Raw genomic sequence first — 72089 nt, 5'->3', positions numbered from 1 at the left:
TATTGTATACCAGAATGGTTGAAAGGATAAATGAGTTATGCAGGTCAAATGGTGATTGCCATTTGAACCCGGTATTTAATGTTTGAAATGGTCAGGTAATTTAATGGTAGGTGAGCATGATGTACGGTAATGTTACTGTCACAATCTGGAAGGAAATAGTCAAGCAAGGTATGGATAACGAGTCAATGGATTTTGACTTACGTCAGGTATGTATAAAGGTTATGCATTTAATAGGAGCTTATTGCTCGACTAGAGAGGGGTGTGTTAGAATTGGGTACTTGGTGAATGTAGATCAGAATGTAATTACAATTGGACTTTTGAAAAGTCAAATAAAGTAAGTTAATAAGTTATTAAGCAAGTAACAGTAAGATAGCATGAAGTAGTTGAATTGTCAAGAAGATAAAACCGATAAAAACCACTGTAGTAGCAAGAAACTTTAGACGGAAGAAATAAGTTATGTGTTAGACATATTATTAATTGACTCTTGGGAGTCGGGATGAATGACGACTACGACCTAGACAAATAACTTAAGTATGGACGGGAAGGGTATGTTTTTGCAAGAAATACTGAAATTATATAATAAAGTCTTTGCAAGTAACCATGAATGGAAAGAAGTACGAACGTGTACTTCAATACATCTATGATAAGTAAGAAATGTCAGTTTGACTTTGAAAAGTCAAACTGCAAGAAGCTGGCGAAATAAATAACAAAAAAAAAAGTTTTATGTAAGAAAAGGAATTTTTGATACATTCTCGTATGTACGTAGGAAATTTGTAGAAGAATTTTAGGTGAATAATCACCTAGTAGAATGAATGTTTGAATGAAATGTGCTAACCGCCAATTTTGTAGATGATAGTGGTAGAACTCTTAATGTGATGAAACCAATCAAATTAGTGAAAGGATGTGCACGAGCAGAAGCTCATTAAATGGAATGAAGGGATCGATCCGGTTTTGATACAGACTCGTGAAGAAGCAGGCCGATCTGGTTTGCGGATCGTTAGTCTACGTAATGGATGCAAGTTTAGTAACATGCTTAAATTATGATTGTTAAGAAGAAGTTCAATTTGAATAATACCTTCCACACAAAAGGACGGTATTTGTGTAACACCTCGTAAAATCACGTCCAATGATGTATTGGCACGTGTAATAAACCCTAATAAAGTCAAACATTGAAATTTAGGTACTAATTTTTCGAAAAATCGAAAACTTTGATTATTAAAGGACTGGAAGTGTTAGCATGCCTAAATAAGTTCCTAATAACCTCTCACGATGATTATATTCACAAATGAGCCACTTGTCGATCGAGTGTAGCTGTTTGCGTAATTAGTTGAAAGTTTGCGCAATGAAGGGTTAAAAGCGTCAACATGTTAATTCTTACCTCTGAGTGACCTTTTAACAAACCGGGAGCTTCATAATAATTAATTATACTCTTGGGAATGCCAAATAATGGCCGTCTAAGGTTTTTATGCCTATAAGTAAAGTTACGCGCAACTTTGCAAGTTAGAGGGACTAAAAGTGTCAATATGTTTAAACATACCTCTGAATGACCTTTTAGCAAACCTAAAGCATCGTGATGTTTAATAATACTTTCAAGAATGCCTAATATGGATTATCTGAGGCTTCAATGCTATTAAATGATGAGATGCGCAAGTTTGCGCAATAGAGGGGCCTAAAGCGTCAACTTTTGAATATACGCCTTTCGGTTATCTTTAGAGCGATCAGGAGCGTAATAATATTTAAGTATATGCTTGGGAATGATCAATATGGGCCATGGAAGGCTTAGATATCATTAAACGGCATTTCGCGCTACTTTGCGCAATTAAAGGACTATTTGCGTCAAACTCCAAAAGTATGCCGATTCGTATGGTAACGGACCTTCCAGAATATGACCATGAGTTAAATATACCCAAATTATCCTTTATATATCTTAGATATAGGCTTAGAGGTGTTTGGTGCGCAAAAATAAACTTTTACGTCATGTAGGGACTAAAAGTGTCAAAAAGTGCACAAGTATGCATTTTCGCGCATATCTTGCATTCTGAATATATCCGGACACCCAAAAATTTATGTAAGCTCTAAAATATTTAGTGTTCGGCATGATAAAATTTCATTTGTCGCGTAGTTTGGATCGTTTTTCGCGTCCGTTCGTGTTTCGTCGTAATTAGACGCACAACGTGACCGTACGGCCAAACGAACCGACATCCGACATGTTTTTGAACATGTTTCATGTCCCCTATGTTTAAACATCATAGTGGAGCCTTAAAATGAGGTTAACGGGCCTTAATCGTGCCTAAAATGACCTTATGAGCTCACAGGGACCATTTCTGTCATTAATTGAAACTGTGCTGCTGAGATGGGCTGTCAGGCGGGCCGCGAAACCCTGAGAGGTTCCTTACACGGGCCGCGAGACCTGCACTGATGCAGAAAACAGTTTTGGTTGCTGGTTTTGATGAAATTTGGTTTTCCCACTCACAATTATCAAACTAGGGGCTGTTGTGGGCACCCATAGATTGCCCAATTCAGTGGGCATGATGTGTACGGACCAGATTTAAGCACGGTTATCGAGGAACGATCCTAACGGTCCTCTAAAACCTATAAATACCCATTCCCCACTTTATTCCATTTGCGTATTTCCTTCTAATCTGCTATACTCTCTGAATTATGAGGATCTTGAACTCTTTTGAGAACCTCCCTCAGTCCTTTGGACCTTTTGTAAGTATCCTTCGTGCTTAGTTTAATTATTTACCGTTTTAAACCGAAAAGTCAAGCATTTTCGATAAACGCTTTGACTTTTAAACGGTTAAACCATGGTTCGCAACGAACATGGCTACGTGACCGTAATTAGGTAAGTATTAAACCCTCAAAAGGGCACCTCCTAATTACCACGTTTACTTAGTTAAATTGCCGGGTCAAATAAAAGTCAAACGGGTTTGTATTAAATAAAATACATAACTATTAATATAAAAACCATAAAATCAGTTTATCACTTTAATGACTTGGTAAATATTAGTTGAACATGCCTAAGCACGATTCAACCCGACAATTCTAAGTATAGGCTCGGTTCGGAACCGAAAGTCGCAAAAGTTGACTTTTGCTTTGACTTTCATTTCTGACCCGATTTAGCTTAGTTTAGATATGCCTTAGTGTTATGGGTGAAATCCTGAGCCCATATCCTGAGAATTATCTTGAATTATATCTTGCTTATATGATATTTGTTCACATCCGGGATGCTGATTCAGGATATTGGTAACATCCTGAATGGTATCCTCAGGGTTACTAACGGATTATGTGCAGGCACGTGGGTTAGAAGCTAGCAACGTTCATAAAGACCTTTTCTACTGAAGACTCGGTCCAAGTCGTTCACAAGAAGCCGTTGAAGCCGCTTTACTCGGTCTTCAAACGTTCACATTGGAATATTCCGAGTATCCCATGTTTATAGGAGTTTTAGTTTACATTTCGGTACTATAAATAGATGGGTATACCAGATCGAATAGGACATCACAGCTACACTCACTACACCTACACACTTGTTCTCTCGCAACTTGTACTCTCACACAAATCATTGTAACACTTAGCGATCTGGTCAATATCCTGCACTGTATCCTGAAGTTTGAAGCAATAAGAAGAACTAGGCAGCTGCGATTGTCAGCTCCAGAGGTTTTATGCCGGCGATGTAGATTGATCAAGGGCTTTCCTCGTACATCTCGTGTCAATCCCTTTACTTTTTGCTCATTGTTTGATCGTAGATACAGCTCAATATCCTGAGCCGTATCCTGAATACTGTTTTTTCCAAACAACTTAACAAACATATTTTCAATACACTTTTTAGCACACTACCTCACTTTACTAATTTGATCACTTAATTGCTTCGGTAATTTTTGACCAAAACAATTTGGCGCCCACCGTGGGGCAAGTGGTGCTATCTTTACTAAAAATCTTTGTGAAATCATTAATCGGTTTTCTGTTTTCAAAACTTTTTGCCACATTATCTGCAATGGCCTCAAGATCAAGCATGAGCTCTTGCACTGTAACAACTCTCACTAAAAATCAATACTTATTATGCTAATTGTCTAGTAAGGAAACCCTAATTACCAATCAGAATTAGGATCAGGACCCCTAAAACTCAAGGGGGGTTAAACCCTAATTGATAATTATCCTCCGAATACGTTGTCTAAATTGAGAATTCTTAAACAGTCGACTCATCAGGCCTATACCAGTGACTAACCTACCCTAACCTAAATGGACACCCCAGGCGATACAGGGAAAGTGCCACGGATTCTTCCGCGACACGCGGGAGGTGCAAATTTCGGGTATAAATAGAGGGCCTTGGGACTTGAATTCTGACACTGAAACGACGTAAAAATTCCAAACGTACGCCGAGTTATCGTAGGAACAGTCCAACAACACTCACGATTCACGAATCGCTGCCGCAATCAGGGTAATAACTCGATCGCTATTACGATTCAACGTCCGATCGATTGTAACTATCCAACGATTGTTTGAGCGCTGCTCAAATTGAGTTTATACTTTATCATTCGTCGTGATTTCAACTTGAATGTTTGAGTGCTGTCCGAACTTGGACTATACTCTGTCATTGGTTGTGAATCCGCTGAGTTGTTAAGTATTGCACTTTGATAATCGTTGTGAGGGTTTAATCTCGTTAATTGTCATAACTGCTGTATTAGTTACTAACCCAGTTTGTGTGCACTGTTATTAAAATTAGGTTAAACAAGGCTAAATCAGTAGACTTATACACTGCTCGTTAAATCTGCAATGTGAGTCATTCTCTTTTATCAACTGTTTTACAATACTCCAAATTATTTTCAAAAGTTATAATTACAGGGACTAAGTCGTGGATATCTTGAATCACTAGCTAGTGGGGTATTGTGCACATTACTAAATTTCTCCCAGTTAGGTTCATTGACCTACTAGGGATAATCATCACTATTTGGGTTCATTGACCTAATAGTGGTATGACCATCGTCACCATTGTGACATGTCACCATTGTGACATGGCGCCATATAAATATAAGATATAAACCATTGTAATCGCTCTTATGCTGTAATTTTATAACTAAGGGTCATTTTATAAAACTTGAATGAACTCACTCAGTATTTCCCGCTGACAAAACCTTTTTCAAACATGTTTCAGGTGATCTGTTATGATCCAGGAAAAGTGTCGTGAAGCACTACAAGCTTAAGAAAGTGGCTCATGATAAAATAAAGAAACATGTTTTGTAAAATAAAAGATTTCCCAGTGAAATCAAATGATTGTAAATTACCGGGGTTTTATCCCTAAATTATGTAAACAAGCAGTTTTAAATATTGAAAGATCCTGTTTTAAAAGACTTCCGCTATCGCCTAAATTAAATACCACATGATTTCTGTCCCGCGGCTCCTGAAACGGGTCAAACCGGGTCGGGGGCCGTGACAGAAAAAGGTGGTATCAGAGCCACTGATCAAACCACTAATTTAAGCCAATTAAGTATTTAGAAAATATTTAATTTTTATTAATTGCTATTCTGTGATTATGTGTTTTATTATCTGACTAATTGTGTACCGTATGGGCAGATCTTTATATGCTAGCCAAGGTAGCGATTAATGCAAATCCTTAAATAGTTTGACCCAAGTTTTAGCACCTTTATTATCTACCATCTAGAAACCTTATTCAGTAAATAAATAAATTTACAAATAAAACCTAGTGTGTTTTAAATTTCAGTTGTTTTGGTAGTTACCCAGTATGAAATAATATTTAAAAGTTCTTCTATTTTGTTATAAATTTTAACTTAATAATTGTGTGTATTTTGCTAAACAGCATGAGTGACTTGTCTGACGCCCTTCAGAATTTAAATCTCTACCCAGTAAGAATAGAGGTTTCCAGAGATTTCAATAGGTATATACCAGACATAGAAGAACCTATAGAATTCAACGCTTTACCTCTCAAGAAACCCAAGCCTAAGAAAATGGAAATTGGGGAAAGTTTTAGTCAAATTGAAAGGTTACCATCTCAGGAAGAGCTAGATTTTATATTGACAAGCTATAATACTATTAAACCTGTTAACGAAAATGTTTTTATTCACTTTCTTGAAACACAACTACCAATGAGCTTAGAACCAACTATTCCAAATCCTTCGATCCACTCGCAAATAGACGAATGGTTAACTAATGAAATACAGTTCCAAAACAATCCCTATAAGCTTTTTCCTCAGTTCAATCCAGAACCTTTACCAAATCCACCAATGAGTAATGAGAATTTAGCTGAACTCCGCCACTTTGGCAAAGAACTAATGGATACTGGGAATATGATCCATGAGACTGGGGGACAGATCTCCTGGAAATACAAGGAGAGGGAACGCCATTACTAGAGTATCATCTGACAAAGGATAGGGGATTTATGGAACTGTGGTTGTATAATAGTAATAGTCAAAATTAGTCTGTAAAATAACCTAAAATAAAACTTTGTAAGATAATGGTGTGTATTGATGCATACTATTAAATATAAATGGAAATCAATAAGTTTGGCTATATGCGTATTGTGAAATTAATATAATTATTTATGTATAATTGTTATTATTAATACTAATAAATATATTATCAGATGGAAAATGCAAATAATGAACCAGTTAATGTGGTTAATCAATCTGAGCAACAACCGGGGGATCAATATATGACTAGGCAGGATATAGAAAATATTGTTGCTCAAGGGATAGCCAACGCTATTCCAGCAATAGTTGCTCAAGGGATAGCCAACGCTATTCCAGCAATCGTTGCTGCTGTTAAAAATCCAATAGAACCACAACAAATCGTTCCTAGCAAACGTATTTCTGAAGATAACTTCAGTAATAGCGTAAACGGAGGCAATAATCATACTAATCATGAGAATGAACCACGACAAGCTCCTCCCCTAAGAAAATGAAAGCTGCAACGCCTGGTTGCACTTACAAAGAATTTCTTGCTTGTAAACCCACTGAGTTTGTAGGCAATGAAGGAGCGACTGCGGCACTGCGTTGGTTAGAGAAAACCGAGGCAGTAATTGCCATAAGTAAATGTGCTCAGGATGATCAGGTCATGTACGCGTCAAACCTTTTCAAAGAAGGGGCGCTAGAATGGTGGAATATTGTGTTACAAGCAAAAGGAAGAAGGATGGCGTATGCTATGAACTGGGAAGAATTTAAGAGCTTTGTAGAAAGAAAATTCTGTCCCGAATATGAAAAGGAACAAATGACAAGTAAGTTTTTAACCCACCGGATGGTGGATGTAGATTGTCGAAGCTATACTTCGACATTTTTCGAGTATGCTCGAGTAGTACCAACACTGGCTTCGCCAGAGCCGGTACTTATTTCTCGTTATATTTGGGGATTGATTGCTGAAATCCATAATATCGTCAAGGCTACGAAACCTCGCACGATTGATGATGCGGTGGATTTAGCCAATACTCTGACTGACGAACTAGTACGGACAAGAGAAGAAAATAGAAGGAAGGAAATAGCCCAAAAGATTACCCAAGGATTCCGTCCGGGTAACCATAACAATTTCAAGAAAGGAGGGAATGGGCAATCTTTCACTAGCCCATTTTGCAATTCTTGCAAAAGAAAGCATTTTGGAAGATGCAAAGGGTATTGTAATTTTTGCAAAATTCTGAGGCATCAAGAAGAAGACTGCAGGAGGAAGAGATTTTCAGTCTGCTACAACTGTGGAGAAGCTGGACATCTTAGGCCAGATTGTCCAAAACTGAACAAACTATCTAACAATAAAGCTAAACCTGTAGAAGAAGCAAAAAGGAATGTAAGAGCCTTCCAACTGACTGCTCAGGAAGCAGAGCTCATTCCAGATGTGATAGCTGGTACGTTTTAGTTTACAACGTTTACACAAAAGTATTATTTGAATCTGGTGCAAACCAAAGTTATATAAATATCTCATTCTGCCAAACTCTTAACTTACCTTTAACCAGCATTAGGCAAATTTCTACAGTAGAAACGGCAGATGGGAATTCAGTTAAAATAAATAAGGTTCTGCAAAACGTATAAATAGAACTTTAAGTCATAAATTTCTGCAACCCCATTATCTATGAAATTAGTTGAATTTGATGATGTGTTAGGAATGGATTGGTTAGTAAACAAACATGCTTAAATTATCTGTGATAAGAATTCCATAGAAATTTGTGCACCCACAGGAGAAGTAATAATGATTACAGGAGATAAGCCAGGTAAACCCATAAAGTTTATATCAGTAATAAAAGTTGCTAATTATGAACAAAAGCAAGGAATAGTATAAATGATTTCAGTAATCATTAATACCAAAGATAAAGACTTTAAGGAAATTTCTGTAGTTTCAGAATACCCAGATGTATTCCCAGAAGAATTACCAGGGTTACCACCAAATAGGGAGGTAGAATTTAAGATTCATCTAATTCCAGAAACTATACCGATAGCCAAGGCACCTTATCGGTTAGCACCGACAGAAATATTATAACTGAAGAATCAATTAGATGAATTAATAAGTAAAGGTTTCATACAACCTAGTTTATCCCCGTGGGAGTGGGCACCAGTGTTGTTTATTAAGAAAAAGGATGGTCTGATGAGAATGTGTATTGAGTATAGAGAATTGAATAAGGTTACAATTAAGAATCGATACCCATGATCTTTTCGATCAACTTCAAGGAGCTAGATATTTTTCTAAGATATACCTACGTTCCGGATATCATCAATTGAAAGTACAAGTGGAAGACATACCTAAAACTGCTTTCAGAACTAGGTATGGTCATTACAAGTTTACAGTCATGCCCTTCGGATTAACGAATGCACTTGCAGCATTCATGGACAAAATGAATAGGATCTGTAAACCATAATTGGATAAATTTGTAATTATCTTCATCGACGATATACTTATTTATGCCAAAAGTCAGGAAAAACATTATCAGCACTTGCATGCACTCTTAACTTTGTTAAGAAAAGAGAAGCTTTTTGCCAAATTCTCGAATTGTGAATTTTGGCTGCCAGAAGTGCAATTTCTAGGTCATATGGTGAATCATGAAGGTATTCACGTAGATCCTGATAAGATAGCAGCAATTACCAAATGAAAGGTTCCGCAATACGCAATGGAAATTAGGAGTTTTGTAGGTTTAGCCGGATACTATAGACGGTTTATTAAGGATTTTTCCAAGATAGCTATATCATTAACTAAGCTAACCTGTAAAACAGTTAAGTTTGAATGAGGACATAAACAAGAAGAAGCCTTTAGGATCTTAAAGCATAAATTAACAAATACCCCAATCCTAATTTTACCAGAAGGAACAGAAGATTTTAAAGTATATAGTGATGCTTCAAAGCTAGGATTTTAATGTGTGTTAATGCAACACAAAAAGGTAATTGCGTATGCATCAAGACAATTGAAAAAGCACGAAGAAAACTATACCACTCATGACTTAGAATTAGGAACCATAATTTTTCCCTTAAGATTTGGAGACATTATCTGTATGGAAGTAAGTTTACTGTCTATACAGGTCATAAGAATTTAAGATATATTTGAGCAAAAAGAATTAAACATGAGGCAAAGGAGATGGATGAAAATCCTAAGTGGCTACGACTGTGATATTCAGTAGCACGAAGGAAAGGCTGAAGACGGCTAGAGATCGCCAGAAGAATTATATAATAGACAAAAGCTGTTGGAGTTTCAAGTTGGTGACAAAATGCTATTGAAAGTATCTCCTTGGAAAGGAGTTGTTAGATTCGGTAAGAAAGGAAAGCTAAGTCCAAGGTACGTAGGACCATTTCCAGTAATACAACGAATAGGACCATTGCTTATCATTTACAACTACCAGAGGAACTAGTTGGAGTACATGATGTATTTCATATATCCAATCTCAAGAAATGTTTATCAGACGAATCCCTTGTAGTACCGCTTCAAGATATAGAGGTAAATGAAAAGTTAAAATTTGTAGAAAAACCACTACAGATAGAAGATAGAAAAGTCAAGTTTCTCAAGCACAAACGACTAGTATTGGTCAAGGTCAAGTGGAATTCAAAGAGAGGACCGAAGTACACTTGGGAGCTAGAATCAGAGATGAAGCGGAAATACCCTCATCTATTCCAGTAAATCTCGAGGACGAGATTTTCCTTAAGGTGGGAAGGATGTAACAACTCTCACTAAAAATCAATACTTATTATGCTAATTGTCTAGTAAGGAAACCCTAATTGAGAAACCCAAGTAATTTTGTATAAACCCTAAAATTTTCATAACAATCAGAATTAGGATCAGGGCCCCTAAAACTCAATGGGGGTTAAACCCTAATTGATAATTATCCTCCGAATACGTTGTCTAAATTGAGAATTCTTAAACTGTCGACTCATCAGGCCTATACCAGTGACTAACCTACCCTACCCTAAATGGACACCCCAGGCGATACGCGGCAAGTGCCACGGATTCTTCCGCGACACGCGGGAGGTGCAAATTTCGGGTATAAATAGAGGGCCTTGGGACTTGAATTCTGACACTGAAACGACGTAAAAATTCCAAACGTACGCTGAGTTATCGTAGGAACAGTCCAACAACACACACGATTCACGAATCGCTGCCGCAATCAGGGTAATAACTCGATCGCTATTACGATTCAACTTTCGATCGATTGTAACTATCCAACGATTGTTTGAGTACTGCTCAAATTGAGTTTATACTTTGTCATTCGTCATGATTTCAACTTGAATGTTTGAGTGCTGTCCGAACTCGGACTATACTCTGTCATTCGTTGTGAATCCGCTGAGTTGTTAAGTATTGCACTTTGATAATCGTTGTGAGGGTTTAATCTCGTGAATTGTCGTAACTGCTGTATTAGTTACTAACCCAGTTTGTGTGCACTGTTATTAAAATTAGGTTAAACAAGGCTAAATCAGTAGGCTTATACACTGCTCGTTAAATCTGCAATGTGAGTCATTCTCTTTTTATCCACTGTTTTACAATACTCCAAATTATTTTCAAAAGTTATAATTACAGGGACTAAGTCGTGGATATCTTGAATCACTGGCTAGTGGGGTATTGTGCACATTACTAATTTTCTCCCAGTTAGTTCATTGACCTACTAGGGATAATCATCACTATTTGGGTTCATTGACCTAATAGTGGTATGACCATCGTCACCATTGTGACATGGCGCCACATAAATATAAGATATAAACCATTGTAATCGCTCTTATGCTGTAATTTTATAACTAAGGGTCATTTTATAAAACCTGAATGAACTCACTCAGTATTTCCCGCTGAAAAAACCTTTTTCAAACATGTTTCAGGTGATCTGTTATGATCCAGGAAAAGTGCCGTGAAGCACTACAAGCTTAAGAAAGTGGCTAATGATAAAATAAAGAAACATGTTTTGTAAAATAAAAGATTTCCTAGTGAAATCAAATGACTGTAAATTACCGGGGTTTTATCCCTAAATTATGTAAACAGGCAGTTTAAAATATTGAAAGATCCTGTTTTAAAAGACTTCCGCTGTCGCCTAAATTAAATACCACAGGATTTCTGTCCCGCGGCTCCTGAAACGGGTCAAACCGGGACGGGGGCCGTGACAAAAAAAGGTGGTATCAGAGCCACTGATCAAACCACTAATTTAAGCCAATTAAGTATTTAGAAAATACTTAATTTTTATTAATTGCTATTCTGTGATTATGTGTTTTATTATCTGACTAATTGTGTACAGTATGGGCAGATCTTTATATGCTAGCCAAGGTAGCGATTAATGCAAATCCTTAAATAGTTTGACCCAAGTTTTAGCACCTTTATTATCTACCATCTAGAAACCTTATTCAGTAAATAAATAAATTTACAAATAAAACCTAGTGTGGTTTAAATTTCAGTTGTTTTGGTAGTTACCCAGTATGAAATAATATTTAAAAGTTTTTCTATAAAATTTTGTTATAAACTTTAACTTAGTAATTGTGTGTATTTTGCTAAACAGCATGAGTGACTTGTCTGACGCCCTTCAGAATTTAAATCTCTACCCAGTAAGAATAAAGGTTTCCAGAGATTTCAATAGGTATATACCAGACATAGAAGAACCTATAGAATTCAACGCTTTACCTCTCAAGAAACCCAAGCCTAAGAAAATGGAAATTAGGGGAAAGTTTTAGGCAAATTGAAAGGTTACCATCTCAGGAAGAGCTAGATTTTATATTGACAAGCTATAATACTATTAAACCTGTTAACGAAAATGTTTTTATTCACTTTCTTGAAACACAACTACCAATGAGCTTAGAACCATCTATTCCAAATCCTTCGATCCACTCGCAAATAGACGAATGGTTAACTAATGAAATACAGTTCCAAAACAATCCCTATAAGATTTTTTCTCAGTTCAATCCAGAACCTTTACCAAATCCACCAATGAGTAATGAGAATATGGCTGAACTCCGCCACTTTGGCAAAGAACTAATGGATACTGGGAATAGGATCCATGAGATTGGGGGACAGATCTCCTGGAAATACAAGGAGAGGGAACGCCATTACTAGAGTATCATCTGACAAAGGATAGGGGATTTATGGAACTGTGGTTGTATAATAGTAATAGTCAAAATTAGTCTGTAAAATAACCTAAAATAAAACTTTGTAAGATAATGGTGTGTACTGATGCATACTATTAAATATAAATGGAAATCAATAAGTTTGGCTATATGCGTATTGTGAAATTAATATAATTATTTTATGTATAATTGTTATTATTAATACTAATAAATATATTATCAGATGGAAAATGCTAATAATGAACCAGTTAATGAGGTTAATCAATCTGAGCAACAACCGGCGGATCAATATATGACTAGGCAGGATATAGAAAATATTGTTGCTCAAGGGATAGCCAACGCTATTCCAGCAATCGTTGCTGCTGTTAAAAATCCAATAGAACCACAACAAATCGTTCCTTGCAAACGTATTTCTGAAGATAACTTCAGTAATAGCGTAAACGGAGGCAATAACCATACTAATCATGAGAATGAACCACGACAAGCTCCTCCCCCTAAGAAAATGAAAGCTGCAACGCCTGGTTGCGCTTACAAAGAATTTCTTGCTTGTAAACCCACTGAGTTTGCAGGCAATGAAGTAGCGACTGCGGCACTGCGTTGGTTAGAGAAAACCGAGGCAGTAATTGCCATAAGTAAATGTGCTCAGGATGATCAGGCCATGTACGCGTCAAACCTTTTCAAAGAAGGGGCGCTAGAATGGTGGAATACTGTGTTACAAGCAAAAGGAAGAAGGATGGCGTATGCTATGAACTGGGAAGAATTTAAGAGCTTTGTAGAAAGAAAATTCTGTCCCGAATATGAAAAGGAACAAATGACAACTAAGTTTTTAACCCACCGGATGGTGGATGTAGATTGTCGAAGGTATACTTCGACATTTTTCGAGTATGCTCGAGTAGTACCAACATTGGCTTCACCAGAGCCGGTACTTATTTCTCATTATATTTGGGGATTAATTGCTGAAATCCGTAATATCGTCAAGGCTACGAAACCTCGCACGATTGATGATGCGGTGGATTTAGCCAATACTCTGACTGACGAACTAGTACGGACAAGAGAAGAAAATAGAAGGAAGGAAATAGCCCAAAAGATTACCCAAGGATTCCGTCCGGGTAACCATAACAATTTCAAGAAAGGAGGGAATGGGCAATCTTTCACTAGCCCATTTTGCAATTCTTGCAAAAGAAAGCATTTTGGAAGATGCAAAGGGTATTGCAATTTTTGCAAAATTCCGAGGCATCAAGAAGAAGACTGCAGGAGGAAGAGATTTTCAGTCTGCTACAACTGTGGAGAAGCTGGACATCTTAGGCCAGATTGTCCAAAACTGAACAAACTATCTAACAATAAAGCTAAACCTGCAGAAGAAGCAAAAAGGAATGTAAGAGCCTTCCAACTGACTGCTCAGGAAGCAGAGCTCATTCCAGATGTGATAGCTGGTACGTTTTAGTTTACAACGTTTACACAAAAGTATTATTTGACTCTGGTGCAAACGAAAGTTTTATAAATATTTAATTCTGCCAAACTCTTAACTTACCTTTAACCAGCATTAGGCAAATTTCTACAGTAGAAACGGCAGATGGGAATTCAGTTAAAATAAATAAGGTTCTGCAAAACGTAGAAATAGAACTTTAAGTCATAAATTTCTGCAACCCCATTATCTATGAAATTAGTTGAATTTGATGATGTGTTAGGAATGGATTGGTTAGTAAACAAACATGCTTAAATTATCTGTGATAAGAATTCCATAGAAATTTGTGCACCCACTGGAGAAGTAATAATGATTACAGGAGATAAGCCAGGTAAACCCATAAAGTTTATATCAGTAATAAAAGTTGCTAATTATGAACAAAAGCAAGGAATAGTATAAATGATTTCAGTAATCATTAATACCAAAGATAAAGACTTTAAGGAAATTTCTGTAGTTTCAGAATACCCAGATGTATTCCCAGAAGAATTACCAGGGTTACCACCAAATAGGGAGGTAGAATTTAAGATTCATCTAATTCCAGAAACTACACCGATAGCCAAGGCACCTTATCGGTTAGCACCCACAGAACTATTAAAAATGAAGAATCAATTAGATGAATTATTAAGTAAAGGTTTCATACAACCTAGTTTATCCCCGTGGGAGGGGGCACCAGTGTTGTTCATTAAGAAAAAGGATGGTCCGATGAGAATGTGTATTGAGTATAGAGAATTGAATAAGGTTGCAATTAAGAATCGATACCCATGATCTTTTCGATCAACTTCAAGGAGCTAGATATTTTTCTAAGATATACCTACGTTCCGGATATCATCAATTGAAAGTACAAGTGGAAGACATACCTAAAACTGCTTTCAGAACTAGGTATGGTCATTACAAGTTTACAGTCATGCCCTTCGGATTAACGAATGCACTTGCAGCATTCATGGACAAAATGAATAGGATCTGTAAACCATAATTGGATAAATTTGTAATTATCTTCATCGACGATATACTTATTTATGCCAAAAGTCAGGAAAAACATTATCAGCACTTGCATGCACTCTTAACTTTGTTAAGAAAAGAGAGCTTTTCGCCAAATTCTCGAATTGTGAATTTTGGCTGCCAGAGGTGCAATTTCTAGGTCATATGGTGAATCATGAAGGTATTCACGTAGATCCTAATAAGATAGCAGTAATTACCAAATGAAAGGTTCCGCAATACGCAATGGAAATTAGGAGTTTTGTAGGTTTAGCCGGATACTATAGACGGTTTATTAAGGATTTTTCCAAGATAGCTATATCATTAACTAAACTAACCTGTAAAACAGTTAAGTTTGAATGAGGACCTAAACAAGAAGAAGCCTTTAGGATCTTAAAGCATAAATTAACAAATACCCCAATCCTAATCTTACCAGAAGGAACAGAAGATTTTAAAGTATATAGTGATGCTTCAAAGCTAGGATTTGAATGTGTGTTAATGCAACACAAAAAGGTAATTGCGTATGCATCAAGAAAATTGAAAAAGCACGAAGAAAACTATACCACTCATGACTTAGAATTAGGAACCATAATTTTTCCCTTAAGATTTGGAGACATTATCTGTATGGAAGTAAGTTTATTGTCTATACGGGTCATAAGAATTTAAGATATATTTGAGGAAAAAGAATTAAACATGAGGCAAAGGAAATGGATGAAAATCCTAAGTGACTACGACTGTGATATTCAGTATCACGAAGGAAAGGCTGAAGACGGCTAGAGATCGCTAGAAGAATTATATAATAGACAAAAGCTGTTGGAGTTTCAAGTTGGAGACAAAATGCTATTGAAAGTATCTCCTTGGAAAAGAGTTGTTAGATTCGGTAAGAAAGGAAAGCTAAGTCCAAGGTACGTAGGACCATTTCCAGTAATACAACGAATAGGACCATTGCTTAACATTTACAACTACCAGAGGAACTAGTTGGAGTACATGATGTATTTCATATATCCAATCTCAAGAAATGTTTATCAGACGAATCCCTGGTAGTACCGCTTCAAGATATAGAGGTAAATGAAAAGTTAAAATTTGTAGAAAAACCACTACAGATAGAAGATAGAAAAGTCAAGTTTCTCAAGCACAAACGACTAGTATTGGTCAAGGTCAAGTGGAATTCAAAGAGAGGACCGAAGTACACTTGGGAGCTAGAATCAGAGATGAAGCGAAAATACCCTCATCTATTCCAGTAAATCTCGAGGACGAGATTTTCCTTAAGGTGGGAAGGATGTAACAACTCTCACTAAAAATCAATACTTATTATGCTAATTGTCTAGTAAGGAAACCCTAATTGAGAAACCCAAGTAATTCTGCATAAACCCTAAAATTTTCATAACAATCAGAATTAGGATCAGGGCCCCTAAAACTCAAGGGGGGTTAAACCCTAATTGATAATTATCCTCCGAACACGTTGTCTAAATTGAGAATTCTTAAACTGTCGACTCATCAGGCCTATACCAGTGACTAACCTACCCTACCCTAAATGGACACCCCAGGCGATACGCGGCAAGTGCCACGGATTCTTCCGCGATACGCGGGAGGTGCAAATTTCAGGTATAAATAGAGGGCCTTGGGACTTGAATTCTGACACTGAAACGACGTAAAAATTCCAAACGTACGCTGAGTTATCGTAGGAACAGTCCAACAACACACACGATTCACGAATCGCTGCCGCAATCAGGGTAATAACTCGATCGCTATTACGATTCAACATCCGATCGATTGTAAGTATCCAACGATTGTTTGAGTGCTGCTCAAATTGAGTTTATACTTTCTCATTCTTCGTGATTTCAACTTGAATGTTTGAGTGCTGTCCGAACTCGGACTATACTCTGTCATTCGTTGTGAATCCGCTGAGTTGTTAAGTATTGCACTTTGATAATCGTTGTGAGGGTTTAATCTCGTGAATTGTCGTAACTGCTGTATTAGTTACTAACCCAGTTTGTGTGCACTGCTATTAAAATTAGGTTAAACAAGGCTAAATCAGTAGGCTTATACACTACTCGTTAAATCTGCAATGTGAGTCATTCTCTTTTTATCAACTGTTTTACAATACTCCAAATTATTTTCAAAAGTTATAATTACAGGGACTAAGTCGCGGATATCTTGAATCACTAGCTAGTGGGGTATTGTGCACATTACTAATTTTCTCCCAGTTAGGTTCATTGACCTACTTGGGATAATCATCACTATTTGGGTTCATTGACCTAATAGTGGTATGACCATCGTCACCATTGTGACATGGCGCCAGATAAATATAAGATATAAACCATTGTAATCGCTCTTATGCTGTAATTTTATAACTAAGGGTCATTTTATAAAACCTGATTGAACTCACTCAGTATTTCCCGCTGACAAAACTTTTTCAAACATGTTTCAAGTGATCTGTTATGATCCAGGTGTTGGTCCCTCGGATGGGATCTTCTTGTTCGTAAACGTAGTTGAATCGTAAGTGATGAATGCGCGGAATTTATGTAATCACATAGTAGATATACAAAGATAATATTCTACTCTGAATCACCGTCTAATATTTTATTGAATGATGTGAAAGTGTACAGGAACCAGAAAGAACTCAGACTCAAAAAAGGTAGCTAGAAAGTGAAAGTGTCAAAAAGGTTCTAAATAAACTGACCTAACAGCTATTTATAGGCAATGACAGAATAAGAGAGTGCTGGCCGGTCGGCTGGGCTAGCCGATCGGCTGACAATGCTAACCGATCGAACAGCCTGTTCGATAGGCCGGGCTGTCCGATATGGCTGGGCTAGCCGATCGGCTGGCAGCATGAGCACTTAACAAAAACTTCACCGTATTCTGTCCTGCTTTACATACAAACATACAAAATATATACACAACTATACAAAATATGACTACATGTTGACGGAAGCTACAGACGTTATTGCACTAACAGACTCCCCCACGGATGTGGCTGTAGTTACTTCCAACATAGTCTTTATTTCCTCCTGTTGCGTCTTCTTTCTTTAGCCTTTTGTCTTCTCTGTTCAGCTCGTTCTTCTAACATTCTTTTTCTTTTATGCCTGCCCTCATTTATCCACCATTTTCGGTATTCTGGGTCGCCATCACGCTTTCGATCCCACTTTGGAATTTTATTTTCTTCAGATTCGATAGGCGTTTAATCAATAGGCGGCACAAACCCCATTTTTCTTTTTCCCAGCTCAGCAGCTCTTTTAGCTATCGCTTCAGATCTTTGACTTCGCTTGTAAACTTTTAGGAACTCATCAACTTCCAGATCTCTCCATTTCGTCTTCCAATTCCTTCCTGAATTGATTTCTTTTGCGAAGCAAACATCTACCACTCCTTGATACTGCATAGTTATCTCTTTGTCTTTCTTATCATAGATTATCTTGTTGACAAACAGACAATCTATATCTTTCTTCGAACAATTTACCAGCCACATAGGATCCAAGATACTTATTCTTCGACCTTCTCCAGTGGTCTTGTCATACAAAGAAATAACTGCTTCAGCTGTAGAGGGATTGTATAGCCAAGCTTGAAATGGATCGTAGAAATCTTGTTCAATGGCTCTAAGAGGCATATTTTTCAAACATCTTGGAGGCTTTACATCCAACGTAATGTCTTTCTCTCCGCTCTCCAAGTAAGTAACAATCTGCTTTGGAACTTGTGGTTTCCAATCTGGATAATTGTTCTTTGCTTGCAATTTGATGTAATCCCACAAATCCTGATCATGCTCTCGAACTTCTGGACCGTAGTAGTATTGTTTAATATTCTTTGTTACCACCAACTCATCTACGTCCCACCAAGTTAAAGTAGCTATATCAGCTAAGAATTCAAAGTACTGCACACCCTGCTCCCTTCTGATTGCATAAACTTTCAAATCTTCCAAATAACCCCAAGATAGAATATCTCCCCAAGAAAGATTTTTGCTATGTGTGAAGTATTGAATAGCCCTGAGAGTCTTTCTTTCTTTTGGCATATTCTTGAACCATCTTTTTCTTTCTTCTACTGTAATCTCTCTAGGAACCGGTTCAGGAATATCTGTTGTAGAAATTCTTTCTTCAATCTTTCTTCTTAGCTCATCTTCATTCTTATCTTGAAACATTTCAGTAAACGTAGGGAATGCAACATCTTCCCCTTCATAATGAAAATCTACCCTATCTTCCTCTGAATCAGACGCGCTTTCAACAATCACTTCATCATAATGATCAGCTTCATGAGGGTATCTAGGCTCAAAATCTTTTGCGGGTGAATGAGGAATTTCATCTTCAATGTCGAATTTAAATTTTCCATCTTCCAAGCCTAATTCCTCTAGCATTTCAGCCCGTGTTCTTCTAACCTCTACCTCTCCTTGTTGTTTACCAGATAAATAAATGACAGTAGGGTTAGAAAGAAGTACCTGATCAACAGGTTGTTTTCCAGACGATGATGCTTCATATTCAACTTCATCCTCCTGCTCATTTATTTCATTATTCATCAACTCATCCACTCTTTCTTGAACATTTTGATCTCTGATTAATAAACCCGAAGCACCTTGATCATTGTCATCATCGTCTTTGTGATCTTTATCAGATTTGTCATCATCTTTATCATCTGATTTATCTTCATTTTCTTCATCTTCCTTATCTTCATCCTCCTCTTCTTCATCTCCAAACATTTCTATATCAGATTCTTCATCCACAATCTCACCACGAGCTATCCTTCCCTTCCTTTTTCGATCAAGAAACTTTAACAACTTTGCCACTTCTTTTGAATTGTATGGCACAGGATAAGCATTGCCAACTAACACAAATTTGTCAGTTGTATACTCCAGCAATAGTACTTCCCTTGCTCTTCTTCTTCTTTGAATAATTTCAACTCTTCGAAGAACATTTTCAACAATAATAGGCTCAATGGGCTCACCAACAATCAAATATTCTGGTTCATTAGGATCTTCAGCTTCAGCTTCAACCATCTCTTGATCATCTTCAACAACTTCTTGTTCTTGTTCCTCAACAACTTCAATTATTTCAACATCTGGTTGCAAAGAAGAACCTCCAACATCTGGTTGAGTCGAAGATGCATCAACTACCTCAACCTCTTCAACTATTCCTTTGTTCTTTAGGTTTGCTTCTTCAGCCATTTGACGTTCACGTTCCAATCTCCTTTCATTTGCTCTTATCACATCAATTTCGTCAAAAGCAGCATGAATGTTCAACTTTAAGTGACTTTCAACTACAGCAACCAGCATCTGAAGTTGTTTATCTTTCATTACTTTATCAGCTTTCATAGCCTCCATCTCTAACTTCATTGCCTTCATTTCATTAGAAGAAGCTTCACTCATCTCATTGAGAAGCTGATTTAATGTTTGGTTCACATTCTCCAGATCCTTTATCTTGGCATTCAAAGAAGAAATCTCATGTGTTAATGAATCAAACACTTTAGAATTACCCTCGACATCATCCTTCATCTGGTTCATTCTTTTCTCCTTTTCAACCAATGCTGCAACTATTTAATTGTGAGCTTCCATCAAATCATCAATTTGACTTCTCAGCATATCACGTTCCTCCTCAGCTTTGCCTTTTTCTTTCTCCAACTTGTTAACTCTTTGAATTAGCTCTTTGACAGCTTTATCATTGAACATATCGCTTTCTCCAGGAAGATCTTCTGAGAAAATACCAGTAGCAGGACCAATATTATCAAAATCAAAGTTGAAATCTTCTTCTTTCTGATGCGATGAACCAGGAATATTTTGTTGTACAGGTTTAGGACTGGCAGCTTTGAAGCATGTGATCTCGACGTAATCATCATCACCTGTCTTCTTTTCTGTTTCAACAACTGGGACTTCTTTTGATTTCACCTCTGGTTCTTTTGGAATATCAACACTTGGAAGCTTTTCTTTCTGTACATGTTGAACTTTCTTTCCTTCTTTATCCTTTTGTGACTCAGCTCCTGATTTCTTTGATCTGACATTTCTGGGAATTACACCAACCGGAGCTGCCTTTCATTTCTTTCTTTGCTTCTTTGACTTTTCAGGATCATACGAAGAATCTTCTTCATCAGATCCCTTTTGTTTCTTTGAAGGTCTTTTCTTCAATTTAGCTTTTCCTCTACCAAGAGTTTCAGGAATTAGTTCAGACTCAGATTGAGTAGCTTCAGAATCTCCATCACTTGAACCACTTTGATCTTTTGTTTCTGGTTCTACCCTTGTAATCTTTTCAGCATGGACACTTGTTCCTTGAGCTTGTTGTGCTGCAATCTCTTCGTTCTTTTTTGTCACACCCCGGCCGCGTGTAACATGCAACCGTGGCGGAAACGCCGGGGAGTGTCGTGGACAGAATTAAATTGTTTCATAACCATGGCATACAAGTTGTATTTTATTTATAAACAAAGGTGTTACATTGTCTTGAAAAGAGAGTACGGATATTCAAAACATAATTAAGCTAGTTCAAACTTCATTTTTAGGCTCTAAGGCACAGGTCCGCCCTAGAATCATGATCATCGTCCTATGGAATAGCTCCTGAAAACACATGTGAAAGTAGGTACGTCAGCATAAAAATGCCTGTGAGATACATAGTTTTCGTGAAAATGGGGTTCATGACTTGAGTTTTAAAGAATGTTTAATAACAGTCAGTCATGAACCTTGTAATTTGTTTTGCTTTGTAAATCATTTGAAAAACGATAACATCAAACGATATGTATAGATAAGTGCAAGGTTAAACGAATAACCAAGTAAAATGAGTTGGATAAGATAAGTTGTTTGTGAAAATAATGTCTTGTGAAGAATATGTTATTTATGTAAAATGTAATGTGTCTAAACTGAAATGACTTAGATAACGCCACGATATGTAACATTATACAAACATTTATATATAGGAAGTACCAGCGGCGTATCCACCATGTTTGTATCATATTACATACGCCACGTTACTTAAATCATTTTCCCAAACCAATCCACCATGTAAATTGTTCATGTGTAAACCAAATGTCAAGTGTTATTGTAAACCATGTCAAATGTTTATGTTCAAATGTAAACCACCAAATGTGTATGTCAATGTCGACATGTTTATGTTCAATGTAAATCATGTAATGTGCATCCCAAAATGTATCATGTATGGTAAGCGAAATGTATCAACTTAAACCATATGCACAAAACAAGACGTTGAAGTAAAACGTAGTTTAAATCAACGTTATGTTCTGCGGAAAATGCATGCTCTATTGATATTAACATTTATGCGGTATTGTAAACTATGCATACATCCAAGCCTTGAGACTGCGGCGATAAACCCTTAAACAAATTAAAGGTTTATCTAAGTTATGTATATCGAATTCGGTCATTCCTTCCAGTCCTATCAAGCCCAGGACTTCCGGAATGGGAGTTGTCAATTCCTATGGTACCACTACCTACTAATGAACGGCGTAGCTAGTGTTAATGAATGTATTGTCCCATGTTAAACAACCCAAATGTCATAACAAAATGAAGGCATGTGATGTAAACAATTGTACTAAGTATGCTAAGTAAACATACGAAGCAGAAATGTTCATATAAATCAATGTGTCCATATGCTGAGTAAACATATGCAACAGAAATGTTCATGTAAATCAATGTGTCCATATGCTGAGTAAACATATGCAACAGAAATGTTCATGTAAATCGATGTGCCCATATGCTGAGTAAACATATGCAGCAAAAATGTTGTGTAAATCAATGTACTAAGTACGCACACAATGGGCATACATAGCATAAAATGTAATGAAATCATGTACTATAATGTACTAATGAGCATAGCAGATATACGATGTGAAAACATGGAAAGCATGAAAGTAACAGATAGGCACATGTGTTTCACCCCAAAACAGTTTGGAAAACAGTAAAAGATGGGGTTCTATGTACTCACCTGAGATTGCTTTGAGTTCCTTGTATAATAACCAGATAATGCTAAAGATCACGGGATATCAAACGGCACCTAATAGGTAACTTATGTTAATATACCGGACCAAATCGGAAGGATCGGACAGTACGCGGATTCGAAAACCAAACGAGTATGGAGACTCGTGTAATATGGTTTAACAAAGCCTACATACTAAAATGAAACTTAACCTAAGTGCTTACGGTCCATCACGACCCGTTTAGGTAGCTTATGCCACCTTACGCGTCGTTCGCGTAGAACGCGTCTGGAACGCCTAACATCGTGACCACAAGGTATAACCTCGGAAGGTTATAGCTATGGTCACCTAATATGTTTGGTCGGATCCTAAAGATCGACCAAATGGGTCGGGTTCGGAAGTATAAGCGATGGTTTAGATCGCTTACCTTACGACCCTATATAAGCACTATACTAAACGTGACGAGCTAAGCATGTTAGAACATGCTTAACTAAGTTTGAAAACAGGTTTGACATCAAAACAAACGGCTTTGATGCTCACGAGTAGTTTGGTTACAAAATATGCAAGAATGCACATTTTGGCCGAAACTACGACTCGTCACTGAGCCTAGATAACGTGGTGATCAGTAGGTATGGTCACTACGGACCATGACCATCGTGATCACGCTCACGTTATGAAGTTCCATGAACTTCGCATCGACCATAAGCTGGTCAATGCAGAAAGTCAACTAAACGTTGACTTTCGGACTCGAAAAGCGAATAAAAGAGCGAAAGAAGACTTACGGAGGGTCCCCGAGTGCAAATCAAGATCAAATAGCTCAGGTATGAAACAATGGTTTCAACTTAGAGCTTCAAGATCTGATTTTGTGATTTTTACACTAAAGGGGGGGGGTATTTATAGGAAAAGTGGAACCGTTAGGATCGTTTTATCGAATATCGTGCCTTGATCTCGTGCGTACATGTGTCCAGGGGTTAAATACACTGAACTTGGCCCTTGGCCCTTCATTTGGGTGAAAAGGCATCGCCCTTTGATCGAACGAAAGGCCAGATTCTGCATTTAATGCAAAATCTTTCTGTCAGACATCCCCACGCGGCCCGCCTCACATTTGGGCAAAACTCACGCGGGCCGCCTGGCCCTCTCTGATCTGCACCACTTGCAGAATTTACACTTATGGTCCCTGTTGCGTGTTTAAGCTATTTCCAGCCCTTCTAAGACCTGTAAAGCCATCTTTAAGGCCCTAAAATGATGCCTAAACATCAGGGATATGAAACATGCCCAAAAATATGTCGGATGTCGGTTCGTTTGGCCGTACGATCGCGATGTTCGCTTAATTACGACGAAATGCGCATAAGCGTGAAAGACGATCCAAATGACGCGACGAATGGATTTTTCTCATGCCAAACACTAAGGCATAATATAAGGATGCTTACATAAATTTTTGGATGTCCGGATGTATTCAGAACGTAAGTTATGCGCGAAAGTGCAAACTTAGGCACTTTTTGACACTTTTAGTCCCTGAATGATCCAAAAGTTTGTTTTAGCATACCAAACCTCTCAAAGCCTATTTCTAAGCTATGTAAAGGATATTTATGGTATGTTTAACTTATGGACATGTCCCGGAATGTTCGTTACAGTTCAAATTGGCATACTTTCGCAGTTTGTCAAGTTTAGTCCCTGTAAGCGAATTAACTTGTTTTTGCTATACCAAAGCCTTCAAAACTTATTTCTAAGTTATGTAAAGGTTATTTAAGGTACGTTGAGTATATGTTGATGTTCCGGAGTATTTGTCGCATTAAACTGAGTACGTTTACGCACTAGTTAGCGTATAACTCTCCAGAAAGCGATGTAGAGTTTGGAATTGAATAAGAGTCAAAACATGAAAATTGTGAAACATAATGAAACAAACATTGGGATCAAATTACATTATTTTATTGATAATTGAACTGTTTACAATGATTACAAGCACAATTGTTACAGTCTCCCCTACTTGTGGAAATTTCGTCCCGAAATTTATTTAGAGGAAACTGATGGAAAAAGATGCGGATATTTTTCCTTCATTTGGTCTTCACATTCCCAAGTGAACTCGGGTCCACGTTTAGATTCCCAACGAACCTTGACCAAAGGAATGCGCTTGCGTTTGAGCCACTTGACTTCACGTTCCATGATTTCTACCGGTTTCTCAACAAATTTCAGTGTTTTATCAACACGAATTTCATCAAGCGGTATGTGGAGGTTCTCATCGGCTAAACACCTCTTGAGATTGGATACGTGAAAGGTTGGATGAACATTTCCCAGTTCAGGAGGTAACTCAAGTCTGTAGGCTATCTTACCGATTCTTTCGACGATCTTGAATGGTCCAACATATCTAGGTGCAAGTTTTCCTTTCTTTCCGAATCTGATCACACCTTTCCAAGGTGAGACCTTAAGTAATACACGATCACCGACTTGAAAATCCAAGGGTTTGCGTTTTAGGTCCGCGTAACTCTTTTGACGGCTTCTAGCTGTCTGAAGGTTATCACGAACTTTCTTTACCTTTTCTGTTGTCTCTAAAATGAGGGCAGGTCCAGTAAGCTGAGCCTCGCCAATCTCATTCCAGCAGACTGGTGAACGACATTTTCGACCATAGAGAGCCTCGAAAGGAGCCATGTTGATGCTGGAGTGATAACTGTTGTTGTAGGAGAATTCAATCAATGGAAGATGTGAATCCCAACTACCACCAAAGTCGATCACACAAGCTCTAAGCATATCCTCCAGTGTCTGGATTGTTCTTTCAGATTGACCATCCGTTTGCGGATGATAAGCTGTGCTCAAATTGAGTTGAGACCCCATAGCAGATTGCATGGTTCTCCAAAAATGAGAAGTGAAACGAGCATCTCTGTCAGAAATGATGTTCAAAGGAACACCATGTCGTGCTACAATTTCATCCACGTAGATTTGAGCAAGTTTGTCAGCCGAAAAATCCTCACGGATTGGTAAGAAATGCGCTGACTTGGTAAGACGATCCACGACTACCCAGATGGCATCGTGACCTTTCTTTGTGCGCGGAAGTTTAGTAATGAGATCCATAGTAATGTTTTCCCATTTCCAAACTGGGATCTCCGGTTGCTCTAATAATCCGGAAGGACGCTGATGTTCAGCCTTAACCTTAAGACAAGTAAGGCATTTTGATACGTATAAGGCAATGTCTTTCTTCATACCAGGCCACCAATACTGAATACGAAGATCCTTATACATCTTATCTGAGCCAGGATGAATGGAATAACGAGACTTATGGGCTTCATCCATAAGCAAGGTACGAAGATCATCTTGGCTTGGGACCCACAAACGGTCCATGAAATAGTACGATCCATTGCCTTTCAGTTCAAGAGCAGGTGTTATGTGATAAGGAAATTCCTTATCCATTAAACCTTGTGAAACACAAGCTTGTTGAGCCTGAGAAATACGGGCTTGGATATCGGTTTGAATAATAGATTGGACACGTACACAATGAAGCTTAATACGTTCCTTGCGACTCAATGCATCTGCTACGACATTCGCCTTACCAGGATGGTAGCGAATTTCGCAGTCGTAGTCGTTTAGAAGTTCAACCCAACGTCTTTGCCTCATGTTAAGTTCTTTCTGATTGAAGATGTGTTGAAGACTTTTGTGGTCTGTGAAAACCACACATTTTGTACCGTACAAGTAGTGCCTCCAAATCTTAAGAGCGAAGACAACTGCACCCAACTCAAGATCATGAGTGGTGTAGTTTTTCTCATGTATCTTCAACTGCCTTGATGCGTATGCTACGACTTTGTTTCTTTGCATCAGGACGCAGCCAAGTCCCAATTTAGATGCGTCGCAATAAACGACGAAATCATCGTTGCCCTCAGGCAATGTTAGGACAGGTGCGTCGCAAAGCTTTTGTTTCAAAGTCTGAAACGCTTCCTCTTGTTTGACTCCCCAATCAAATGGCTTGTTCTTCTGAGTTAGAGCAGTTAGAGGAACTGCAATCTTCGAGAAATTTTCTATGAAGCGGCGGTAATAACCCGCTAGACCAAGAAAAGAACGAACTTCAGTAGGGGTAGTAGGAGTATCCCAATCTTTAATCGCGCTGATCTTGGAGGGATCTACATGAATACCTTGTTCGTTGACAATATGTCCTAAAAATTGAACCTCTTTAAGCCAGAATTCACACTTGGAGAATTTGGCGAAAAGTTGTTCTTTCTTTAGGAGTTCTAATGTAAGACGAAGATGTTGCTCATGATCAGCTCGCGTCTTAGAATATATCAAAATGTCGTCAATGAAAACGATGATGAACTTATCTAAATAAGGCTTGCAGACCCTATTCATTAAGTCCATGAAAACAGCAGGAGCATTAGTCAAACCGAATGGCATGACTGTGAACTCATAATGTCCATAACGAGTACGGAACGCTGTCTTGGGAATGTCTTCTTCATGTACACGAAGCTGATGATATCCAGATCGTAGATCAATCTTTGAAAAGTAAGATGCGCCTTGTAATTGATCGAAGAGATCATCAATGCGAGGTAGGGGATATCGATTTTTGATGGTAAGCTTGTTAAGCTCACGATAATCGATACACATCCTAAAAGATCCATCCTTCTTCTTTACAAAGAGAACGGGAGCACCCCAGGGTGAAAAGCTAGGACGGATAAAACCTTTGTCGGAGAGTTCCTGCAGCTGTTTAGATAATTCTTGCATCTCTGACGGTGCAAGACGGTATGGAGCTCTAGCAACGGGATTTGCACCAGGTACGAGATCAATACGGAACTCGACTTGGCGTGCTGGAGGTAGACCAGGTAAGTCTTCAGGGAATACTTCGGAATAATCCCGAACGATAGGAATATCTGAAATAGACTTACCCTTGCCCTTATCTGCTGTAACATGTGCTAAAAAGGCTACATAGTGCTTTCGCAGATACTTCCGTGCTTTAAAACAGGACATGAGTTTGAGACCACCGGCAGGCTTCTCACCACGAACCTGTAGGATCTCGCCTGTAGACAGCGGCACACGAACAATCTTCTCAGAACAAACTATCTCTGCGCGATGCTTGGATAACCAATCCATTCCCACTATAACGTCGAAGCTTCCAAGTTGCATTGGCGTGAGGTCAATAGGAAAAATATGGTCGTTAAGATTCAACTGGCAGTTGCGTAGAACAGAATTAAGAACAATGGGTTCACCACTGGCAACCTCTACTGTCAAAGGTTTACCTAGTTTCGTTCTAGACACGCGAAGCATTGTCTCAAAAGACAATGACACAAAGCTCTTGTCGGCACCCGAATCAAAAAGAACAGATGCTGGCTGATTATTAATAAAGAACGTACCGTTCACCACCTCGTTGTCTGCTTGTGCTTCTTGTGCATTCATGTTAAAGACTCGACCTCGAGCCGGTGCCGGATTCTGGTTCGCATTCTGGTTCTGGTTGACTAGTCTTGGACACCGATTTCTGTAGTGGGTCAGATCCCCACAATTATAACATGCACCTGGTGGGTAGTTTGGTCGTGCAGCCTGACCCTGTTGTTGAGCAACCTGTTGAGCAGGGTTCTGGACTGCGTTATTCTGAGCAAACCGACAAACATCGGCAAGATGACCCGACTTCCCACAGTTAGTACAGAAACGGCACTGATATTGTGGCTGGTGGTGACTGTTGCATCGATTGCACAAAGGTGCACTTCCTGAATAGGGTTTCTTCGCTGGAGGCTGGTTGGGAGCTGCTTGGTTAGCTTGGGCAGTCACAGCAAAATTTTGGGAAGCCTTACGCTTCCTTGACCCCCTTGAGGAACCAGAGTCCTTTCCCTTCTTGTTCTGACCTTTCTTACTATCCTCCTTGTCAGCCGACTGTTTCTTGCCCTTGTCGCCCTTCCTGTGTAGTTTATTCTTTCGGATCTGCGACTCAGTCAGTGTCGCTGATAACTCGATTGCCTGACGGAGTGTGGTAGGGTTGCTACCAGTAAGAATGTCTTGTACTGAGTCAGGTAGACCGTCGATGTACCTTTCGATGGCCTTATCGAGTGGGGTAACCATAGTTGGGCAAAGAAGACTCAACTCCTCAAACCTATCTGTATAAGCCCTGTGCTCACCACTATCTTGCCTCAAAACATCAAATTCCTTCTCCAACGCTCGTTGTTCATGACGAGGACAAAACTCCCTCATCATAAGAGCTCTCAGTTGAGCCCATGTCTGAGCTAGAGCAACTTCTGCACCTTGATCTCTCATAACTCCATTCCACCACGTAAGAGCCCTCTTCTGAAATACGCTCGAAGAAAACTCGACCTTGCGATTATCCGGACACTGCACATGGCGAAAAGTGTTCTCGATGCTCTCGAACCACTGAAGAAGCCCAGTTGCTCCTTCAGAACCGCTAAACTTGAGTGGCTTAGCCTGGTTAAAATCCTTGTATTTGCATGTACCATTGTTGTTGTTGGCCTGGTTCCATTGAGCAAAGAGATTCGGAAATTGAGCAGCCATCTGCTGCGCAATAATCTCCGCCAGCTCAGCAGTAGCTATCTGGTTGTCACGTCGAGGAGGCATTCTAGAAGAGAAAAACATGAAATGAAACGAGTGAGATGATTGGGTGAAGAGAATGAGATGAAGCAAAAGCAATCAAAAGCAAAGATGGCGGTTATGCATCGCAAAGTAAATAAGCGACGTGAAATGTCTAGTCAAAGTAAATGGGTCAGAATTAGTGTATCGCGAAGACATGCTCGCCTATAAGTGAACACTCACCCCAAGAGTTCCCAGGTAAGAGTGACTGGTCCGATTATGTGGATTTGTACGAACACTCTAGCCTTAGACAGAAAACTCAGGGTACAGGCATTCACCCTTCCAGTTCGCACGTGTTCACACTATTAACCCAACACTTTGACGGGATTTTTTTGAAAATCCAAAGGGGTTCAAAACCTTATAATAGAGGGTTCAAAACCTAGTAATCAATCATTCTAGAACAGATGATTAATTTTCAAAGCGGATTCGGAACCGAAGTTCCCGTTGTGGTTATCACCTAAGGATAGGTGATGTGCATGTTTTAAACTCTAAACACAAGATAACTTGTGTTAGGGTCCTAATGTTATAGTCTAGGTCAAAGCATTACTAATAACCTAATTCCCTATAACCAATGGCTCTGATACCAACTCTTCTGTCACACCCCGGCCGCGTGTAACATGCAACCGCGGCGGAAACGCCGGGGAGTGTCGTGGATAGAATTAAATTGTTTCATAACCATGGCATTCAAGTTGTATTTTATTTATAAACAAAGGTGTTACATTGTCTTGAAAAGAGAGTACGGATATTCAAAACATAATTAAGCTAGTTCAAACTTCATTTTTAGGCTCTAAGGCACAGGTCCGCCCTAGAATCATGATCATCGTCCTATGGAATAGCTCCTGAAAACACATGTGAAAGTAGGTACGTCAGCATAAAAATGCCTGTGAGATACATATTTTTCGTGAAAATGGGGTTCATGACTTGAGTTTTAAAGAATGTTTAATAACAGTCAGTCATGAACCTTGTAATTTGTTTTGCTTTGTAAATCATTTGAAAAACGATAACATCAAACGATATGTATAGATAAGTGCAAGGTTAAACGAATAACCAAGTAAAATGAGTTGGATAAGATAAGTTGTTTGTGAAAATAATGTCTTGTGAAGAATATGTTATTTATGTAAAATGTAATGTGTCTAAACTGAAATGACTTAGATAACGCCACGATATGTAACATTATACAAACATTTATATATAGGAAGTACCAGCGGCGTATCCACCATGTTTGTATCATATTACATACGCCACGTTACTTAAATCATTTTCCCAAACCAATCCACCATGTAAATTGTTCATGTGTAAACCAAATGTCAAGTGTTATTGTAAACCATGTCAAATGTTTATGTTCAAATGTAAACCACCAAATGTGTATGTCAATGTCGACATGTTTATGTTCAATGTAAATCATGTAATGTGCATCCCAAAATGTATCATGTATGGTAAGCGAAATGTATCAACTTAAACCATATGCACAAAACAAGACGTTGAAGTAAAACGTAGTTTAAATCAACGTTATGTTCTGCGGAAAATGCATGCTCTATTGATATTAACATTTATGCGGTATTGTAAACTATGCATACATCCAAGCCTTGAGACTGCGGCGATAAACCCTTAAACAAATTAAAGGTTTATCTAAGTTATGTATATCGAATTCGATCATTCCTTCCAGTCCTATCAAGCCCAGGACTTCAGGAATGGGAGTTGTCAATTCCTATGGTACCACTACCTACTAACGAACGGCGTAGCTAGTTTTAATGAATGTATTGTCCCATGTTAAACAACCCAAATGTCATAACAAAATGAAGGCATGTGATGTAAACAATTGTACTAAGTATGCTAAGTAAACATACGAAGCAGAAATGTTCATGTAAATCAATGTGTCCATATGCTGAGTAAACATATGCAACAGAAATGTTCATGTAAATCAATGTGTCTATATGCTGAGTAAACATATGCAACAGAAATGTTCATGTAAATCGATGTGCCCATATGCTGAGTAAACATATGCAGCAAAAATGTTGTGTAAATCAATGTACTAAGTACGCACACAATGGGCATACATAGCATAAAATGTAATGAAATCATGTACTATAATGTACTAATGAGCATAGCAGATATACGATGTGAAAACATGGAAAGCATGAAAGTAACAGATAGGCACATGTGTTTCACCCCAAAACAGTTTGGAAAACAGTAAAAGATGGGGTTCTATGTACTCACCTGAGATTGCTTTGAGTTCCTTGTATAATAACCAGATAATGCTAAAGATCACGGGATATCAAACGGCACCTAATAGGTAGCTTATGTTAATATACCGGACCAAATCGGAAGGATCGGACAGTACGCGGATTCGAAAACCAAACGAGTATGGAGACTCGTGTAATATGGTTTAACAAAGCCTACATACTAAAATGAAACTTAACCTAAGTGCTTACGGTCCATCACGACCCGTTTAGGTAGCTTATGCCACCTTACGCGTCGTTCGCGTAGAACGCGTCTGGAACGCCTAACATCGTGACCACAAGGTATAACCTCGGAAGGTTATAGCTATGGTCACCTAATATGTTTGGTCGGATCCTAAAGATCGACCAAATGGGTCGGGTTCGGAAGTATAAGCGATGGTTTAGATCGCTTACCTTACGACCCTATATAAGAACTATACTAAACGTGACGAGCTAAGCATGTTAGAACATGCTTAACTAAGTTTGAAAACAGGTTTGACATCAAAACAAACGGCTTTGATGCTCACGAGTAGTTTGGTTACAAAATATGCAAGAATGCACATTTTGGCCGAAACTACGACTCGTCACTGAGCCTAGATAACGTGGTGATCAGTAGGTATGGTCACGACGGACCATGACCATCGTGATCACGCTCACGTTATGAAGTTCCATGAACTTCGCATCGACCATAAGCTGGTCAATGCAGAAAGTCAACTAAACGTTGACTTTCGGACTCGAAAAGCGAATAAAAGAGCGAAAGAAGACTTACGGAGGGTCCCCGAGTGCAAATCAAGATCAAATAGCTCAGGTATGAAACAATGGTTTCAACTTAGAGCTTCAAGATCTGATTTTGTGATTTTTACACTAAAGGGGGGGGGTATTTATAGGAAAAGTGGAACCGTTAGGATCGTTTTATCGAATATCGTGCCTTGATCTCGTGCGTACATGTGTCCAGGGGTTAAATACACTGAACTTGGCCCTTGGCCCTTCATTTGGGTGAAAAGGCATCGCCCTTTGATCGAACGAAAGGCCAGATTCTGCATTTAATGCAAAATCTTTCTGTCAGACATCCCCACGCGGCCCGCCTCACATTTGGGCAAAACTCACGCGGGCCGCCTGGCCCTCTCTGATCTGCACCACTTGCAGAATTTACACTTTTGGTCCCTGTTGCGTGTTTAAGCTATTTCCAGCCCTTCTAAGACCTGTAAAGCCATCTTTAAGGCCCTAAAATGATGCCTAAACATTGGGGATATGAAACATGCCCAAAAATATGTCGGATGTCGGTTCGTTTGGCCGTACGATCGCGATGTTCGCTTAATTACGACGAAATGCGCATAAGCGTGAAAGACGATCCAAATGACGCGACGAATGGATTTTTCTCATGCCAAACACTAAGGCATAATATAAGGATGCTTACATAAATTTTTGGATGTCCGGATGTATTCAGAACGTAAGTTATGCGCGAAAGTGCAAACTTAGGCACTTTTTGACACTTTTAGTCCCTGAATGATCCAAAAGTTTGTTATAGCATACCAAACCTCTCAAAGCCTATTTCTAAGCTATGTAAAGGATATTTATGGTATGTTTAACTTATGGACATGTCCCAGAATGTTCGTTACAGTTCAAATTGGCATACTTTCGCAGTTTGTCAAGTTTAGTCCCTGTAAGCGAATTAACTTGTTTTTGCTATACCAAAGCCTTCAAAACTTATTTCTAAGTTATGTAAAGGTTATTTAAGGTACGTTGAGTATATGTTGATGTTCCGGAGTATTTGTCGCATTAAACTGAGTACGTTTACGCACTAGTTAGCGTATAACTCTCCAGAAAGCGATGTAGAGTTTGGAATTGAATAAGAGTCAAAACATGAAAATTGTGAAACATAATGAAACAAACATTGGGATCAAATTACATTATTTTATTGATAATTGAACTGTTTACAATGATTACAAGCACAATTGTTACATTTTTCAAATAGCTTTTCAAAGTTTGCTTTAACAACTCAGCACCTTGTTCAATCACCACAGATGGCTCTACAACTGTCTCATCCACTAGCTTCTGCTGCGGCTCTCCAGAAGACCCCTTTTCTCCATCTTTCGGAATAACAACTGCAGGGGATGACTTAGGTGTCCTTTTCCTTTTTCCATCTCTAACGAACCACCACCTAGTCTTTTTCTCAACCAACTCATTCATCTTTGAGTCTTCATTGCCAGAATTACTATCATCATGTCTCCACTTATCGTTTTCAGGAGCAACATATTCTTTATCTTTTATTCTGCAAATCATCTACTTGGTTTTCACATCCTTATCTTTTGTAATTCTTCCAATTGTGACCTTATTTACAATGCTTATCTCCATCACATCATCACTGTCTTTTGGAAGATCTTTGATTTTGTCATTTAAAATCATCATGATGAATCTAGGATACATGATGTAGTTGTCTCCTCTAGCTTGGCAATTTTCCTTCATATACTCAAAAATTACTTGAGAAATGTTGTACTTTTTGTTCAACACCAAGCTTGCTATGATGTTCCTGATATAATCAGCAACCTCATCATAGGCACCCTTTCTATAACCCAAAGAATGCATCATACAATGCATCAAGTACCTATATGCTTTGGAGAAGCTTCTTTTGTACATCTTTCCATTTATGTACCCCGTGAAACCCATTCTGCACCACAAACCTTTTACAAGACGTTCTGACATGATTGTCGGATCATCATCAGAATCTTGTAGATCAAGAACCCTTCTAACATCTGCAACACTGAATTCAATCTCAACGTCTATATCTTTTCCATTTTTGTCCTTCTTTCTTAATACAGCATGAATCTTTTTATCTGTTTCATCAAACCTTGTTGTATCCCAGAATGCTCTAACATGTGATTCATAAACCACAGTTTTATCCGACATCGCTTTAGCAATTCTGCTCTCTCTCAAGAATGTTGCCATCTTTTCTACAACAATACCAGCTGTCGATTCAGTATCAAGTGCACAAGGTATATTATGACCCTTGTCCTTTTCTTTTCCTCGTCCCTGTAAGAATACTCAGAATAAATCACCTGAACAAGAATAAAGGCATAAGGATGAAAATTTTGAAAAATTTTCTAACACTTGAAATTTCTATGTGATAACACTACAGAATCGACTGGCCTGTCCGATCGAGAAGCATTACTGTTCGATCGGCTGGAAATGAATAGAGTGACAATGCCTGTTCGATCGGCTGGACTAGCCGATCGGCTGGCAATTCATGTCAAAGAAGTTCTTACAAATGGTGTCCGATCGGCTAGCAAATGCTCTTCGATCGGCTGGCAAACTTATGCACATAAATCTAGGTGAAGAAAGAAAACTATCCCTTCAACAAGTAATGCTGCTCGATTGACTAGCATATGCTTTTCAATAGGTTAGCAATTCCTATTCGATCGGCTGGTCCAGCCGATCGGCTGGCACATTGCTGTTCGATCGGTTGGTCTAGCCGATCGGCTGGCAATTCCGTCATGCTGTTCGATCGGCTAGCAATTTCTGTTCGATCGGCTGGTCTAGCCGATCGGCTGGCAATGCTATGATCAAAGAGTATTCAACAAAGGATTCTAACACACGGATTTCATAGCAAACATTTTGCACAAATTTCAAGGCATCAACAGTAAACGTATCCTAAACATCATAAACACATGATCTATATTGCTGCTCGATCGGCTGGTCTAGCCGATCGGCTAGCAATTTGCTATTCGATCGGCTGGTCTAGCCGATCGGCTGGCAAATGTCACAGAATCGGCTAAGAACACACTATCAGATGCTTCAAAAATTTTATCATCAAATACACAAATTAAGCATAGATCTATAATCCTAATGATGTCGCGATCAAAACCCTATGCTTATTTCTACCTAAAACATCCTAAACAGTGAGTAATTTCATGAAAAAGCCACCGACTACCTTATCCGCCTAATCTCAGATCTATCAAGTTCAAGCATGATTTTTCAAAAATTGAAACGGTGAACATGTAGATCTTGTCATTGCAATCAAAACCCTATAACCAGATTTCATCAACAGTTCCTAAATCTTCCTAAATCTGAGATTATAGGTTCGACAGATGAAGAACATGAAGAACAGTAAGAATTTTTAAAGATTTGAAGATGAAACACATACCTTTGCCATTGAATATGATGAGCAAACCAACAAATCAATGATATGTTGCAAAGAGAATCAAATAATTAGTGAAAAACAGTGTATCGGATGAGAGAGTTCTTGTTCGATCGAAGTGTGTAAATGTACAAATGAAGCAAGAACTACTATTTATAGGGTGGTAATGGAACGGCTAGGCTGTTCGATCGGCTGGTCCAGCCGATTGGCTGACCTGTTCGATCCAAGGCACTTTGACTTTCAAGTCGATTTGACTTTTTGACCATTTTCACATTATCAACGTTCGAGAAATCCACTTAAGTATCTAGGTCCAAGTTAATGACCCTAGGTACTTAATTTGTCTACCAAGTTCAACTTAATGACCTTGGTTGACCCGAAGTAAAAATAAACTGATGTTTTGATCAAACATTTTTCTGAAAATATACAAGTTTCAACTTAATGATCTTGCATTTTGACCTTTTAATATTCTTTGTTTGTATCAAGATTAGCTCCAAAATTTTTTTATCAGCTCAGAACAACTTCCTGCAACTTGCATCAGACTGTGAATCTGAAGATCAACCCTCCGCTTTGGTTTGTCAAAAATAAAGCAGAAATGCAAAACTGTTGGTGCACTACATCTGTTGATTCCGTCTAGGTGTCTAGGATCAAGTCTTACATTGTATTGTATAGCATAGGGCACGAAATACGAGAAAACAGGAGTCTGTATAGGTTTTAGGAGGCTGGGTCGCTCATAGGGTCATAGATGTCTTGGATCGCTTTTATGGCACATGTGGGCCGCTTATGTGGGCTGACCTGGACCGCTCATATGAACATGTCCATATGAGCGATTCCAAAACTCTATAAATAGGTGTTATCAGAAGCGATCCACATTGTGATTGATTGTATTCCACGCTGAAGCTCTGCCGGTGTGACGTTTGAGCTGTAAAACGTTTCTAATCAATACAACAAGCAATTAGGAGGAAGAACAAGCTATATCTACTTGCATTTCTTATTATTCCGCATCTGAAACGCAAGAGTTAACCTTTGAACGACTCGTTCGGGTCAACGTTCGATCCTACAATTGGTATCAAAGCCTGGAAGGAGGTTTTCTGCAGATTATAGCCGGATTTCACTGTTTCTTCTCACTTCTACACCTTCTTTTTCTGATTCGGGGAGATTTCACGGTTGAAATTCATTCAATTTCTCACAAATTGTGTGCAATAGTGTCTAGATAAATCCTGGAAAGTTTGAAGTCAAAATTCAAAGTTTTTATGGACCAAATCATGTTCGGAATATGGATCGCTCAAATGACGTCATCATGAACCGCTCGTAATTCACTGTTTTGGACCGCTCATTCATACAGTTTTGAGTCTGGTTCGCTCCAAATTAGTGTCTGGACCGCTCGTGTGCATATTTCTGGATCGCTTATTTGTTCCTTTCTGGACCGCCCTTAGAACATCTCTGGACCGCTCGAAAGTTACTTTCTGGACCGCTCTTAGAACAATCTTTGGATCGCTCCAAGCATTTTCTGGATCGCTTATATATTCATTCAGAATCGCTTATTTGGATTATACTTGGTTCGCTTATCTGTTCAGTGGTGAATCGCTTTTCTGTCAGTTGCCTTGAAAATCGTGCTAAGTCATCATGAATTCTGAGTTTTACAACGCCTTTGCTACATCGACTACTCCAGCCACAATTGCTCAAGCAATGAACTTAGAAAATGAGACGGGAACAACTCAAAAACCCCCGAAATTGATGAGCATTGAGGAGTATTATGGGTGGAAGGATCGCTTTGAAAACTGGGTTCAGGCAAATCATCTCAGATCGTGGGAATGCATATTGGAAAAGTACACATTGCCTCGAACAGAGTTGCAAGTCATTAAACAGATATCTGAATTCTCAGAACAATAACGTGCAATGTACAGAGCAGAGAAAATGATGATCAGTTTGTTACAGCAGGCTATTAAAGAAGATATATTCATTCTGCTACAACACGATAAAACTGCAAAATCAATTTGGGATGCTCTTAAAGTAAAATTCGAGGGTAGTGAAAGTATGATCAAAAGCAAGAAGGCATTGCTTAAAAAGGAATTTGATTTGTTTAGCAGTTTGCCGGGAGAGGATACTAAAAAGCTGATTGAGAGATACTGTCACTTAGTGCGATCGTTATCGATGTTGGGAGTTGAAAAAGGTCGTGAGGAATGGGTTGATAAATTGGTTGATGCATTACCTCAGAAAGAGTGGGGAACGTATTTGATGATACTGAAAAACACGGGTGTTTATGACAAACTAACAATTGGTCAGTTTATTGAGAAAATTGAGAGTCAGGATCTTGAGCAGCAAAAGATCGCGAGGATGAATAACCCGAGTGGTCAACAGGATGTTAAAATGTACTATAAAGGTAGTATTCCAGTTTCTGAAGCTGAAAGAAGTCCAAAGATTCAAACCGCTTTCAGTGCTGGAGATTCATCAGAAAAAGTTGATCAGGGTTCAAACAAGAGCAGCAGCGGGTTTTCATCGTTTCCAAGTGTGAATCCAAAAGAGACTAACACTAGTTTTCAGTCTCAGAGTACAAAAACTGGAAACGGATATGTGATTCAATGCAACATAGCTCTCAACCTTCCAGAAGGTCAAAGCTTCTCCGAAGACACTGCTAAAGATCATATGGCACTTCTGGGTTCAGTTCTGTTATCCTATGAAGGTCTAGTTGCTGGTCGGATCGGAAATCCTATGCTCACTAAAGAGGATTACGATCAAATAGACGCTGAGGAAATGGAACTTATGGATATCAAATGGTGTCTTGCAAGTGTTCTTCGTCGGGCTGAGAAATTCAAAACCATTACCGGGAGAAATGACTTTTTAGATGCTCATGTTTCAACTTTAGGTTTTGATAAATCTAAAGTTACTTGTTTTCGATGCAGGGAAAAAGGCCATTTCAAGCGGGAGTGCAAAGGAAGAGAAGCTAGCGGAGAACAGAATCCATTCGGGAAAGATGATTACTACCGCAAAGCTATCTATCAACAAGTTGGTCAATCCCAAGAACCGCAGACAGCTCATGGGAGAAAGATTGAACACTCCAAAAGAGCATGTGTTGTAGATTTCAGCTGGAGTGATTACATATCATCTGAAGCCACAGCAGAACGTGTTATTGATCAAGATGATGAGAAACTACCAGAAGGTTTCAGTTGGAATATGTTCGTGGATGAAAAGGGAGGTTTTAAAGCTTTCATTGCCAAGATCGTCCGAGAGCCAAATTTGTTTGCTACCTGGATGAGATCTATTGGAGAGAATGTGTCAAGTGGAGATGAAAAATCTGTGTCATCTGATGAAAGTTCAGATAGTACTGATAGATTTTCAGAACACTCTGAGGATGTGTCAGATAGTTCAGATGAAATTGTACAAGATGAAACTGTTCAAGAACAGGATGTTGTATTTGATAAAACACCATCTGATTCTGGTGTTTCTGATGATGATTCTGAAAAATCTGTTCAATTTGATCAATCACCAGGTCATAGTAGCAGTGATGATGAGGAAGAGAAACATATAAATATTGCAAAATCTCATCTGTCTCCTGAAAGTTTTCATTTTTATTTTGCAGAAAGAATGGAGAAACTGAAAGAGAAACAAGCTGCTAAAGAACAACAATCTGAATCTGAAGTTGATGTTCAGAATGTTGAAAGTGTTGATGAGAAGGTTATCAAGGTAGAGAAAGAAGTAGAAAAGGTGATTGAAGTAGAGAAAGTGATTGAAGTTGTAAAAACAGTCGAAGTTGAAAAAATTGTTGAAGTCGTCAAGCCATGTGAGAAGTGTCTGGAAGCCTGCAAAGAGTGTGCAGCAAAAGATGATATCACAGCTGAGTACGAGAAAAAGAAAGAGCAGTTACTGTTCAATCTCAATTATGTGAAGGAATCGTACGACATGTTGAACAAAACGGTAACTGGTCTCCAAAAGACAAACACAGAAAGAGAACAGGCGCTGACGATGATGAATGCAACTTTAATGTCGAAGCAAAAAGCTATAAATTTCTACATTGAAGAAAGCGCCAAATGGAAGCAAGAGTTGGAAACTGAAAAGATTGAAAATGAGAGGATTAGGAGGTTATTGTTGAGCTATTCTACCTCTGATTATCTTATTGATCGTGTTTACCCAACTGTTGCAGGTATGGAAGCTTTTCAAGATGAGAAGCCGAAAGAAAAGAAAGACTGTGGTAAGAAAACTACTGTTAGCTATAACAAGTGTCCACCTCCAATTTGGGATGGGTATTCACCTAGGAAACCAAATGAGGAGCAACTTGCAAAAGCAGTCAATATAAAGCTTAAAACCGACACAGCTGACGTCTTACCTGAAAACATTGATGTGACATTTACCTCATCCGATACTGATCATGAGTCTGAAATAATCAAAAAGGTGGTCGATCAGGTGTTGGATACTGATGAGGAGACAGAGTCGAAATCTGAGTCTGAAAAGCCAAAGTCGTCAGTCAACAATCAAAATTCGTCGGTTAAACGGTCTTATAGTAAAGAATTTTTGTTATCAAAGGCAGATTTGAATGATGAAACATTCGAAGTTGTGTATACTTTGAATGGTTCTGACAAATTATATTACAACAAAGAGTTTCCGATAATGAGTATCAAAACGGAATTAATCAACAAAACTTTTAAACTAATAGAGGTTAATATTCCTGAATTAAAAGCATTGAAAAGTTTTGATAAACCTAAAAAATATACTTCTAGAGTTCAACAACGTCTAAACAAGAAAAAAGGTTACAATTCTGGTCCTGGTTTTCCAAAGAAACCTAACCAAAATCGTAGCTACAAAAAGAAAGGTTTAGGTTTTGTTTCACCAGAAAATCATAAAAATGAGAAAAATTTTAATTCAAACACTGAATTTGTATCAGGTGGAAGCTCGGAAGATGAACAGCAGAAACCATTTTGGAAACAGACTAACAAAGAATTTATTGCTGAGAGGAAAAAGAATGGAACTGGAGTATTTCATCCGAGAAATACTCAAACCTGTTCTAAAAGCAATGAAGCTGATCACATTGCATCGGATTGTTCGAAAGATATCAAAGCAAAACAGGGAGCTTCTCAGAAGATGAAAGAAAAAGTTGTTGAAAAATCTGAAAAATCAAAAATTTTTAAAAATTCGAAACATGAGATTGGGGAATGTTTGAAGACAAAATTTTACCAAAGAAAGGGAAAAGACAACCAAGTATGGGTTGCAAAAAAGGTAGTAGAAAAGGTCGGCGATGAATCTGGTTCCACAAAGCCAGAAGAGCCACAAGTTGTGGAGAAAATTTCAGTGAATGATGATGTTTTTCCATCACAGAAATTTGAAGAGGTTAAAAAGAAAATTGGTAAAATTGAAATTTCAAACCAATTTTATAATGAAGAAAAAGAATTTGATGTCGAGAAAACATTCAATGGAAATGTTAAGAAAATATTTGGGAAAATGTTGAGTGGGAAAGCTAAAGGGGTAAAAGATTTTTACGCAACTAAAAAGGCGACATACAACCCTACAGCTGAAGAGTTGAAAGCCCTCAAGTCTGAGAAGACTTGGAGGGAAGTTTGTTTCCCAAAATAGTCGAAGGACTATGCCGGAGATCCCAAGTTTATATCGTGGATCAGGAATCGGCATCATTCTAGTTTTTGATGTATTTGTTTGAATGATTGTGATTAATGTTTGAATATTTTGCAGGTGAAAGGACTACGTCGGAGCTTCCAGGTGGTTAATTGCGAAGCAAGAATCGGCATTTTGATTGGTAAAATGGTGATGTAGACGTAATATTCCTACAATTGGTAGTTTTTGGAGATCTACAAGTGGTAATCTTGATCCCACAAGTGGTAGTTGTGGTTAATGTTTGAGATATTTATACACTTTGAAGAAGTTACATTTACAAGTGGTACAGAAGGTTCTTAAATAAAAAAGGTAAATCAGGGACATTAAATTGTACTTGATTTACTATTCATGGCAAAAGATAGACAAGATGATGAACCACATCCCCGTTCTTAAAATTGATACTCTTACAAGTGGATGTTATCAACACAAATTCATTTTCCGGAAAAGTCATTTTGATTAAAACAAACTTAAGTGTTTTGAAATCTAAATGAGAAAATGATTTGTGATAGGGGAAGTTCAGATTGTTTATGCCTAGTGAATGGCGATTTGATGTGTTTCAGTGTCAGTTGTCAAGTTTCTGTATAGTTTGTTTTGCATTTTATGTTTCTAGTAGATCAAGAGTCTTGAAGTTTTCAAATTTTCTTTAAAATGTGTTTGCATTTTAGGGGGAGTAGGGAAATTTCAGAAAATCCAAAAACATTTGAAAAATTTGAAAAAGCCAAAAACATGATAAAATTCAAAAATGAGTTTTGTTGCGAAAAAGAGGAAATGATAGTACATCAGTGGATTATCACGGCACGCTAAAGAAATGTAAAGTTAAAAAGAGTTAAACAATCTTACTGCGGATGTGTCAGTAGATTTTCGCACATTTAGTAAATTGAAACGAGATATAAACCTAAATTCAAACTTGCTTAATTCGTGGGTAACTATTCTTGAATATATGGGTAACCCCCGAAATCTTGTTTGAAAGGTCCCGTATTCTGAGATACTAGGTCTTTATACTCAGTGATATCTGGGGTATTATCCCGGGACTTCTGCTGTATGGAAGTACTGACCTAGTCCCCGGATAATACTTTCTGCTAAAGCTTTGAAACATAAGCTTCGCCCTCAACATGCTGATGAAACAATAAAATTGATAGTCGCTGCTGTTGAAATGCAAAAAGATCCTCTAAAGGGGACCCACCAAAAGTCGAGCCGTCATCTCTCTGCTGAACGGAAGTTCTGACCTGAGCTCTCATGGTTTCGCATTTAAACCCTTTACAGATATCAGCTGTGGTATACTCACCTGTAAGACTGAATATTTGGGATATGGATACAGGAGTATATTCTAGTGGAGTGATACACAATTAAGTTTAAGTCTCTAAAACATTAATATCGTATCTCGAATCGATTGAAATTTGTGTTGAGAATTTAAGAGGACAAACATACTGACAATCTAGGTAAATTGTTTAAAGCTTATAATGAAATCAAGCTTAACGGTGTTGGTGATTGGTCTCATAAACTGATATGATCCTCTTGCACAAACTCACAAAAAAATATTGTCTGTAAATATTATATTTCTGTTTGTTTTTATCCGAAGTGGTGTCAATTAATGTTTCTCAGAAAATCCAAAAACATTTTGTGTGTGTTTTAGACTAATTCTTGAAAAAAATCAAAAAGATTTTCGACATCTGACGTTGGAAAACTGATTTTCAAAATTCCGAGTGCTAAACATGATGAGCAGAATTTGAGGGGGAGTGTTTGTGGAAATCTAACTGTTTGTGTTATTCTACCTTCTTCAAGTGGTTCATCATAGAGTATTTTGAGGGGAGTCATATGTTGGTGCATAGGTATTTGATAGATGATAAAATTAGAAAATTTATTTCTAGGATAAGATTGTGCAGGTAATCAGGTTTTGGTTTCTAAAGATTAGAGGAGAGCCAGGTTAATCGATTCTGATTCTGAAGATCTTGGTTATCAATTGATGCTGATGAACTTAAGGAATCAAGAGATCTGATCAAGAGAATTAGAGTGTTTAATGCCAGACAAAGATCCTGAAGATGTTACTGAAGAACAAAAAAATGCCAGTAAATCGAGAGGGGAAGTCGGTAGATTGAAAGAAGAGAAAGCCCAGAGACTGATATAGACTAAAAATGTGAAGACACAGCATTGAAGTCAAGGTGTGTTGGCGACTCCATCAACATCTGAGGGGGAGTCTGTTGGTGCACTACATCTGTTGATTCCGTCTAGGTGTCTAGGATCAAGTCTTACATTGTATTGTATAGCATAGGGCACGAAATACGAGAAAACAGGAGTCTGTATAGGTTTTAGGAGGCTGGGTCGCTCATAGGGTCATAGATGTCTTGGATCGCTTTTATGGCACATATGGGCCGCTTATGTGGGCTGACCTGGACCGCTCATATGAACATGTCCATATGAGCGATTCCAAAACTCTATAAATAGGTGTTATCAGAAGCGATCCACATAATGATTGATTGTATTCCACGCCGAAGCTCTGCCGGTGTGACGTTTGAGCTGTAAAACGTTTCTAATCAATACAACAAGCAATTAGGAGGAAGAACAAACTATATCTACTTGCATTTCTTATTATTCCGAATCTGAAACGCAAGAGTTAACCTTTGAATGACTCGTTCGGGTCAACATTCGATCCTACAAAAACCTTTTTGAGTTTTCAATGCAGATTCTAAACTAGAAAAGTATAACTGAAACTGAAAGACAGAATGAAAGAAATCTATTTACAAACATATTTTGGTGAGCGTGTCAGGGAATCATATCAGCTACCGACATGTTACAAGTACCGTTAAGCTTAATTCATACTCAAAATTAAACAATTCACCTAGATTGTCGATATACTGATCCATTTTAAGTTTTCTCACAGATTTCAATTTATTCAGGATACGATTTAGATGTCTTATAAACTTAACTCATTCATGTGTCCCACCTTTTGAATATACTCCCGTATCAAGTTCCCAGTATTCAGTCTTACAGGTGAGTATACCACAGATGATATCTATAAGGGGTTAAATGCGAGGGCCGTGAGAGCTCAGGTCGATACTTCTGTATACGCAGAGAGATGACGGCTTCGACTTTTCGGTGTGTCCCCTTTAGAGGATCTTTTGATTTCAACAGCAGCGACTATCAATTTTATTGTTTCATCAGCTTGCTGAGGGTGATGCTATGTTTCAAGCATTTTGCGGAAAGTATTATTCGGGGACTAGGTCAGAACTTCCATTCAGCAGAAGTCCCGGAATAATACCCCAGATATCACTGAGTATAAAGACCTAGTATCTCAGAATAATGGACCTATCAAACGAGATTTCAGGGGTTACCTATATATCCAAATAGTGTTCCCCACAAAGTAAGTCTCGTTATGTATTTTTAAGTTTATATCCCGAACAAATCTATTGACTGTGTAAAAACCTATCGACACATCATTAGTGAGACTGTTTAACCTTTTAAAACTTCTCAAATCTTTAGCATACCGTAACAGTCTAGCTGATGTACTATCATTTTCCTTTTTTACACAAGCTCTTTTTCATTCATTTTTTTATTGTTTTGGATTTTGAAATTTTATCATGTTTTTAGCTTTTTGATTTTTTAATGTTTTTTGATGTTCTAAAAGTATATACAAATATACCTATCTCCCACTAAAGACCAAAACAGGTAAAAAAATCGACAAACCATTGCAGAGTGATTATCAACATCATCTACAGTGGTATCCTCGTCAACGCCAACGATTCCATCCTTCACCGACAAGAGCATCATACCATTTAGTTTTAAAAGATATTTAAAACGTGTTCTATCAAATGTCTTGGTATGTAAATCAGCTTTTTGCTCGTCAGTGTGGATTTTCTCAATTCGTATCAACTTTTTCTCGAAACAATCGCGAATAAAGTGATGACGAATTTCTATATGTTTGGTTTTAGCGTGATGTATCGGATTTTTTGTTATATTTATTGCGGCCTCATTATCAACAAAAAGAGGAGTGTTAAGAAACTGCAAACCGTAGTCGCACATCTGTTGTTGTATCCACAGGATCTGAGAACAGCAACTACTGGCAGAAATGTACTCTGCTTCACATGTGGATAGCGCCACAGACGTTTGTTTCTTACACTGCCCGGTAACCAAGCGAGGTCCAAAGAACTGGCATCCTGCAGTTGTTGATTTGGCATTGACTTTGCAGCATCCGAAATCCGAGTCGGAATACCCTTCGAGCGTAAAGTCGCCTCTTCTAGGATACCACAACCCCAACGATGGAGTTACCTTCAGGTAGCGTAATATCCTTTACACAATGATCAAGTGCGAAGCTCTTGGGTTAGATTGAAATCTTGCTGCGAGGCACGTCGGATACATAATGTCGAGTCTTGAAGCAGTTAGATACATCAATGAACCAATCATGGAACGATAAACTGTGTCATCTGCCCTATCTCCGGTGAGATCTAGGTGAATTCCATGATTTGTTGCTAATGGGGTTGCCGCAGGAGTAGAACCTGACATTCCGAATTTCTCTAGAATATCATGAACATACTTTGTCTGGTGTATGAAAATTCCCTCAGGAAGTTGATCAACTTGGAGTCCCAAAAAGAATTTCATTTCCCCCATTGATGACATTTCGAAATTTTGCTTCATCACTTGTTCAAAGTCTTTGCACAAGTCCTCGTTTGTTGACCCAAAAATTCTGTCATCCACATAAATTTGTACTATCAGCAGGTGACGTCGACTATCTTTGTGAAGAGTGTGGCATCTATTGTTCCCCGGATGAAGTGATTGGCTAGCAAATGCTGAGATAATGTCTCGTACCAGGCTCCCAGGGCCTGGTGTAAACCATATAATGCTTTATCCAAGAGATACACTTTATTTTTGTGGTGTGGATCGACGAAGCCCGGTGGCTGTCCCACATACACTTCCTCCTTCACTTTGCCATAGAGAAAAGCCGACTTCACATCAAGCTGGTAGACTTTAAAGTTTTTCCATGATGCAAATGCTAGGAAAATTCTGATTGCTTCTAGTCGTGCCACAGGAGCATACACTTCGGTAAAGTCAATTCCCTCCTGTTGACTAAAGCCCTGAACAACAAGTCGAGCTTTGTTTCTGACCACTACTCCTCTGTCATCCCTCTTACACTTGAACACCCATGTAACGCCCGACTCTTTTGTACTTTCCATTTATAGAAGGTTTTGTTCGTATTTCTATTTTGGAAACTTTGCATTCTTGTAATCGTTCCCTTCTTTGTAATCATTGTCAAACCGAGACTTGGATCATTAATGAAGCTTATATTTTGTTACATCTATGTTAAACGCATTCTATGTATACTCGTATGTTCGATTTGGTGAATCAATCTATGTTTAATCGTGATTCTTGGAAACTATGTGCGAAACTTGTAATTAATCTAAACTTATGCATGGAACGTATTTTGAATGAGAACGACACATGAATGTATACTTATACGCTTGTTTATACTTAGTTTATACTTATCATACTTAATCGTATCTTAAACAATGCCTTTATGACAAATATGGCCCTTAAAATACCTTAATCGCATCAAACACACAACTTCAGGGGCCAAATTGTAACTTTTGAAACTTATATCCGGAACATTAAAGGCGCGCGGCCCATGTGGACTTACCCTATCCCCTTACGCGGCCCGCATGGGCTTCAGATTCGCAGAAAACACATTCAGCTGCGTTTTGACGCGATTTTGCACGAAATCCTAAGTTCTAACACTCCCCAATCACCTCTAATCCACCTCTAAACACCTCCAATCATGCTCAAACTCTTCCACTATAAATATACACCTTCTCCAAGCATTTCTACACTTTCAACACTCACAAATCACTCCAAATTCACTCTCAATTCAGCTGTAAATCTGCATTTTCGGACAGATTCATACTCTTGCACAAAAGTGAGTATAACTTGCTCATTTCTTAACGAAATCACTCGATTCTTCTTCCTACTTGCTTGGATAATCATGGGGTTTGATTCCTTGACTTCTCCTTGGAGAAATCAGACCTGGAATTGCTCCGAAATTGTCCACAAACTTTCTGTTTTGTTTCAAGTTCTTCAAAAGTTTGTTTAAACTCATCCAACTTGTGTCTAACACATCTCAAGCCTATGTCCTAATGCTTACAACCTCTCTTATGGTTGGTAAAGCTTACATACAAGGTTGAGACACTATAAATCAGAGGTTAAAAACCTCAAATACTTTCTGTTTTATTAGGGTATTTCACCCACAAGTCATGTTCAAGCTTGGTTCTTGATGAGAAGTGATTATGGAACAACTTGGGTTGTTCCAACATAAAATCCTCACATGATTTGATGATTTCTCTTTAGTTAGATTGTTTGTATTATTGTACTAAACCTAGTTCGTGACCCTCCTTGGTTGTCTTTACATCAAGTGAAGTGGTGAACATTCAAGGGGTCCCTAAATGGGAGCATGTTCTTCCTACCCCATACATGACCTTCATGAATGACTCGAGGTGCCTAAACGAAGATCTTAATCTTCTACCTCCTACTTGAAATATTAAACTTAATAATAGGTAATACTTAAATATATATACACACACATTCGAACCTAGAATATTAAACTTGTGTTTATATGTTAAAGTAGTAGAATGACATCTAAGACTTAACACTCCAAGTATGATTCTAATGGGCTTTCTACCCATGAAATACAACATAACCCTAGTGGTTACGTAGTGTCATATAAGAGTATAAGTCAAGGATGATTATTTTGATATCCTACTTTTTGCTATGTTAAACTCCAAATTATAATCTTCCGTTATATGCCAAACTCACACACCTACGTTTCCTCGTGTAGAAGGACAAGGTGCTCCAAACTAATTCATCCACCAAACTTGCTCTCGGAACTTCAAGTCAAGACTTGTAAACCATGAGTATACTCGAACCCATTTTACTTTTAAACACTTTGGGTGCAACATGTATTCTATACTAAACGCACGTGACACTTGAAACTTATTTGAAACATGATCTATCCTTTTAAACATGAAACATGAAACTTGTGATACTTGAGACTATTTTGTGCTATGTGAACGTTTAATCCTTGTGTGTAGTTCCGCCTTAACAATGGTAGCGCTATAGGGGTAATGCACCTCCCCGTTACTCTTTGGGGTATTGTTAGGAGGAGACATATTAACCTCCCGTGAAACTTTGGGTTAGGTACTTTAACGCATTGGAAACTTGGGCTATCACTTGGACTGCGTAAACTAGCATGGCTGAAACTATTTTATTATGTTCATGTTGAATATGAGTTTTTATTCTATTATGCTATGTAAACAAACTTGTATACTCGCTCTTTGCTTTTGCATTGAAACTCTATTTTAATACATGTTGCAGGTTGATTATTGAAGTATGGATGATTGATGAAACAAGTTTAGGGTGGCTAGATACACACCTAAATTTATCTATCTTTTGTTGTTATGTTACTTGTTGAAACAATGTTGTTATTTCCTTTTAAATTTTGTATGACATTTAATTTGAAATGAAATTTGAATTAAATTAAATATTGTCACATTGTGTTATGACGTCTCTAGCAATCTATACACACTTCGTCTCATCCTGATGTTTCCGCCATCGGCTGGGGTGTGACAGATTGGTATCAGAGCCATAACTATAGGGAATTAGGAAAATTTCCATGCTTTTGCCCTAATCTATGGTTCTAGGAATTTTGCCTCTTATTTGTTGTTTAAAACTTTTGTGCTCTACCATGCATGCTTCCTAGCTATACTTTCTATTAAAATTATGTGCCTTCCCTAAGGCTAACACTAATACACTTATGCTATTTTTATGCTCTTGTAACACCAACGAGAAGAATTTACCAAAATAGGCGTGAAACCCACAATTTGGTAAACGACTCTCATTCTACCTTTAATCTATTTTGCACGAAATTTCACCATTAAGCTAGGAGTGACATCCACAACTTAATGGTAATTTCCATTTCAACTCTAGTGGACCCTCGTCAAAGTGTCAAAATTTTATTTTGATCGACGAGTACCAACCACATTTAGGGTACGAAATCGTCAAGTTAGGGGTGAAACCCGCATCTCGTCGATTAAGTCCCATTCCTCGATTTTTATTCTCGCCAAAGTCCCGAATGTTTCAATCATTTAGAGATGTGTAGTAACCGGAAGGGTAAGATACCGTTAATCGCTTCTCGACGAGAGTATCTTACTTATAGGCCAAAGCACAATATCTCTAATTCGAAAGAACTTTTAACCAACTTTGGAATAGTCGACGTTTCTCTACCCGAAACAATCCAATGTTTTATTGAGCCTCTCTTTTATGTATCTCAATTTATATGTGATTTTATACTTGAACGTTCATTCATTTCCAAATGTCGTTTTAATCATTTCGCACGTTATCGCAATCACAAACAATAATAATCCCTCGTGAACAAACTAAATTTACAATGCTTTCCTTATCCATGTTATGCCATGTGAAACCCATGATTATACTATGTGAGACATCGTAATCTTTTATGTTATACAACTCGAGTTGAACCTTCTATGCTATATGACATTTTATGCTATGTAAATCAAGTTGAACCTTTTATGCTATGTGAACCTTTATGCTATGTGATCAATTTCGTTTCTTAAACAAACATTATGACCAAGTCTCACCTATTCGTTCTTTTGAATCTTAGATGTCTTCTTGTCACTCCAACGCGTCTAAGAAGTCAAAGTCTCGCTCCACCAAGAAGATGATGGCTTTCATGGCCGATCAATTTGCTCGCGTCGTTCTAAAGGTCATTTCCGAGATCCGAGCCTCTGAAACTCCTCACTCTTCCGTCGACTCTAAGGTTGAAGCACGCAAGCCCGTCTCGTTCAACTTCAAGCACTTTTCATCGTGCAATCCAAAGCCATTCACTGGCAATGATGGGGTGACCGCCATGCTTGAGTGGTTTGACAGCATAGAGGTCACATTCATCAATAGTGAGTGCCCCGATGAGCTCAAGACGCGCAGCGCGACTGGGGTATTCCAAGCCCGAGCTCTCGAGTGGTGGACGAATGAAAGAAACATACGTTCGAATGAGCTGGCATATGCTTTGACATGGGAAGAGACTAAGGCCCTAATGATGGATGAGTTTTGTCCTCCGCATGAGCAATGAAAGTTAGAGGAAGAATTTTGGGTATTAAAGCAGATTGGTGATGACAACCTAGCCTACACCACCTGTTTCAAACAACTCTGTTTCATTGTCCCTCACCTTGTCTCGACCCCTGATCGCAAGAAAAGCAAGTATATCAATGGTTTACCCCCTAATATGCGTGACACAATCGAGGCAGCCAAACTCGATAGCATCGAAGACATTTATCGTTTGGCCGCGTCCTTGAACAACAACAGTATTCGCGATAAGCAAGCCGCAAACCTCGTTCCTTCGAAGCCAGCCAATCAAATCACCCAACAATCGAATGACAATAGGGGAAAGAAGCGAAAGCAATCCAACCCCGTTTGTAACGCGATTGTGCCGCCTGTTAACCCTGACCCTGTTGCTCCTGATAACACCCAAAGGCCGTACACTGGGATTCACCCCAAGTGTGCCACTTGTAATTTCCATCACCCCGTCAATGCTAGGTGCCGTCGTTGTGGCAATTGCAACCGTTATGGTCATACTACCAATTTTGTCACCAACAACCACAACAAGCACCACCCGCTCAGCAAGCTCAACAAGCCCTACCTGCTCCTCAAAACGCAAGACCCGCTAGAGCTTGTTTCAAATGTGGGGATGTTAATCATCTTCGTCCTCAATGCCCACAATGGAATCAAGAGCAGCAACAACCTCCTCGTCGACGCGCCTTCAACCTAAACGCGAATCAAGCGCGCAACGACAATGATGTCGTTAACGGTACGTTTCTTGTTAACCATCTTTATGCTTCGATACTATTTGATACTGGTGCGGACAAAAGCTTTGTGTCCTTAGAATTCGAATCATTGTTAAATTACACACGCTCTAAGCCACCTAAGTCGTTTTCCGTTGAAGTCGCCAATGGCAAGTCTATCTTAGTCGATTCCATTCTCCTCGATTGTCATCTTACTCTTAACGAGCATGCTTTCTCTATCGATCTTATACCCATGCAATTGGGTAGTTTCGACGTCATCATAGGCATGGATTGGCTTCAAAAGAATCATGCTGAAATCGCTTGTCACGAGAAATTCGTTCGCTTACCTCTTCCATCCGGTGACGTTTTGCACGTTTATGGAGACCGACCTTCAAAGGGACTAAAGTTGATGTCCTGCATACAAGCGAACAAGAACTTACGCAAACAGTACTTTGCCTTTTTAGCCCACGATGTGGAAGAAAAGGGCAAGGGAAAAAGTTTAAGTGATGTTCTAGTGGTGCGCGACTTCCCTGATGTCTTTCCTGTAGATCTACCCGGTCCTCCTCCTCCTCGATCTGTTGATTTTCGCATTGACCTCGTACCTGGTGCGACTCCTGTTGCCAAGGCTCCTTATCGTCTTGCACCTTCCGAAATGCAAGAATTGTCTTCTCAGCTTCAAGAGCTCCTCGATAAGGGTTTTATCCGTCCAAGTACCTCTCCTTGGGGTGCTCCTGTGCTTTTTGTTAAAAAGAAAGATGGTTCTTTCCGCATGTGTATCGACTATCGCGAGCTCAATAAACTCACCGTCAAGAATCGTTATCCCCTTCCGCGTATCGACGACCTCTTTGATCAACTTCAAGGCGCTACCTGTTTCTCCAAAATCGATCTTCGTTCTGGTTATCACCAACTTCGGGTCCTTGAAGAGGACGTTCCCAAAACCGCTTTTCGCACACGCTATGGGCATTACGAGTTCGTGGTTATGCCTTTTGGCTTGACCAACGCACCCGCTGTGTTCATGGATCTCATGAATCGTATTTGTAAACCTTACTTGGATCGCTTTGTGATCGTCTTCATTGATGATATTCTCATTTATTCTAAATCTCGAGCCGATCATGAGCGTCATCTCCGCCTTATACTTGAACTTTTGCGTGTTGAACGTTTATATGCTAAGTTTTCTAAATGCGAGTTTTGGATCAAAGAAGTTCAATTCCTTGGGCACGTTGTTAGTGAAAAAGGAATCCATGTCGACCCTTCAAAAATCGAAGCCGTGAAGAACTGGACCGCGCCTAAATCTCCTTCTGAAATCCGTTCTTTCTTAGGATTGGCGGGTTATTACCGTCGATTCATCTCGAACTTTTCAAAGATCGCCGTTCCTCTCACTTCGTTGACTCAAAAAGAGAAACCTTTTGCTTGGGGTCCTGAGCAGGAGGAATCTTTTCAAACCCTCAAGGACTTGCTTTGCAACGCTCCTATCCTCGCTCTCCCTGATGGGAATGATGACTTCGTGGTGTATTGTTATGCATCGAATCGTGGTCTTGGTTGTGTGCTCATGCAATGAGACAAAGTCATCGCTTACGCCTCTCGCCAACTCAAAATACATGAGAAAAATTACACTACCCACGACCTCGAGCTTGGCGCAGTTGTTTTTGCGTTAAAGATTTGGCGACACTACCTATATGGTACTAAGTGTGTGGTTTTCACTGACCATAAGAGCCTACAACACATCTTTGACCAAAAAGAACTCAATATGCGACAGCGACGTTGGGTGGAATTGCTCAACGACTACGACTGCGAGATTCGCTACCACCCTGGTAAGGCGAATGTCGTGGCCGATGCACTTAGTCATAAGGCTCATGTAGATGTCATTCGTTGTTTTCATATCTCGAGCGATCTTCACAATCGTATTCGTGAGGCGCAGTGCTCATCTATCAATGAAGGTTCCATGGCTGTAGAAATACGTGGAGCATCTGAAAGTCAACTCGTTTCAAAACCTGATGGTCTCCTCTATTGTTGCGATCGCGTTTGGATACCAGATCGTGACAATCTTCGTGACCTTATCACGAACGAAGCACACAAATCTAAGTACTCAATTCATCCTGGCGCTGACAAGATGTACCATAATCTACGTACATCCTATTGGTGGCCCGGTATGAAGAAGGACATTGCTATGTACGTTTCCAAGTGTCTTACCTGTTCGAAAGTCAAAGCCGAGCATCAACGACCTTCTGGTCTACTCGAACAACCTGAAATCCCCGTGTCGAAATGGGATAGCATTGCGATGGACTTCATAACTAAACTCCCGTGTACACCTTCTGGTTACGACAGCATTTGGGTAGTTATTGATCGTTTAACTAAGTCCGCACAATTCATTCCCATTCGCGAAGATTTCAAGGTTGAACGACTTGCTCGTGTCTATACCAATGAAGTCATACGCCATCATGGTGTTCCTCTCGACATCATTTCTGATCGTGATGGTCGATTCACTTCGCGTCTCTGGCAAACTTTTCAGTCCGCTATGGGTACTCATTTGAATCTTAGTACGGCTTTTCATCCTCAAACGGATGGACAGACTGAACGTACTATCCAAACCCTAGAGGACATGCTCCGTTCTTGTGTCATCGACTTTGGTGGTAGTTGGGATGTGCATTTACCTTTGATCGAGTTCTCATACAAGAATAGCTACCACTCCAGTATTCAAATGGCTCCTTTCGAGGCATTGTATGGTCGCAAATGCCGATCTCCTTTAAGCTGGCACGAGATTGGTGACAAACATTTTACTGGCCCTGAGATCATACAAGAAGCAACGGATAAGATTCTTCAAATCCGTGACAATCTACTCAAGGCTCGAAGTCGTCAAAAGAGCTACGCTGACAAGGGACGCAAACCTATGGAATTCAACGTTGGTGACCACGTTCTTCTCAAGGTGTCTCCTTGGAAAGGAGTGGTTCGTTTTGGTAAAAAGGGAAAACTTGCCCCTCGCTATGTTGGTCCTTTCAAGATACTCGAAAGGATTGGTAAGGTGGCTTATCGACTCGATTTACCTCAAGAGCTCAACAACGTTCATCCAACGTTCCACGTCTCTAACCTAAAGAAATGTCTCGCTGATAAAGGACTTCAAGTTCCTCTCGAAGATCTTCAAATCAACGATACTATGCATTTTGTGGAGAAAGCTGTAGAAATCGTGGACCAGCAAGTCAAGTTACTAAGGCGCAGTAAGATTCCTATCGTCAAGGTTAGGTGGGAAGGAAAACGTGGCGCTGAATTTACTTGGGAACTCAAAAAGGATATGAAGTCAAAGTATCCTCATCTTTTCCCTGCGTCTTCCTAAATTTCGGGACGAAATTTCCTAAAGGAGGGGAGACTGTAACGCCCAACTCTTTTGTACTTTCCATTTATAGAAGGTTTTGTTCGTATTTCTATTTTTGGAAACTTTGCATTCTTGTAATCATTCCCTTCTTTGTAATCATTGTCAAACCGAGACTTGGATCATTAATGAAGCTTATATTTTGTTACATCTATGTTAAACACATTCTATGTATACTCGTATGTTCGATTTGGTGAATCAATCTATGTTTAATCGTGATTCTTGGAAACTATGTGCGAAACTTGTAATTAATCTAAACTTATGCATGGAACGTATTTTGAACGAGAAAGACACTTGAATGGATACTTATACGCTTGTTTATACTTAGTTTATACTTGTAATACTTAATCGTATCTTAAACAATGCCTTTATGACAAATATGGCCCTTAAAATACCTTAATCGCATTAAACACACAACTTCAGGGGCCAAATTGTAACTTTTGAAACTTATATCCAGAACATTAAAGGCGCACGGCCCGCGTGGACTTACCCTGTCCCCTTACGCGGCCCACATGGGCTTCAGATTCGCAGAAAACACATTCAGCTGTGTTTTGACGCGATTTTGCACGAAATCCTAAGTTCTAACACTCCCCAATCACCTCTAATCCACCTCTAAACACCTCCAATCATGCTCAAACTCTTCCACTATAAATATACACCTTCTCCAAGCATTTCTACACTTTCAACACTCACAAATCACTCCAAATTCACTCTCAATTCAGCTGTAAATCTGCATTTTCGGACAGATTCATACTCTTGCACAAAAGTGAGTATAACTTGCTCATTTCTTAACGAAATCACTCGATTCTTCTTCCTACTTGCTTGGATAATCATGGGGTTTGATTCCTTGACTTCTCCTTGGAGAAATCAGACCTGGAATTGCTCCGAAATTGTCCACAAACTTTCTGTTTTGTTTCAAGTTCTTCAAAAGTTTGTTTAAACTCATCCAACTTGTGTCTAACACATCTCAAGCCTATGTCCTAAGGCTTACAACTTCTCTTATGGTTGGTAAAGCTTAAAAACAAGGTTGAGACACTATAAATCAGAGGTTAAAAACCTCAAATACTTTCTGTTTTATTAGGGTATTTCACCCACAAATCATGTTCAAGCTTGGTTCTTGATGAGAAGTGATTATGGAACAACTTGGTATGTTCCAACATAAAATCCTCACATGATTTGATGATTTCTCTTTAGTTAGATTGTTTGTATTATTGTACTAAACCTAGTTCGTGACCCTCCTTGGTTGTCTTTACATCAAGTGAAGTGGTGAACATTCAAGGGGTCCCTAAATGGGAGCATGTTCTTCCTACCCCATACATGACCTTCATGAATGACTCGAGGTGCCTAAACTAAGATCTTAATCTTCTACCTCCTACTTGAAATATTGAACTTAATAATAGGTAATACTTAAATATATATACATACACATTCGAACCTTTAATATTAAACTTGTGTTTATATGTTAAAGTTGTAGAATGACATCTAAGACTTAACACTCCAAGTATGATTCTAATGGGCTTACTACCCATGAAATACAATATAACCCTAGTGGTTACGTAGTGTCATATAAGAGTATAAGTCAAGGATGATTATTTTGATATCCTACTTTATGCTATGTTAAACTCCAAATTATAATCTTCCGTTATACGCCAAACTCACATACCTACGTTTCCTCGTGTAGAAGGACAAGGTGCTCCAAACTAATTCATCCACCAAACTTGCTCTCGGAATTTCAAGTCAAGACTTGTAAACCGTGAGTATACTCGAACCCATTTTACTTTTAAACACTTTGGGTGCAACATGTATTCTATACTAAATGCATGTAACACTTGAAACTTATTTGAAACATGCTCTATCCTTTTAAACATGAAACATGAAACTTGTGATACTTGAGACTATTTTGTGCTATGTGAACGTTTAATCCTTGTGTGTAGTTCCGCCTTAACAATGGTAGCGCTATAGGGGTAATGCACCTCCCCGTTAGTCTTTGGGGTATTGTTAGGAGGAGACATATTAACCTCCCGTGAAACTTTGGGTTAGGTACTTTAACACATTGGAAACTTGGGCTATCACTTGGACTGCGTAAACTAGCATGGCTGAAACTATTTTATTATGTTCATGTTGAATATGAGTTTTTATTCTATTATGCTATGTAAACAAACTTGTATACTCGCTCTTTGCTTTTGCATTGAAACTCTATTTTAATACATGTTGCAGGTTGATTATTGAAGTATGGATGATTGATGAAACAAGTTTAGGGTGGCTGGATACACACCTAAGTTTATCTATCTTTTGTTGTTATGTTACTTGTTGAAACAATGTTGTTATTTCCTTCTAAATTTTGTATGACATTTAATTTTGAAATGAAATTTGAATTAAATTAAATATTGTCACATAGTGTTATGACGTCTCTAGCAATCTATACACACTTCGTCTCATCCCGATGTTTCCGCCATCGGTTGGGGTGTGACAACCCATTTGGTGTTTATTTTCCTATGACCTTCAGGTAAATCCACCAGTTTCCAAACACCTAATTTCTCAAACTGGTTCAGCTCTTCTTGCATCGCGTTGACCCAAGAATCTTCAGTAAGCGCCTCTTTGTACGTTCGAGGTTCAATCTGCGAGATAAAACAACATAGTGAAAATTCAGTTTGTAGAGGAGCTACTGATGAATAAAAACTAGTAAGCCCTTGGTCAATTTGATGTCTGGTGCGAACTCCTGATTGAAGCTCTCCGATGATCAGCTCTTCTGGATGATATGAAAGAGTTCTGGGCATTACTTCACTCGGAACATCTACATTGCCTTCCAGATTAGTGACATTTTGATTTGCACCTTCTTCACTGATAGGATCTGCTTGATCTAAGATCTGGATTTGCTCCCCCTCAGATCCAGAATCCCCATGATCAAAAGTTGGACCGACATCAGATGTTGTATCATCATTTGTTGTCGTCTGATTCTCTGGAGTATCATCTTGTTCACCAGTATTACTAGGACCTGCTTCATCATCATTTGAAGTTTTCTGAGATTGCCTAGAATACTGTGCTGGAAATCTTTCTTCTGATGATTCATAATTTCTAAGAATATCCAACTCATCAAAGAAGTCTTCTTCATCTTCAGGTTCTTCCATTACATCAAAGGAATCCCACAACGTGTCATAGTGATAACGCCATGAATCTCCTGGGTTCTGAGGTGGCAACGTATTACCTTGACATTCAACATTTGCAGCTTCAATAATCCGCTTTTCACTTGGCACGAAAACACGACGCAAAGGACTTGCATATCCAACAAATATACCCTCAATACACTTCGGACCAAATTTTCCAAAAGGTTCTATCACCGTACAGGGTGACCCGAACGGTTCAAGATACTTCAAGTTAGGCTTGCGGTTAGTGATCAATTCAAAACATGTTTTGTTGAATTTCTTGACAGTGAGAACTCTGTTGAGAGTATAGCATGCGGCAGAAAAAGCTTCAACCCAAAAATTTATTGGAAGTTTTGAATCTGTGAGCATAGTTCTGGCTATCTCGATTAGTGTCCGGTTTTTGCGTTCTGCTACTCCATTATGCTGCGGAGTGTACGGAGCACTAAACTCATGCAGTGTACCTCTTTCTTCACAAAATTCTTCCATCTTGTTGTTTTTGAATTCAGTACCATTATCACTTCTAATTCTTCGGATACGCCTCTGGTACAAATTCTCTATCTTTTTGAATAACGCCATCAGACTCTCAACTTTTTCATCCTTTGTCTTCAAGAAAGATACCCAAGAAAATCTAGAATAATCATCAGTGACGACCAAGCAATAGTAATCTCCTGTAATGATTTTGACATTCACTAGACCAAATAAATCCATGTGAAGTCTTTCCAGCGGTCGTGAAACTGAATTGACTTGCTCTTTGGGGTGTGACTTTTTCTTCTGTTTGCCTTTAATGCAACTTATACACTCCCCTTCTAGATGAAAACCTTTGATGTGAACTCCTGTAACCAGATCATTGTGCACCAAGTGATTCATTTTTCGAAGATGTATACGCCCCATCTTTCGGTGCCACAATCTTGACTCCTTCTCAGTTGCTCTTGACACAAAACAATGAGCTTGACCCGTTGTTGTTGTTGCTATGCTCATATCCAATACATACAGGTCGTTGACTCTTGGTGCCCTCATGATGACCCACTCCTCAGGGATAACAAATCCCGGTTTTAGAATCAAACATTCTTTGTCAGTGAAGTGAGTGGTATACTTTCTGTCACATATCTGAGAAATACTTAGTAGATTATTTTCCAGCTCAGCAATGTAATTGACTCTTTCAAACGTTACAATCCCATTGGATAACGTTCCTTCACCAACTATACGACCACCTTGATTGCCTGCGAATCCAGCATACCCTCCATTTATATTCCTTACATCGTACAATAATGTTGTTTTCCCTGTCATATGTCTGGAAGCTCCACTATCCATGATCCATCTTGAAACAAGTTGTGGAAGATCCTGCACATAAACAACCATGATTAAAACATTTCAATAAAGGATGCTGATTCATGCTTCACGATCAAGGAAGCTCCGGCAATTCAAATTGTTTAGTCAAACATCGAATCCACCCAGGCCTCATCAGCCTTAGGTGTAACTTTGAAACGCCCATATTTTCACATTTGACATATAACCTAAACTTCCACTTGTGGAACCCAAATTCCTCATTTGACATATATTTTTTTTTTACAATTTTACCAAAATTTTGACATGACCCGTCCGTAATAGGTACCTTTCTCCCTGTTTTTTTTTTAACAATACCATTACTATTAATACTACGACACTTCCCAACATAATCAAAGTTAAGACCGTATATGGTTCGCCTTGAACCTTTTGTACAAACTAGACAAAGTTTAGTATCCAAACTTCCTACTAACAAACTAGACACTTACAAAATAACATTTACTAATCAAAATGGTAAGTTAACCCATCAAACAAACTACTTGGACCGGAAGCGCTTAGAGTCGACGTTTCGTGTGTGTGTTCGGTTCGCGTGCGCCGCATTCAAGCAAGAGATTTACCTTCATTTCATAACGGAAACATTATTAGTTCAAACACATATTACTTCGAAAATGCTTTGATTACCTATCATTGTTCAACCCGTTAACATGTCTTGTTACCTCATTAGCATCCATACTTCCATTCGGAAATATCCAATGTATCGCTTTCCGAATCGTTCATCGTGAATCATTAAAGACCATACTTTTCCATATACTTACATCATTCGACCCGTTATGAACCTTTACAATAATTCCATAGAACCAAATACCACTTTTCGTAAAACTACATTAAAGTAAATAAAGTTCATATGAACTTACCGCGATCTTGTGATGATTGTGCCTTCGAGTGACTTGCGCCTTCCTCCTTCTTTGTGCCTATATGTCATAATCCCATACTTTAGCTTTCTTTCAATATTAATTTCACAATCCTTATGGTATGTTATGGAGTTTAGTAATTACATACATCATTATCATGAGAAAGTTGCATCATCTTAACAAGTATTCATGCAAAAGCCATAACTAAATTCACTTGGGCATTTTGTCAAACACCTTGTGTGCGTATGACTAGTTTAGCATAATGTACAAGCATTTTAAGCACAACTTCCATAGTTCACTCTTTTAGTAACATAAACATACTACCATGTTAGAATCTATCATTCAAATCAAGAACATACAATTCTAAATCAATATTCATAACAATTTCATAAGTTAATCATCAAATTAACATACAAAACTTCACAATTGTTAAACATTACTTGACATGCAAGTGGGTTTTGCCCTAATCATGCTCATATTCGAAATTTAGCATCTATTGATGTCTAGACATTCATAGCAACCATTAATCATACTAAATTTTGTATTACATTCCTGAATTACACTAAACACACATAATCAAACAACATCAAATTACAAATTTCGACTTACTTGGTGTTGGATATGCTTAGATAATCACCATTCTTAGTTCATGCATCAATTTACCTTCACTTTTCCTTTTCAATTTGAGAGATTTAGGTTGTTTAGGGTTTGTGCTTCCCTGCCCTTCTTCTAATCGCACAACACACACACACACATAAGTCTGATGTGTGTGTTTTGTTTTGTGAGTTTTTATTAAATTATCTTTCTAGTTGTTCAACTTTGGTCCCTCAATTATTGAGCATTACACTTTATAGTTAAACTTTTATTTTCTTACATTCATAATTAACATATTCATAAATTTATATTTTGGGGTGTTACAAGTCTACCCCCCTTAAAAATGGTTTCGTCCCCGAAACCAGAATACATACCGAATAACTCTGGATAGTGCTTTCGCATATCATCCTCCGCTTCCCATGTGAGATCCGATCCCTTCCTATGTTGCCATTGCACCAACACTTGTCGAACGGATTTGTTGCGGAGTTGCTTCACCTTAAAATCTTTTATTGCGACGGGTTTTTCAACATAATTTAACTTCTTATCCACTTCAATGTCATCCATAGGCACGTATGCCTTTTCATCCGCAAGGCACTTCCGCAACTGAGACACGTGAAAGGTGTTATGAATCCCATCCAGCGCAGGTGGTAGTTCTAACCGATATGCCACCGCCCCAACCCGGGCGAGTATTTTGAATGGCCCAATATATCGAGGGCCTAGCTTCCCGCGTTTACGAAAACGGATTATTCCTTTCCATGGAGAGACCTTTAGTAACACATGATCTCCCACTTGAAATTCTATTGGTCGCTTTCGTCGATCCGCATAAGACTTTTGTCTATCTTGCGCTGCTTTCAATCTTGACCTAACCATATCAATCTTTTCGTTCGTTTTGGTCACTACTTCTTTTGGCGCGATCTCTCGTTGACCCACTTCCCCCCAACAAACCGGGGTCCTACATTTCCTTCCATAAAGCATTTCGTAGGGGGCCATTTTTATGCTGTTATGATAGCTATTATTATATGAGAATTCTACCAAAGGTAATTGATCATCCCAGCTTCCTCCGAATTCTATAACACACGCCCTTAACATATCAACTAATGTTTGGATAGTTCGCTCTGTCTGACCATCGGTTTGTGGATGGTAGGCGGTGCTGATGTGTAATTGGGTTCCCAATTCATCGTTAAACTTCCTCCAATAACGAGAGGTGAACCGGGTGTCCCGATCGGACACTATAGACACCGGAACCCCATGTCGGGATATGATCTCGTTCATGTAGACTTCCGCCATCTTCTCTGATTTATAATTTTCCCGAATAGGTAGGAAATGTGCACTTTTGGTCAGTCGGTCAACGACCACCCATATTGCATCGTGCCCCTTTTTTGTCTTGGGAAGCTTAGTCACCAAATCCATCGTTATATGTTCCCACTTCCACACCGGGATCTCCAAGGGTTGTAACTTTCCATACGGCTTCTGGTGTTCAGCCTTTACTTGGGAACACGTCAAACACTTAGCAACATACTTGACAATGTCTCTTTTCATCCCCGGCCACCAATAATTCATCCTCAAGTCTCGATACATCTTTGTAGCCCCTGGATGAACGGAGTATCGAGACTTGTGAGCCTCATTCAACAATAGTTCCTTCACTTCGCAATACCGGGGTATCCAAATTCGGTTGTACCTCGTTTTCATACCATTTGCATTCTCCTCCAATTCATGAATGAATCCTTTTGTTCTTTCTTTCTTTGGGTCAACAGCATTTAAGGATTTCATTTGAGCTTCCCGAATTTCATCAAGTAGCTTAGGAGTAACTACCATCTTCATGGACTTTACCCGAATCGGGGGCGGGTATTCCTTTCGGCTAAGTGCGTCCGCTACTACGTTAGCTTTCCCGGGGTGATAATGGATGTCACAGTCGTAATCCTTAATGAGTTCCAACCATCTTCGTTGCCTCATATTGAGATCTTTCTGTTCGAAAAAATATTTGAGGCTTTTATGATCCGAGAAGATAGTACATTTCACCCCATAAAGGTAGTGCCTCCATATTTTCAAGGCGAATACAACCGCCGCCAGTTCAAGATCATGAGTCGGGTAATTGCCTTCATGTTGCTTGAGTTGTCTCGAAGCGTAAGCAACGACTTTACCCCTTTGCATTAACACACAACCTAAACCTTGACGAGAGGCGTCCGCATACACCACCAAACCATCCGTTCCATCCGGTAACGTCAACACCGGAGAATTTGAGAGCTTTTCTTTTAAAGTTTGAAACGCTTTTTCTTGTTCTTCGCCCCATATAAACTTTTCACTCTTCTTTGTTAACTTCGTCATAGGAGAGGCTATCTTGGAGAAATCTTGGATAAATCTCCTATAATACCCAGCCAAGCCCAGAAAACTTTTTATTTCGCTTGGACTCTTCGGGGGTACCCAATTCATTACCGCATCCACCTTGGACGGATCCACATGAACACCATTCGCATCGATCACATGGCCTAAAAATTGTACCTCTCTAAGCCAAAAGGCACACTTTGAGAACTTTGCGTATAACTTTTCCTTGCGAAGCGTTTCTAATACATCACGTAAATGGGAAGCATGCTCTGCTTCACTACGGGAGTATATTAGAATATCGTCGATAAAAACGATTACATACTTATCAAGCATATGTCGGCACACCCGATTCATTAAATCCATAAACGCCGCTGGCGCGTTTGTCAGCCCAAAGGACATTACTAAAAACTCGTAATGTCCGTACCGCGTTCGAAACGCAGTTTTAGGCACATCCTCTTCTCGTACGCGTAGTTGGTGATAACCCGACCGCAGATCGATTTTTGAAAACCAACTCGCCCTTTGTAACTGATCAAATAGATCATCAATTCTGGGCAACGGGTATCGATTCTTCACCGTTAATTTGTTCAACTCTCGATAGTCGATGCACATTCGCATCGAACCATCTTTCTTCTTCACGAAAAGTACGGGTGCTCCCCATGGTGAAACACTGGGTCTAATAAAACCCTTAACGAGCAACTCTTGAAGTTGCGTCATCAATTCTTTCATTTCGGTTGGGGCCAACCGATAAGGAGCCTTAGCTACCGGTTTTGCACTCGGATTAAGATCTATTTTGAATTCTACTTCTCGTTCAGGCGGAAGGCCTGGTAGGTCTTCCGGAAACACATCCGGATATTCATTCACCACGTTCACATCTTCAAGCTTTGGGACACCTCGATTGGTGTCAATCACATAAGATAGATAAGCTCTACCCCCGTTCCTCACATGTTTAACAGCTTTGATTAGAGAACACAATTTCGACTTGATGACTCTATCTCCTTGAACACTTACCCGTTTCCCCCCCGAGGTTAATATATGAATGACTTTCTTTTCACATTGAATTTCAGCGTGGTTTTGGGCAAGCCAATCCATTCCTACAACTACTTTGAATTCCCCCATGTACATCGGGACAAGATCTATACTAAATTCCTCATCTTCGATTAAGATCTTACAGTTTCTACAAATATCATGTAACAAATAGCTCTTACTATCAGCAACTTCTACTTCTAAGGGTACTATCATCTTTTCAAGCTTAAACGATGGGTGGGCTAACAATTCATTAGAAATGAACGACCTACTAGCCCCGGAATCAAATAAAACATTCATCGGCATGGAATTCACCAAAAATATACCTGAAACCACGTCCGGGCTAGCTTTAGCTTCATCCGAGGTTAACTGAAACATCCTTCCGCGAGCCTTGGGGGGCTCGTCCTTCTTTCCATCTCTCTTTGCCCCTTGTTGGAGTTTCGGACATTCCGCTTTAATGTGCCCCGGTTCATTGCAATTGTAACACGCCTTTGAGTTTTCTGGGCACCTATAAAACGGATGTCCTTCTCGCCCACATTTGTAGCACCCCTTCTTTCCCGACAAACATTCACCCGAATGATGCTTCCCACACGTCTTGCAGGTCGGGATTTCACCACTTGCTTTCCCTTTCTTGCTTTGATCTTGGTGTCTTGCCTTTTTCGATGGGCTTGCGTTGGTAGGCTTCTCCGCTACCCTTTTCTCTCCCCGTTCAACCTGCCTTTTTATTTCAATTTCTCTGTCTCTTGCCCAATCAATTAGTTCATTCAGCGTTGCACACTTGGAGGGATTTACAAATTCCCGATATTCGGCCTTTAGCATAGCATGGTAACGTACAATCCTTTGCCTCTCCGTCCCCGCTATCTCCTCACAGAACTTCACCCTTTCAAGGAACTTGTTTGTTATCTCGTCAATCGTTTCATCCTTCTGTCTGAGACGCAAGAAGTCTTCCTGAATCTTATCAATTGCGGATTGTGGACTATAATATTTCAGGAATGACTCCTTGAATTCTTGCCATGTTAACGACTGTACTTTATCATCCCCCAATTCCTTCGAGTATGCATCCCACCAATCTTTTGCTCGAAATTGTAGGAGGCCCGTGGCAAACATTACTTGATCTTCCACTTCACATCTACTTCGTGTAAACACGGCTTCAGTGCTTGAAATCCACCTTTGGCAAGCTATCGGATCAACATCCCCTTTGTATGGTAAGGGATTACATGCCATGAACTCTTTGTACGTACATCTCCGTTTGCTTTTCTTCACTTGCAGTTCACTAATCATTTCTTTCAATTCTTCCACCTTAGATGTTACCATGGTATTAGCTACCTCTAATACTTGCCCCTCGACTTCCTGAGCTAGTCGGGGTATACTAGCCTCAATTGCTTTCTTTACCTCTTCCACAACCATAGTTCTTATTTCATTTCGGCGTGCTTCATCGTCGTCATTCACGTTCACTCTATCGGCCATCTACATAAAACATTCATTACATTCATTAGATTTCATTTCATACTTGCCATCGTCATATTTCAACATCATTTTTTTTTGACATTTCCCATTCATTATTCGTACTTCATGCCTTGTCGTCGTTGACAATCGCATCGTGTCGTTCTTATCTTAGACATTCTTTCATTCTTTCTATCGTAACATATGTTTCTTCTCAACATTCACATGTACTTTCCCTCGAGTCTAATTCACCTAACACATTTAATTTCATGCATTCTCGTTGTATATCGAGCTATCCTTGTTACTTGATAAGCATTATTAGAGTTTGAGGGTTTAAATTAAAGTTTTTTGTTACTACATATTCTCTAGGATCCCACCTTTAGGTACCATATTACTACATATCCTCTAGGATCCCACCCTTAGGTACCATATTACTACATATCCTCTAGGATCCCACCTTTAGGTACCATATTGCTACATATCCTCTAGGATCCCACCTTTAGGTACCATATTGCTACATATCCTCTAGGATCCCACCTTTAGGTACCATATTGCTACATATCCTCTAGGATCCCACCTTTAGGTACCATATTGCTACATATCCTCTAGGATCCCACCTTTAGGTACCATATTGCTACATATCCTCTAGGATCCCACCTTTAGGTACCATATTGCTACATATCCTCTAGGATCCCACCTTTAGGTACCATATTGCTACATATCCTCTAGGATCCCACCTTTATACGCAAACGGCTTATAAACCCCCTTATACATTATTTGACCCGTTCTAACCCCAAACTGAAACGATTCATTCCCTAACATTCAATGACATTTCGAAACTAATTATTCATACTACAAAAGAAAATTTTCAACTTTTAAAAATACTTACTTGCTTTGCGCCGCGAAACGAACACACACTTCCTCACGAGCTTTCAGTTTGAGTTCAAGCACTTGATGCTTAAATCCCTCAAACCTAGGCTCTGATACCAACTTGAAACGCCCATATTTTCACATTTGACATATAACCTAAACTTCCACTTGTGGAACCCAAATTCCTCATTTGACATATATTTTTTTTTTACAATTTTACCAAAATTTTGACATGACCCGTCCGTAATAGGTACCTTTCTCCCTGTTTTTTTTTTAACAATACCATTACTATTAATACTACGACACTTCCCAACATAATCAAAGTTAAGACCGTATATGGTTCGCCTTGAACCTTTTGTACAAACTAGACAAAGTTTAGTATCCAAACTTCCTACTAACAAACTAGACACTTACAAAATAACATTTACTAATCAAAATGGTAAGTTAACCCATCAAACAAACTACTTGGACCGGAAGCGCTTAGAGTCGACGTTTCGTGTGTGTGTTCGGTTCGCGTACGCCGCATTCAAGCAAGAGATTTACCTACATTTCATAACGGAAACATTATTAGTTCAAACACATATTACTTCGAAAATGCTTTGATTACCTATCATTGTTCAACCCGTTAACATGTCTTGTTACCTCATTAGCATCCATACTTCCATTCGGAAATATCCAATGTATCGCTTTCCGAATCGTTCATCGTGAATCATTAAAGACCATACTTTTCCATATACTTACATCATTCGACCCGTTATGAACCTTTACAATAATTCCATAGAACCAAATACCACTTTTCGTAAAACTACATTAAAGTAAATAAAGTTCATATGAACTTACCGCGATCTTGTGATGATTGTGCCTTTGAGTGACTTGCGCCTTCCTCCTTCTTTGTGCCTATATGTCATAATCCCATACTTTAGCTTTCTTTCAATATTAATTTCACAATCCTTATGGTATGTTATGGAGTTTAGTAATTACATACATCATTATCATGAGAAAGTTGCATCATCTTAACAAGTATTCATGCAAAAGCCATAACTAAATTCACTTGGGCATTTTGTCAAACACCTTGTGTGCGTATCACTAGTTTAGCATAATGTACAAGCATTTTAAGCACAACTTCCATAGTTCACTCTTTTAGTAACATAAACATACTACCATGTTAGAATCTATCATTCAAATCAAGAACATACAATTCTAAATCAATATTCATAACAATTTCATAAGTTAATCATCAAATTAACATACAAAACTTCACAATTGTTAAACATTACTTGACATGCAAGTGGGTTTTGCCCTAATCATGCTCATATTCGAAATTTAGCATCTATTGATGTCTAGACATTCATAGCAACCATTAATCATACTAAATTTTGTATTACATTCCTGAATTACACTAAACACACATAATCAAACAACATCAAATTACAAATTTCGACTTACTTGGTGTTGGATATGCTTAGATAATCACCATTCTTAGTTCATGCATCAATTTACCTTCACTTTTCCTTTTCAATTTGAGAGATTTAGGTTGTTTAGGGTTTGTGCTTCCCTGCCCTTCTTCTAATCGCACAACACACACACACACATAAGTCTGATGTGTGTGTTTTGTTTTGTGAGTTTTTATTAAATTATCTTTCTAGTTGTTCAACTTTGGTCCCTCAATTATTGAGCATTACACTTTATAGTTAAACTTTTATTTTCTTACATTCATAATTAACATATTCATAAATTTATATTTTGGGGTGTTACAAACTTTGACTCTCGCAATTTGAGTTTTGAAATTTTCAGCCTTGAGAGGTGGAAAATTTGCATCATAATCAACCGTAATTGATTCTTCAGACTTTTTCACCTCAGAAGTTGAAATTTTCTTCTCACTTTTTGGTTTCCAAACTTGTTGAAATAATGCAACCCTTTTCTTTTCAGAAACTTATTTTTCTTTTTCAAGCTTTTCATACGGAACATTCATCTTTACCGATGTGGTAGAAGATGATTGTTTTTCCATTTCAGAAACCTTTGGTTTTGAACCACTTGCTCTCATTTCAGCAACTTTCAGCTTCCATGTTTGTTGAGTTGTTGCGACTCGTTTGTAAAATTTATCATTTTTAATTACCACCTTCTTTACGGGTTCAGTTTTGACTTTTGTGTTGTCATTTTTCAAACTCTTTTTCTCAACAACCAATGAAGCTTTTTCTTTCACATCATTTTTCTTCTTTTGATTTTCAACAACATCTGTCTTAGGCTTCAAGTTGATACATTTTCGTGCAATATGCCCAACTTGATTGCATCTGAAGCATGTTCGGGTGTCAACAACCCGACTTGTGCCTTCAGACTGAGGTTGTGAAGCTTTTTCCTCAAAGAACTCTTTGTTTGATTTTGAAAAGATTTCAGGTTCTTCATTAGAAAATGAACTCGAACTGTTCACAAACACTTTCTTTTCAACAGATTTCTTGTTTTGAACATTTTTCTTCTGATAAGACTTACCCCCCTGATATCCACCCGACCAATTGTTTCGATTGTTATTAGAAAAACGTGGAGGAATAACGGGTTTCTTGTAGTAAGCTTTATCTTTTTTCAAAATTCATTTGTCTTTTTGTTTGGTTCAAACTCTTCACTTCTGTCAACTCAACTTCGATCAACTTGTAAACATTTTTCAATTTGTTGACATTTACATTCTCAATCGGAAACTCAGAATCCGAAAACAACTTATCTGAACCCAACATCTTGTACATGACAAGATTTGGTTCTTCATTTAAGTTGTTCTTGGACTTTTGTTTCGGAATGTATTTATCCAAGAAACATCCATCATCTTCATTTGAATCAGACTCTAAAACACTTTCTGCCATGCTTTTGACAATATCAGTCTGAACACTATCATCAGATGATGATGATGAGAATGTAACATCAATCGACTCTGGAAGTTTTATTTCATCTAAATTTTCATCATCATTAACCAGTCCGGACTTTTTCTTTGAGAAATTGTTTAAAACAGGTGGTGGGACTTGATGATATCCCACTCCAGTTCCGTCCGAAAATACATCTTCGCCAGCTTTGTTTTTCCCGATGGGTTTAGGAACAATGTGCTGCAGAACAAAGCTTGCGGAGTTGTAACTGGTTAATTTTAATTGGATGCGTTCATTTTCGATTTTTGCTTCTTGGAATTGAAGCTTCAGATTAGCAATTTCATCCAATTGTTTGTTTATTAACTCCTCTTTCACCCTTAACACACCCGACAATTGAACATTTTCTTTTGTTGTTTTCCCATTTCGATCATCCGAATCTTTAACCGTTCGCTTAAGCTTCTCAAAATTTTCAGTGATGTGACGATTTTCAAGAATGAGTTTTTCATTTTCTTTCTTAGTTCTTTCTATGTCACTTTTATCACTTTCAATTTTTTCAGTTTATTCTTTTGCACGATCGTTTGAAGCTTTTAGCAGTTTATCCCGGTTTAAGATTTGGTTTTCAACCTCTCTGACCCTTTTTGTCAGATCTTCAACCTTTTTGTTGTTGAGATAAGCGATAGTACTACAATCTTTGCAGTTTTTCTTGCAATTCTTGCAGTCACTTTCGCTTTTCTCTTTCTTACCTGACACTACATTTGTGTTAATCTGACTGACCTTGCCGTTTGACTCAGTTCCAGAACTAGAATCTACCTCCAGTTCTTTTGCAGCTAGAACTTTGTCTGCCATCTTCATCAGATTTTCGGCTGTGAGCTCCTGTGATGTATCTATCAATCCATCATCGATCTTCTTTTCTGCCAAGTTCACCTTTTCTTCTTTCTCTTCCACTTTTTTCTCATTTTCACCCCACCATTCTCTTTGTCTAGCTTCCTCTTCTTCAGCATATTGCTGAATGATTGCATCAACACTGAGTGAACTTGGATCGATTGCGATATTACCTTGAGGATCAAGGTAACATTCTCTATCTGGATCCCACCTTTTAGCCCTTTTTGCTTCTTTGTAAATAGTATAGATTCTGCTTACTTTTGTTTGGGCTTTCATTCTTCTGTTCACAAACTTTTCTTCTTCTGTTCTTGTATCTTTGAACGGAACAATCTTTCCTGCTGCAAATGCGTAACCAACTGCATCTTCTTCAGGCAATATCTCACTCCAGTTGTATCCCTCATCATCATGAATGACTGCTAGAGCTCTTGACTTTTCTTTATCTTTTTCTCCAATCTGCTTCAGCCTTGGAGGTTCCGATTTATTCTAATGGTAAATGGCTTTCTTATAGTAATCTTCTCGGAACGGATTAGCAGATTCATCAGTATACTCGTTTCTGCACTCTCGTTTAAAGTGACCTTTTTGTTTGCATTTGAAGCATGTCACTTTAGACTTATCGAAACCCAATTTGGTAGATGGACCACCAATTGTTTTCCTGCCAGTTAGTTCCATGAAACGCTGTGCTCGACGAACAGCACTAGCCATAGCCGAACGAATATCAATTAGCTCCATTTCTTCAGGATCTATTTGATCGTAATCTTCCTTCGTCAGGTTGATGTTACCTATCTTCCCAGCTACTAACCCTTCATATGACTCCAATACAGATGCTAAGAAAATCATCTGTTGTTTCGCCGACTCCTCACTGAAATTTTGACCATTTTTCAAGTCAACTGCAATGTTACATTGAAAGACATTCTTTGGTGCTGATTGCTGTTGGTTTGATGTGCTTGAAGATGGTCCTTGGCTTGTAGTGTTGGAAGACATTCCTCCATGAAAACCACTGTGTGAGGTTTCTTGAGTTATTGGTTGTGAACTTTCTGCAGTGAAGGCTGTTTTTGGAGATCCTGTCTTTTGAATCAAGCTCTTTGGATAATAAAGTTCCACATTTTGTTGATATAACGAGTGATTGACTTTATGTGTTTTCTTTATTTCGAGCTCATGACTCTCAAGTTTCTCTATCAGCAAATCAACTGTTAGAACATTTGGCTGGACTGTATTCTTGATCATCATTGCGAAGTATTGCCAATCCATTTCGTCTAGCAAAGAATCAAATAACTTGTCTACAAGCTCTTCTTGAGTAAACACAATCCCATGCCTGGCCAACTCTAGCTTTAGATGCCCGAAACGTTCAATCATTTTTGGAACAGACTCATTTTTAAGACATCCGAACAGATCAAATTCCTTTTTTAGTAGTTTCTTTTTGTTTTTAATGATTTCTGCAGTACCGACACATTTCTTTTGTAATTTTTCCCAAAGATCCTTTGCGTTTGAATACTCAATCAGTGAGATTATATCTTCTCTCACTGATTGGTTAATCAAAGCTATACATTTTTGTTCGGCCACAAAGTATTCAATCTCTTCACTTTCTGACATGTTCTCAAAGTCTTCTCTTCCATTGTTAAAACCATTTTTTAAGCTTTTCCAAATGGGGTACGCGAAGGCTTTCAACCATTCCTCGAATCGTTTTGCCCACCGATTATAATCTTCAATTGCTAACAGCTTTGGTGGCTTATTATATAGGTTCCATAAGCGCTTTCCACACTAAGTGCATCCGACAACGTCTTTCTCGTACTTGGAGTATTTTCATTCGTTCGGTTTGTTGAATCATCTCCACTGTTACCAGCAAACGCATACATTTCACTGAACGGGTTCATGAATTCTTCCATTGTTAAGTACCTGAGATGTTTATCAAACACTTAGAAAAATTTTGAATTTTAAAGATGTAAACACAAGAACACTTGGATCAAATGGCTCGTTCGATCGATCAGCACACACACAATCGGCTGGCTCGTTCGATCGAATGGCTCGTTCGATCGACTGACACACAAAAATGTGCAAATAGTACAATTTCTGTTCGATCGAGTGGTGTATTCGATCGGCTAGCAACAATGTTGTCCGATCGATTTGCTTGTTTAATCGACTAACACTGATGATGTCAGCAACACTTGAAAATATCTGAACGGTTATGCAAACAGAATGATGACGTCAGCAAGTATATGAATCGGCTAGGTCGTTCG

The 72089-nt window shown here is 38.6% G+C and overlaps 1 protein-coding gene across 1 annotated transcript; it reads right to left on the bottom strand.

The window, feature by feature from the left end:
* Positions 1–33890: 33890 nt before the first annotated feature.
* LOC118484998 lies at positions 33891–67699 on the bottom strand. Its single transcript, XM_035981193.1, has 6 exons — positions 67574–67699; positions 66968–67024; positions 64141–65281; positions 59879–59935; positions 57357–57742; positions 33891–34637 (listed from the first exon to the last, which is right to left on the bottom strand). The coding sequence occupies exons 3-6, from the start codon at positions 65279–65281 to the stop codon at positions 33891–33893; spliced, it is 2331 nt and encodes a 776-aa protein (XP_035837086.1). The 5' UTR covers positions 66968–67024; positions 67574–67699.
* Between the last annotated feature and the right edge of the window lie 4390 nt (positions 67700–72089).

Source organism: Helianthus annuus, chromosome 2 (genome assembly GCF_002127325.2).
Source record: "Helianthus annuus cultivar XRQ/B chromosome 2, HanXRQr2.0-SUNRISE, whole genome shotgun sequence".
NCBI classification, from domain to species: domain Eukaryota; kingdom Viridiplantae; phylum Streptophyta; class Magnoliopsida; order Asterales; family Asteraceae; genus Helianthus; species Helianthus annuus.
The sequence above is the reverse complement of the archived record's forward strand: the minus strand, read 5'-3'. Positions and strand labels throughout refer to the sequence as shown.

Bases quoted from the DNA above. Each gene is read 5' to 3' on its own strand.
- LOC118484998 (XM_035981193.1), bottom strand. From the start codon at position 65,281: ATGGCCGATAGAGTGAACGTGAATGACGACGATGAAGCACGCCGAAAT. The intron at 57,743-59,878 runs GTAAGTTCATAT...TTGAATGTCAAG, and splicing joins ACAATCATCACAAGATCGCG to GTAATACGTTGCCACCTCAG. The intron at 34,638-57,356 runs GTCACTAATCTG...GTATTCTTACAG, and splicing joins AAGAAGGTGCAAATCAAAAT to GGACGAGGAAAAGAAAAGGA.